We start from the raw sequence: 72,089 nt of genomic DNA, 5'->3' as shown, positions 1-72,089 counted from the left end.
TTGGCAGCTGGCATTATCTACTTTATTTCATCCTACTCATGTAAATATTGTCAAAGCACTCACCTCTGTTTTATCCCAGAGGAGAAACTAGTGGATAAAGAATATGCCACACCTTTTCTTTCTTTCAAAGAACAGATAGCTGGGACTTCCCTGGTGGTCCAGTGGTAAAGAATCCGCCTTCCAATGCAGGGGACGCGGGTTCAGGTTCTATCCCTAGTCAGGGAACTAAGATCCCACATGCCTTGGGGCAACTAAGCCTGCGTGCCACAACTACTGAGCCTGAGCGTCTCAACTAGAGAGCCCAAGTGCTGCAGACTACAGAGCCATTCACTCTGGAGCCTGTGCGCCCCAACTAAAGAGAGAGAGAGAAAGAAGAAAAGAAAAAAACTCACATGCCACAACTAGAGAGAAAACCCTCATGCCACAACCCACGTGCCACAACAAAGAGCCCGCGTGCTGCAATGAAATATCCTGCGTGCCACAAGTAAGACCCAGGGCAGCCAAAAAAAAAAAAAAAAAAAAAGAACAGATAGCTATTTCACATGAAATGTCTCTCTTGTAAATTTCTTTATATTTCCCTTGAATAGTTAATCTATTTTTTTGTTTTTTTTTAAAAATTTATTTATTTAAAATTTATTTATTTTTGGCTACATTGGGTCTTCGTTGCTGCACACGGGCTTTCTCTAGCTGCAGCGAGCGGGGGACACTCTTCGCTGTGGTGAGCAGGCTTCTCATTGTAGTGGTTTCTCTTGTTGCGGAGCATGGGCTCTAGGTGCACGGGCTTCAGTAGTTGTGGCACACAGGCTCAGTAATTGTGGCTCACGGGCTCTAGAGCGCAGGCTCAGTAGTTGTGGCGCACGGGCCTAGCTGCTCCGTGGCATGTGGGATCTTCCCGGACCAGGACTTGAACCCATGTCTCCTGCATTGGCAGACGGATTCTTAACCACTGTGCTAACAGGGAAGTCCTAGTTTTTGTTATTTAAAAAGCAGTGTCATCCCCTTCTAAAGATTTGTTCGGAAAATATTCTAAGGAATGAAGAAAGATCAAAAGTGAGGAAGAGAACACCATTTCACCTGTTGTATTTCTTCTCTATTTAGGACATTTGTGTAAGATTTCAAATTTTATATAAATGCCTTAATTATATATTGATATGATTCCTAGCCTTAAGTGCTTAAGTAGGTAATAATATTAGACTATATTTCCTAAAATCTAAAAAATATCTGTTTTGAAAATCACAATGGGGTTATCTCTAGGAGATATGTTTTCAATGTGTTAACGGCAAATTTTGGTCAGTGAAATTTTCTATTCTATTTTTTTTTTTAGTTTTTAAATTTTATTTTTTTGGCTGCGTTGGGTCTTTGTTGCTTCGTGCTTGCTTTCTCTAGTTGCGGTGAGCGGGGGTTACTCTTTGTTGTGCTCGGGCTTCTCATTGCGATGGCTTCTCTTGTTGCGGAGCATGGGCTCTAGGCGCGCGGGCTTCAGTAGTTGCAGCACTCGGGCTCGGTAGTTGTGGCGCATGGGCTCTAGGGCATGTGGTCTTCAGTAGTTGTGGCTCATGGGCTCTAGAGCGCAGGCTCAGTAGTTGTGGCACACGGGGCTTAGCTGCTCCACAGCACATGGGATCTTCCTGCACCAGGGTTTGAACCCCTGTCCCCTGCATTGGCAGGCAGATTCCTAACCACTGTGCCACCAGGGAATTCCTTCTATTCTAGTTTTAATGGTTTTTGTTTCTGGCATGACTGGATATCTTGTTGACTCTGTACCTTCCTAGGATCCAATCAAATCATCTTTGTATTAATTTTGTTAAGACTTTTCTAGCAGACGGGAAAAGGTAATATTAGTGACTTGTAAGATTTTGACCTTGTTGATGTAGTTTGTGGACCAGAATAACAAAAAAATTCTTTATTTAGTGTAGTTGGTGTCAACTATCCCTGTGCCTCAGAACCATCTGGAGATTTAAATAAAAACTACAGATGCCAGGAGGGAGGATCAAGATGGTGGAATAAAAGGACTCTGAGCTCACCTCCCCCTACAAACACATCAAAAATTATAGATGATGGAGCTTAACTCTCTAAAATTTAATTTCAGTTAGCTTTGTGGGAGGTGGCAAGGAGTGAGTATTATAGAAAACGTCCGAGTTGATTCTAATATGCAGTTGGAATTGTGAACCATTGATTTATCATCAGATTGATAAACTGTGGAAATGTATACAGGTGCAAAAGCATCTTCATGGCACTAGGCAAACCACAGCTTCTCAACACGTGTCCTTTTTTTTTGGTATATCCCTTGGAGTCCTAAGAGATGACTTGAACTCTGGCCTCACAATGGTTAAGTTTGCCCCTGCCTTTTCATCTGCAAGGCTATTATATGCCATTCCTTTGAGAATAAATATAAATGTCCAAATTATTGATGAAAATGAGGGTGAGGGGTTTAAAGAGTGGGGAAGCATCCATTACAATGTGGGAGAATGAAAGAAAGTGCATGTGCTTTTGTTTCTGAATCTGGCATAGAGTGTTAGTAATCTAGTGATATCCATCATGTCAACCTCGCCTGCAAACTTATTGTTGTCTGTCTATAGAGATGTGACATTAAGTAGCCCATATACTGTGTTATTTATTTGTTTATAGGTTAATTGTTCAGAATATTGATCTCCTGGGCTCATTTTCCCATTCTTTCTCAAACACCCTTTCAAATCAACAGACATAAACTAGGACAGATTCTTCCACACAGGGGACTCTTAAATGATGCAGATTCTTTCTATTTGGTGCCTTTTAAAAAATCACTCTTGCAAGAAAGAATAATCCAGTATAAATATCACTACCACTCTGGAAGTTACTGCAAGGTTTTAGGCCCTCATTTTTGGAGAGATGCAAGGTACTAACTGGAAGACACCAAATTTTGACCACTTGCCCTTTTGATTAATTTAGCAGTGAATAGAGAGAGGGAGGACTCTAAGTTGCCAAAAAATTCTGCAAATTTTTCAAAGAAATAACTTGAGGATGTATTATTCAACTATGTGAGAGCTTCTGTCGGACTCTAAATCTGCCTTAAAAATGCAATAAAATATAAAAGCTTAATTCTGAACAGTGGGGGACACAGTCTGTCACTTGACCCCCCTTTTCTACTACCCATAGTTGTAATTACACTGTAACTTTTTTTTAACATCTTTATTGGATTATAATTGCTTTACAATAGTGTGTTAGTTTCTGCTGTATAACAAAATGAATCAGCTATAAGTATACATATATCCCCATATTTCCTCCCTCTTGTGTCTCTCTCCCACCCTCCCGATCCCTCCCCTCTAGGTGGTCACAAAGCACCGAGCTGATCTCCATGTACTATGCGGCTGCTTCCCACTAGCTATCTATTTTACATTTGGTAGTGTATGTTTGTCCATGCCGCTCTCTCACTTCATCCCAGCTTACCCTTCCCCCTCCCTGTGTCCTCAAGTCCATTCTCTACATCTGCGTCATTATTCCTGTCCTGCCCCTAGGTTCTTCACAACCATTTCTTTCTTCTTTTTTTTAGATTCCATATATATGTGTTAGCATACGGTATTTGTTTTTCTCTTTCTGACTTACTTCACTCTGTATGACAGTCTCTAGGCAGCACTATGTACAGTAGCCAGGACATGGAAGCAACCTAAGTGTCCATTGACAGATGAATGGATAAAGAAGATGTGGCACATATATACAATGGAATATTACTCAGCCATAAAAAGAAACGAAATTGAGCTATTTGCAGTGAGCTGGATGGACCTAGAGACTGTCATACACTGTAACTTCTGTCTTAATTTTGTAATGCATTTGTTTTTATATTTAGCAAAAAGTAAATTCAAAGCCTGCTGCTTGGCCAGTGGGTTGGTATGTGAAGAGAAGCTAGGTTAGGGGCTTACAAGGGGATTTTAATTCCCTTGATGGGAGTGTGTGTAAACAGAACTGGGAGACTCAGGCTGTACGGTGCTACGGGGAGGCAGCACTTGAAGTAGAACCCTGATTTTGGCCTCTGGGCTCAAGAAATCAACCAAAATCCAAGATGACCTCTAAGAAGGAGGGCAGAAAAACTGTTATAATCTAAGAACTAGAAACTGAATATGAAGAGAAGGAAGAATCCAAAACTGAGGGCTTAGTAGCAAAGAGGGATCAAAAGCAGGAGATAGAAATGTCGATGCAGAAAGGACTTTGAGGAGCAAAGATAGCTAACATAGGGATGGGAGTTGGCAGAGACATCAGAAGTGAGAAAGAACGAGGGGAGATGGACTAGAGTCCTGGATGAGTTCAGCCAGGCAAGAACAGATTGCTTTAGTTATCTGAATTTTGCTCTTGATTTTACACTATTTTTTTATATCTTCTTTTTCCTTTGGTATTATAATTAAGAAGCATATTTTATTCTTGCAGAATCTAATGATAAGATGTTGGACAAAGACAGTTCTACAGGTGGCTAATTTGTTTCTTGAAAGCATTGTTGCAGCCTCTGTCAGTTGAGGTTTTTTGGGACATTTTTAAATTATAACTTCCAGTTTTTTTTTCGTGTACTAAGAATCTGTATATCTCTAGGATCATTTCTGTACTCATGTGCTTTTGTTGAGTGAAATGTGTTTTCTTAGTCATTCACAGGGCACAGGTAGAATGGTAAAGGATGAGTGTGGAACTTTCTGGAATTTCAAAGTTCATAGCTATTACTGAAACAGTGATATCTTATTATAACAGTGGGAAATGTGTTCTGCTATAAGCGACAGAGATCCCCCAAACACTGGATTAAACACACAGAGATTTTTTTGTCTCTGATACCAAGAAGTCCAGGGATGGTACCTTGTGATGCTGGTGGGGTCCTAGTTCTTCTCCTGCTCCTACACATTTTTAGTGTGTAGCCTTTACTATCATCCTTTTGGATGTATGGTCTCTAAGCGGCTCTCACTTCAGCATTCCAGGCAGTATGAAGAGGAAACAGTGTTGTGTGGCAGATATGGAACTGGGAGTCATTTCTTTCCAATAACAGAAATCCTCAGTTTGAATATCATTCACCGTAACTATGTCACATAGCCATCTAGAGCTGCAGGGGAGTACAAGAAAGTGAGTATTTTTATCTTGGCATATTGTCAAGTTAGATGGTGGAAAGAATTTGGATAGACAGCTACCAGTGTCACAAAAAAGCTTATGGACAAATGCAGGAGTAGATGGATTCTTAATACTTGAGAATTAGACCAGTTACAGAACCAATGTCTAAATTAATAGATTAATCAGATCTGATTAATAGATTAATCAGATCAGATCAGATTAATCTCTGTACCAACCACAGTCCTCCAAGTGCAGTTGGATCACCTGGGCATCTTGCCATCGAGAGCAGATAAAAACCCAGTATTGAATAAAATCTCCAGTGTTTTTTAGTCACCCAGACTGGCTTCAGATTTCCCACCAGACTTGCCATCATCTTTTCATTTCCCTGGCTGTTTAATCTCTTGGATTTATGCTCTCATTTCTCAGGACTACCTCAGACTCTGCTTCTTTGGGTGACCTGATCTTTTAGATTACTGGTTTTGATTCACCCCATCCCTTTTGTTTTATTATGGTCCCTTGGTCCTTGGGCTCTGAAGAAAGACATTCTCATGCCCTTGGGTCAGAGGCCACAAGTGCTCCATGATTTCTATGTGAGTAGAGTTTAGGGGCAGCAGCAGTATAGTTTAAATGTGGGCCTGGAATAGTCTGCTGTATATGTGTTTGCATAGAAAGGGTTTAGTTTTTGCTTAGATTCTCTGTTTAGTGAGATGGAGGTCATGGGGATTGATAAGTAAAGTGCTTCCAATTTGCTTCCTGGAGTGGCCACTGACATACATGTAGTAGGCTGGGCCTATGTGTGTGAATACAATTTATATCTAGATTATAACACGGTATTTGACAACCTGGTAACAGTCTAAGTTCCTGACCCCCATATTTTTCTAGGTACAATTGTTTCTGAATAAAAAGTAGGCAGATCTCAAAAACGTAGAGCAGTATTTTTATTTTTTGAAATGAGGAGTTCTATACATAGTGATATATTTCTTCTTATTCAGAAAAGAGATCATATTCTTATTTTTATAAGTGATTACTTAATCCAAACAAGATGGAGAGGGTGTACTAGACAAAAGAAGAAAGGTGAGAGTAGCAGGAGAAGGTGATAGCAGGGAATTAGCAGGAGAGTAGAGTTGGTTGACACAGGGAGAGAATGTTTCCATATTGTTCCCACCTGGGTTTTCTTGTCTTCGACTTTCTGAAATGCTGGCCTAATTCTCATGTTTACAGAACGTTAACTTTGACTTAAGAATGACTGAATAAGGGGTGACATTGATATAAGATCAGAAATCACTTAGAGGGAAGAGTTGAACCCAAGTGTGACTTAAATCTGAGACATGACCAAGTGTCGTAGAAAGTGGAAAAACTAAATCAACTGTACTGTTTCTCCAGGTGAAAAGACCACAAAAATCACAGAAGTTTAAACTTGGAAGGAAACTTCTCAGAAGTGCTTTCTGGTGTATAGTCTGAATACTCCTTTGGACTTAAACAATATCCCCAGGGAAAACAAGGGTCTTAGATAATTTTCTTTAAAAACAATTATTTTAGAGGGCCTTCAAGATGGTGGAGGAGTAAGATGTGGAGATCACCTTCCTCCCCACAAATACATCAAAAATACATCTACATGTGGAACAACTCCTAAAGAACACCTACTGAACGCTGGCAGAAGACCTCAGAATTCCCAAAAGCCATCTGGCTGACAGGGTCTTGGTTCTCCCGCCAGCTGTCAGGCCTAAACCTCTGAGGTGGGAGAGCCGAGTTCAGGACATTGGACCACCAGAGACCACCCGGCCACACATAATATCAATGGGCAAGAGCTCTCCCAGAAAGCTCCGTCTCAATGCTAAGAACCAGCTCCACTCAACAACTAGCAAGCTCCAGTGCTGGACACCCCATGCCAAACAACTAGCAAGACAGGAACACAACCCCACTCATTAGCAGAGAGGCTGTCTAAAATCATACTAAGTTCACAGACACCCCAAAACACAACACCGGACTCGGTCCTGCCCACCAGAAAGACAAGATCCAGCCTCATCCACCAGAACACAGGCACCAGTCCCCTCCACCAGGAAGCCTACACAACCCACTGAACAAACTTTAGCCACTGGGGGCAGACATCAAAAACAACAGGAACTACGAACCTGCAGCCTGCGAAAAGGAGACCCCAAACACGGTAAGTTAAGCAAAATGAGAAGACGGAAAAATATGCAGCAGATGAAGGAGCAAGGTAAAAACCCACCAGACCAAACAAATGAAGGGGAAATAGGCAGTATACCTGAAAAAGAATTCAGAGTAATGGTAGTAAAGATGATCCAAAATCTTGGAAATAGAATGGAGAAAATACAAGAAACGTTTAATAAGCACCTAGAAAAACTAAAGAGCAAGCAAACAATGATGAACAACACAATAAATGAAATTAAATATTCTGTAGAAGGGATCAATAGCAGAATAACTGAGGCAGAAGAACGGATAAGTGACCTGGAAGACAAAATAGTGGAAATAACTACTGCAGAGCAGAATAAAGAAAAAAGAATGAAAAGAATTGAGGACAGTCTCAGAAAACTCTGGGACAACATTAAACACCCCAATTCGAATTATAGGCGTCCCAGAAGAAGAAGAGTAAAAGAAAGGGACTGAGAAAATATTGAAGAGATTATAGTTGAAAACTTCCCTAGTATGGGGAAGGAAATAGTCAATCAAATCCAGGAAGTGCAGAGTCCTATACACAATAATCCAAGGAGAAACACGCCAAGACACATATTAATCAAACTATCAAAAATTAAATACAAAGAAAAAATATTAAAAGCAGCAAAAGAAAAATGACAAATAACATACAAGGGAATCCCCATAAGGTTAAGAGCTGATCTTTCAGCAGAAGCTCTGCAAGCCAGAAGGGAGAGGCAGGACGTATTTAAAGTGATTCAGGGAAAAACGTACAACCAAGATTACTCTACCCAGCAAGGATCTCACTCAGATTTGACTGAGAAATTAAAACCTTTACAGACAAGCAAAAGCTAAGAGAATTCAGCACCACAAAACCAGGTTTACAACAAACGCTAAGGGAACTTCTCTAGGCAGGAAACACAAGAGAAGGAGAAGACCTAAAATAACAAACCCAAAACAATTAAGAAAATGGTGATAGGAACATACATATAGATAATTACCTTAAATGTAAATGGATTAAAGGCTCCAACCAAAAGACATAGAGTGGCTGAATGGATACAAAAACAAGACCCGTATATACGCTGTCTACAAGAGACCCACTTCAGACCTAGGGACACATACAAACTGAAAGTGAGGCGATGGAAAAAGATATTCCATGCAAATGGAAATCAGAAGAAAGCTGGAGTAGCAGTTCTCATATCAGACAAAATAGACTTTAAAATAAAGACTATTATAAGAGACAAAGAAGGACACTATATAATGATCAAGGGATCAATCCAAGAAGAAGATATAACAATTGTAAATATTTATGCACCCAACATAGGAGCACCTCAATACATAAGGCAAATGCTAACAGCCATAAAAGGGGAAATCGGCAGCAACACAGTCATAGTAGGGGACTTTAATACCCCACTTTCACCAATGGACAGATCATGCAAAATGAAAATAAATAAGGAAACACAAGCTTTAACTGATACCTTAAAAAAGATGGACTTAATTGATATTTAAAGAACATTGCATCCAAAACCAACAGAATAAACTTTCTTCTCAAGGGCTCATGGAACATTCTCCAGGATAGATCATATCTTGGGTCACAAGTCAAGCCTTGGCAAATTGAAGAAAATTGAAATTGTATCAAGTATCTTTTTCAACCACAATGCTCTGAGACTAGATATCAATTACAGGAAAAAATCTGTAAAAAATACAAACACATGGAGGCTAAACAATACACTACTAAATAACCAAGAGATCACTGAAGAAATCAAAGAAGAAATAAAAAAATACCTAGAAACAAATGTCAGTGAAAATATGTCAATCCAAAACCTATGGGATGCAGCAAAAGCAGTTCTAAGAGGGAAGTTTATAGCAATACAATCCTACCTTAAGAAACAAGAAACATCTCAAATAAACAACCTAACCTTACACCTAAAGCAATTAGAGAAAGAAGAACAAAAAAACCCAAAGTTAGCAGAAGGAAAGAAATCATAAAGATCAGATCGGAAATAAATGAAAAAGAAATGAAGGAAACAATAGCAAAGATCAATAAAACTAAAGCTGGTTCTTTGAGAAGATAAACAAAATTGATAAACCATTAGCCAGACTCATCAAGAAAAAAAGGGTGAAGACTCAAGTCAACAGAATTAGAAATGAAAAAGGAGAAGTAACAACTGACACTGCAGAAATACAAAGGATCTTGAGAGATTACTACAAGTAACTGTATGCCAGTAACATGGACAACCTGGAAGAAATGGACAAATTCTTAGAAAAACACAACCTTCTGAGACTGAACCAGGAAGAAATAGAAAATATAAACAGGCCAATCACAAGCACTGAAATTGAAACTGTGATTAAAAATCATACAACAAACAGAAGCCCAGGACCACATGGCTTCACAGGTGAATTCTATCAAACATTTAGAGAAGAGCTAACACCTATCCTTCTCAAACTCAGCCAAAATATAGCAGAGGGAGGAACACTCCAAAACTCATTCTATGAGACCACCGTCAGCCTCATACCAAAACCAGACAAAGATGACACAAAAAAAGAAAACTACAAGCCAATATCACTGATGAACATAGATGCAAAAATCCTCAGCAAAATACTAGCAAACAGAATCCAGCAGCACATTAAAAGGATCATATACCATGGTCAAGTGGGTTTATCCAGGGAATGCCAGGGTTCTTCAATATATGCAAATCAATCAATGTGATAAACCATACTAACAAACTGAAGGGTAAAAACCATATGATAATCTCAATAGATACAGAAAAAGCTTCTGAGAAAATTCAACACCCATTTATGATAAAAACTCTCCAGAAAGTAGGCATAGAGGGAACTTACCTCGACATAATAAAGGCTATATATGACAAACCCACAGCCAACATTGTTCTCAGTGGTGATAAACTGAAGCCATTTCCGCTAAGATCAGGAACAAGACAAGGTTGCCCACTCCCACCACTGTTATTCAACATAGTTTTGGAAGTTTTAGCCACAGCAGAGAAGAAAACGAAATAAAAGGAATCCAAATCAGAAAAGAAGTAAAGCTGTCACTGTTTGCAGATGGCATGATACTATACATAGAGAATCCTAAAGACTCTACCAGAAAACTCCTAGAGCTAATCAATGAATTTGGTAAAGTGGCGTATACAAAATTAATGTACAGAAATCTCTTGCATTCCTATACACCAATGATGAAAAGTCTGAAAGAGGAATTAAGGAAACACTCCCATTTACCATTGCAACAGAAAGAATAAAATACCTAGGAATAGGGCTTCCCTGGTGGCGCAGTGGTTGAGAGTCCACCTGCCGATGCAGGGAATACGGGTTCGTGCCCCGATCCGGGAAGATACCACATGCCGTGGAGCGGCTGGGCCCGTGAGCCATGGCCACTGAGCCTGCGCGTCCGGAGCCTGTGCTCCGCAACGGGAGAGGCCACAGCAGTGAGAGGCCCGCATACCACAGAAAAAAACCAACCTAGGAATAAACCTACCTAAGGAGATAAAAGACCTGTATGCAGAAAACTATAAGACACTGATGATAGAAATTAAAGAGGAGGCAAACAGATGGAGAGATATACCATGTTGTTGGATTGAAAGAATCAACATTGTGAAAATGACTCTACTACCCAAAGCAATCTTCAGATTCAGTGCAATCCCTATGAAACTACCACTGGCATTTTTCACAGAACTAGAACAAAATATTTCACAATTTGTATGGAAACACAAAAGACCCCGAATAGCCAAAGCAATCTTGAGAAAGAAAAATGGAGCTGGAGGAATCAGGCTCCCTGACTTTATACTACAAAGCTTCAGTAATCAAGACAGTTTGGTACTGGCACAAAAACAGAAATAAAGATCAATGGAACAGGATAGAAAGCCCAGAGATAAACCCACACACATATGGTCACCTTATCTTTGATAAAGGAGGCAAGAATATACAATGGAGAAAAGACAGCCTCTTCAATAAGTGGTGCTGGGAAAACTGGACAGCTACATGTAAAAGAATGAAATTAGAACACTCCCTAACCCTATACACAAAAATAAACTCAGAATGGACTGAAGACCTAAATGTAAGGCCAGACACTATAAAACACTTAGAGGCAAACATAGGCAGAACACTATGACATAAATCACAGCAAGATCCTTTTTGACCCACCTCCTAGAGAAATGGAAATTAAAACAAAAATAAACAAATGAGACCTAATGAAACTTGAAACCTTTTGCACAGCAAAGGAAACCATAAACAAGACCAAAAGACAACCCTCAGAATGGGAGAAAATATTTGCAAATGAAGCAACTGACAAAGGATTAATCTCCAAAATTTACAAGCAGCTTGTGCAGTTCAATAACAAAAAAACAAACAACCCAATCCAAAAATGGGCAGAAGACCTAAATAGACATTTCTCCAAAGAAGATATACAGATTGCCAACAAACACATGAAAGAATGCTCAGCATCATTAATCATGAGAGAAATTCAAATCAAAGCTACAATGAGGTATTACCTCACACCAGTCAGAATGGCCATCATCCAAAAATCTACAAACAATAGATGCTGGAGAGGGTGTGGAGAAAAGGGAACCCTCTTGCACTGTTGGTGAGAATGTAAATTGATACAGTCACTATGGAGAAGAGTATGGAGGTTCCTTAAAAAGCTAAAAATAGAACTACCATATGACCTAGTAATCCCACTACTGGGCATATACCCTGAGAAAACCAGAACTAAAAAAGAGTTATGTACCACAATGTTCATTGCAGCTCTATTTACAATGGCCAGGACATGGAAGTAACCTAAGTGTCCATGGACAGATGAAAGGATAAAGAAGATTTGGCTCATATATATACAATGGAATATTACTCAGCCATAAAAAGAAACGAAATTGAGGTGTTTGTAGTGAGTTGGATGGACTTAGAATCTGTCATACTAAGTGAAGTAACTCAGAAAGAGAAAAACAGATACTATATGCTAACACATTTTTATGGAATTAAAAAAAATGGTTTTGATGAACCTAGGGGCAGGGCAGTAATAAAGACTCAGACGTAGAGAATGGACTTAAGGATGGGAGAGGGGGAAGAGTAAGTTGGGTCAGTTCAGTGCTTTGTGACCACCTAGAGGGGTGGGATAGGGAGGGTGGGAGGGAGGGAGATTGGCGAGGGAGGGGATATGGGGATATAAGTATAGGTATAGCTGATTCACTTCGTTATACAGCAGAAACTAACAACAATGTAAAGCGATTATACTCCAATAAAGATGTTTAAAAAAGCACATTTATTTTAGTCATTAAAAGTAATGTATCTCTGTTAATAAAGAATACAGAATCTTTCTCATTTTTTTAAATCAGTTTCTTCCTGGGATTGCTCTGCCCTCAAGGTGTATTTCATTTAGAAATTGATTAAAACTGAGTTAGTGACCTTCATTTAGCTTATTGGCTTCTAGCCTTTCTCTAGAACCTACCTCTTCACTCTTTAATGTGGTCTTCCCTCTCTGTATCTTCTTCCCTTGGAGACAATTACCTATTGGTAGAGAAATTCTAGAATTTGTGTTAATGTTCATTCCCACAGTGTTTGGCTACTGAGCCTCCTTACTGCAAACAGATTCCAAATAGATTGTCTTCTGTATTCTCCTGCAGCATATTCATTTTGTGTGTCAGTTGGTAAATATTATTATGGAATAAGCATGACATTGCTAATTAAATGTAATTGATAGTTTGGTCATTTTCCCCTCAAAAGTTAGAAGGAAGAAAAATACATTCTTATATTTTTGTTGATCTGTTACAATCAGGCTAATCATATGGAAACCAAGCACTTAACATTTAATTTTAGAAACCACTAATTCTTGCCTTCCTATTATTGAGTTGTTTCATGAGGTTAAATCAACAGTGCTACATGAAACAAAAGTGTTGCCTCCAAAAGGAGAGGCTTTTTGGATTCGCCTCATAGGCGGCTAGTAGTTGACCTTGAGCACTTTTTAAGATAGGGAAGAATTGAGCTCAAGATGACCTCCATATTTTGAGTCAAATCCAGCAATATTTAACAAAAGAAGTTTGAACTTAGTATGCACTCAATAAGTGATAGCTATGTAAGAAAGGGGATGTTGCTTTTTTTTGCTCATTCAAGAAAGATTATTTTTCATCTCCACTGAGTAGAGAGTGAGGGGATGTGGTTAGGTTAAATGACAGAAAGAGTCTCCTTCTGGCTAGGATTTCTTTTGTGGTTATAAGCTCTCTTTTCCACAAGGGAAGTGGTTTTCAGAGTATAGAGCCACCAGCACTCTTTCTTCAGGTGACTGTTTTATCTATAATACGAAAATGTCTGTATTCTGGATTCTACTATGGATAAATAATTTACTTGCAATTTAAAAATTTTAGAACTGTGGTAAAATTTGGGGCACTAGCATGTGAGAACAGATCGGGTAGATGACCTATAAGTTCTTTGAGACCTTTGATGAGAATGATGACATGGTCCAACATATGAATAAAAATATTCTCTTAAACGACTTCAATTTCTATCTTAAAGTGAAGTTAGAAGATTTTAAAAGGCTGATTTATTTGTAAAAAATTCAGTAAACAATAAAACTATGCATAATATACTAAAGAGTCAGAATCCTTTATATCAGATATCACATGGGGACCCAGGACTGGAGTTCACTGGAAACTCAGTTTCTTCAAGTACTATGTGTCTCCCTCTTGCTGGAAAAGACTGGTGGATGGGGACCTAAGTATTGTCCATATCTGCTTTGGCTATTATCACATGGCTTGGAACAAAAACACAAACCAATACAATTCTCTCACTTGTTTATTTGAATTAAACATAAAGAGAAGTTGCCAGTTAGTGGTGGAATCTGAGGTCAAATGGTCATGATCCTGAGAATTGGAGCAAACTTATGAATCAGTATAAACCATGGGGGCTTCTCTTCAGTGAAGAGCCGAGAGTGGAACAAGCATCCATAGAGAAATTGAGATGCCCTAAGGGAGAGATTATAGGTCTTCTCTGCTTCTAGTTTCTAGAAACCTCTTAAAAATACACCATCAGTCCTGAGATTCAAGATACTTACTGTATTTTTAAAATACATTTCACTTTACTTGCAATTTTATTTCTTCTCTTTGCAGCTAAACTAACCATACTAGAGTAATCAGTTTTACTTAAACACAAATAATTTTTGCAGGGATGTTTTCAAGAAGTGATGGTTTTTCACATTCTTTATTTCATTGCTTCATTTTACTTATACAGCAAATACATTTTTTTCCTGATATACAACATTTATTATTAGTGTGAATAATTTTAAAGGATATGTTAGTGAAATTTTGGAAAACTGAATATAAAATACATTTGTATATTTTCATCCAAACCAATTTTCTATGATCAATTTTTATTTTTAGTAATTCCAATATATGCTATGTGCTCTTTTCTGAGTTACAAGTCGTATTCAGTGGTTAATGAGGATGGTATTGAACAATTCAATGAGGGGGAAAAATACCAGCTTTGTAAATGTATAGAAGTAACTAGATATTTGATGCAACTTTTAAGTTTCTGTGTGTATAGATATTACCTCATTGACCTATACAAGAACTTGTTTTATTTTATTGAATAACGCTTCCAATTGGAGACTTATATGTGTCTACTTCAAAGCTTTTCTCTTACTCTTGATGGGATGTCATCTTCTCCCCAGCTGTGGCCATGGCAGCTGGATGTGGAGGAGGTGCAGGCTGACACCTGGCTCTGAGTCTTCCCTCCCCACCAAACCAATTTCTCTGGTGTTGTGGACAAGAAGGAAGCATATGGGAGGCATAAGTCTTTTGTCATGACTGCCCATGTATCAGAGGTGGATCAGTGTCTTCCCTTAGGCTTAGTCTGGTTTTAGCTGATGCTGGTAGTATCCGCTGGTATAAAGGTTTCTACCCAGATGGTGTACTTGGTTTTCTTTGAGTGGTATTTACCTTTACCTCAGCTCTCTCTGTCACCGAAGCATCCCTTAGAGGAGCAGATGTGTCTCCCCTGCTTTTTCCCAGCAGAACCTACTTCAACTCCTTCTTTGGACTGCACATCCCATCAACTGGTCCAGCAACTGTCCAGACATTCTCAGCCCATCTCTGTGCTCTTTTCTATGGAGCTGAGACATTTATCTTTATGTTCTGAGGGTTGTGGGGAGTTGGGACGAGGTGTCTAGGAACATCAAACCTTAAGCTCCACTGGCATGGGCTGCTTCAGTGGTCTTCATCGTTCATAAATCTCTAAGCCAGAAAGAGGCATCATTCTTTATGTTCAAGATTGAGCTTTAAACTTTAAATCTGTGAAGCACTCACTTCCTTCCCTCCACAGTAGGGGAAATGGAACAAAAGTGATAATATAACAAACCTTTAGAGTTCTCCAAAGAACTCTCCCCCAAGAATTCCTTAGCATACTCCTTCCCAGAGTATTGTCAGCAAAGACCTGAGGGCTCTGCAGCTCAGCTTCCCTCCGGCCAGAGAACTAGATGTTTTTAACTTTTTCTTTCTGGAAACTTCAGTCCTCAGAAATGGTAACCTTGACTTTTCAGAGGGGAAACATCCCTGATTTCAATATCTTTTCTTCACAAACACTGTAGTACCCATCTCATACGGCTTCCTGGTCTTTTTGGATGTGAGGATTAGTAGGGGATCGACCACTTGGTGAAAACTCTGCACTGTGCCTCTGAAGTCCTGCAGGGAGCTTGCTGGCTCCAGCTTCAGCTGAGGACAGCTCCTTGTCAGTGGGGATAACTTTTGCCTTTTGTTCAGAATAACACAGAAAATCCCACTTTACCTATAAATTAGAGAAAATACTTGTCCCCATCTCAACATTTTATTCAGTGCTTTTCTTTCTTTTTTTTAAATTTTTTTTCAGTGCTTTTCAAATAATTGGAATTCAGTAAACATTTGTTAAAAATAAAGACAGGAACAGTTTGGATAAGTTCAACTTTAATTTCAAGAAAAAAATTTAAGAAGCTTCCAAGAGAGATGGAAAATGTTTGATAGAATGAAAGGCTATATAGAGGTTAGAATGGATTTATGAGAAGATATCAGGTCCAACTAATCTGACATAATTCCCTGCTGACATTCTCTGATGAAAATTAATGATTGGAAGATGATGTATTAAGATACTATATACAATGTAACTCAGGCAAAGTGGTGCATTTTATAAAATAGTAGTGAAAAGGGATTTGGGAATCAGTATTAAAACAAAAAGCCAACGAATAGAAATAAATATCAAGTTTTAGGCTATGCCTATACAGGATGAAGATATCAACTATTCCAGTTTGTGTCTTTTTTAAAAAACTCATTTGACTTTTATTTGACTGACTTGACCAAATTGACTTGCTGTTTTGGAGCCATGGAAACAGAGTTGTAATGTGCTATTGGATGAGACAAAATAAATGCAGATGGGCTTGGCTATTTATGGAAGTTAAAAAAATGTTTATATTGTTATTTGTGGGATTGACTTGTGTAATACAATTACTCGTTCACATTTCCTTTGAAGTTTCCCCATTTTTTTTTTTCAAATGGAGAATTATATTCAGAGTAGGGTAGATTTAAGGAAGATTTGGAAATAGGGAGTTGTCAGTTTCTGCTTATTGTAGGTACCCTGGCCTTTTGGAATTCTGTAAGTCCCTTATTCCTCTTCAGAAGCATCCCCTACTGAAATCATAGTGCATTGGCTCTTCACTGTCTCTCCCACTAGACATAGTAAACTACTTAGAGACTATACCCTATTTATCTTTGCATTACCAGCAATTATCACAGAACCTAGAAGATAGTAGGCACATAATAATGGCTTAATGCATGAATGAATAATTATTAGAAACCCCCATACTAGTCTTACAACCTAACCCAGTTGCCCAGCGTTCCTTGAAATGTTGGTTTCTCTCTAACCTCTGATATGGTTACTTAGTTCCTGATTCATGGATGAGTTCATGATTGGTATTAGGATTGTCTCCTAAAATTTATCTTGTTTGCTGGGACATTGCCAACTTCCCAGGCCTTGCCAGCCCACTAGCCAGCATGGAACCCAACCACCAGCCCTCAATTGCAGAGCTATTTCAAACTGATCATGTCTCCTGGGAACCATTACAAAACCTTTTGTGTCACCATGATCATTGTCTGAGGGAGGCTCCTGCTTCCATGTCTGTGACTGGAGTCTCAACCAGCTCAGAATTTTTGAATATTGATATCAGTAAAAAATGAGATCCAACTTCCCTGCTGCTTTGGATACTGGAATTTTTACTGCTGGGACCATTTCAGCTCATAGGAGGCTAGTTCTTAGTTTGAGTTTGTCCTGTGGCTCCAGAACAATTTGTCCCTGTGTTCTTCCCTTGTCCCACAAGCAGACAGGCAGATGAGATAACGTTCAAGCTGCTTCAAGCTAAGGTAATCCTGGAATGTAATAGCCTTTTGCATCCCTCTATTCTTATTTCAGCCACCCCTTCTGTCCACAAGAACTTGCTATCCATGCTGCTCTTAGAGACTGAGGGTCTTCCAATGTACACTAAGTTATTGCTCTATTGACTAGAGTTTTCCCCTTTGACCAGTCACCTGCCTCTATTTCATCCCCTCAGGACCATGGTCTCTACATCTACCTCTTGGATTGATCAGGGAAATTGGGCAATAAATATTTAATACATACTAAAAATTTTGTAGGTCTCATGTATTGTATTGAAACACCCCCAAGATAAATAAAAGCATCCCCAGAACTAATTGAACTATGTGGAGTTCTTCTGAATAAAATATGTAGGAACAAGAACAAATGAAAAAAAATGTTGGGCATTGTATAAGCTATTAAATCTATTGATGCATCTGAGTAACATGGTTGATGACTTGTGATAAAACACACATTTTTGTGGAAGATATTTCAAAGAATAGAAGCAGCCCTTTTATTTTTTTTTAGAAAAAAAATTTTTTAATTAATTTATTTTTGGCTGCGTTGGGTCCTCGTTGCTGTGCGTGGGCTTTCTCTACTTGCAGTGAGTGGGTGCTACTCTTCGTTGTGGTACGCCGGCTTCTTATTGTGGTGGCTTCTCTTGTTGCGGAGCACCGGCTCTAGGTGCGCAGGCTTCAGTAGTTGTGGTGCATGGGCTTAGTTGCTCCGTGCCATGTGGGATCTTCCCGGACCAGGGCTCAAACCCGTGTCCCTTCCATTGGCAGGCGGATTCTTAACCACTGTGCCACCAGGGAAGTCCCCTTTTTTTTTTAAATTGAGGAGCAGCCTTTTCATTTGAAAAGGAAAAGATATTTGTGAAATTTGGGCAACTTTAAAAAAGATGTATTCATCACCTGTTGAGGACTTTCTGATAATTTGAACTTTTTAAAGAAAAGCAATGCCAGTCAATTAAATTCACATTTATTGCATCCAAACTCTCTTATCCCTGTCCATTCATCTATGTGATACTCACCTTAAGATTTTGGAGGCTACCAAAAAAACCAACCCCTGATAATTTATTTTCTTTTCTGATTGTGTTTCCAATGACAGTTATCCCCAACTTGCCCCATTTCCTGCACTATCTCAAACACATTTTACTTCCTTTTCCCTTAGCAGATATCATTAAGCATTATATTACTGAAGCGATTAAAACCATCTGACAAACTATCTCTATTTAATATTTCTTCACATTTTGACCAAATTTTTCTATTTCTCTAAGATTTTGGAGGAAGAAATATCTCTTCTTGGCAAGGCTAATCCTCTGTTTTTGCATAGAATCTCATCCCCCAGCCTCCAATAAGACAGTGCTACAGAGTCAGGTGCTATATCATTGCATGTATCATCATGTCTCTTATAAAAAATAATCCTTCATTTTCTGTCTTTATCACTTAATATTGCAGTTTTATATCTCTTCCCTTTTATTGCAAAACTCAGTAGACTAGCTTTTGAGTACTGCTTGCTATTCCTTACAATTTTAACCTAGCCCTTCCTTAACCAAGTTCCATTAGCCTTGAATGCTCATCATTCTACTCAAACTGTTTTTTTTCAGGATTGACAATAATCTCTTAATTAGGTCTATGTATTCTTCTTAGGCTTCATCTTCCTCAACCTCCTTGCAATATATGATACAGTTAACCCCCTATCTCTTCTCAGATAGCCCTCTTTGCTTTCATAACACCATACTCTCTAAATCCTCTTTCTACATTAAAAAAAGAATAACAGTTTTATTGATATATCATTCACATACCATATGAATGATTTTTAGCCAATGGAATGTGAATGAAAGTTATGCATGCCAAGACTCTCTCATAGCCACTTGTAAAGCTATTTTTCATGCTATTCCCATTTTTGGCTTGATTGTGAACTAATAAGCCACTATGTTGAAGGTGGTGGAGGCACCAGACGGAAGGAAAAAAGGAAGCAGACTCTCCGAATCACTGGAGAGGAGCCTACTGCCACTATGAAGCACTTTCTTGGACTTAGTGTGGGCAAGAAATACATGCATTTATGTTTAAGCTTTTGTTCACTTTCAGGTTTGTTGTAATAGCAGCTAGTGTAAACTCAACTAACATAAGAATGATAACAGCAACTTATAAATGCTCCATCATCATGTGAAAGTCAGCTGTGCCAACATTCAATATTTTTATATGCCAAATTCATTATTGAAAAACAATGTTTAATTTTCTTTATTACTGTAAGTAAATGTTTTAATATACTAATTTGCCATTTGTATTTATTTTGTAAATTGCCCAGTTATTTCTTTGTTAATATTTCTCTGAAGGTGTTTGTATGTCCTGATGGATTCTTCACATTTTAAGAATATAGCATTTTATCTGTCATATTGATTACAAATTCTTCTTCACAATTTTTTATTTTGTCATAATTTTTATTTTGGTGTGCTTTGACTTTTAATAATTTTATATAGAAAAAATTCCTTATTAGTTTTCTTTTATATTATTCCTTTATTGTTCCTACCTTTGCTGTCATTTCCCAAAAGTCCTTCCTCATTCTGGAATTATATCCTAGTAGCTTCATAAAATTTTTAAAACATTTAAATCTTTAATCAATCTGGAATTTAATTTAGTATAAAATTCTTTTTGTCTTTAATGTTTGGTCCAAAATCTTACTCATAGTAGGTACTTAATAAATAATTGTTAAATTTAGTTGTCTCCTTTAAAAACTTAATGTTGGATTAGATCAGTGGTTCTTACAGTGTAATCCTTAGACCATTATAATCAGCATCACCTGGGAACTTGTTAGACATGCAGATTATTCAGCCCCACCCTAGACCTTTGGAAGGCCCAGAAATCTGTGGTTTAGCAAGCATCCAGGTGATTCTGCGGCAGGTTAAAGTTCACAGTCCCTGGAATGGAAAATGCATAAGGCTTCTTCCAGCCAAAATTTCTGAGAATTCATGTTTTTCCCTGTTAATGAAGCCCACTGCTGTGGAAACATGATTCTCCTCTTATTTTTTAGCACAGTAGGAAATAGAGAATATGTTCAAAGGCTATCCCTTCTGGGGCCTCCATTCTCCATGCTTCTGTTTGCTTCAGATGCCAATTTCCCAGGAAGCTTTCTCCAGAACATCCCAGCAAATCTTTTCTTCCCATGCAATACATTGCTCTGAATGTTTTCCAGTGCTCTTTCTCTTGCCTGCACATATTTCTCTTATATCAAAACTGATATTAACCATGTCAAAGATGTGATGGTGAGATTAAGTGCATTTGTGTAGAGGGTCATGGTGAGCAAGGTTTAGGTGACAGGCATAGGGATTCAAGCAAGAGGAATAAGAGAATGTCACCCAGCCATAGACTAGGCCTAGTTATTTCTTTTGAGTGTGTGTGTGTGTGTGTGTGTGTGTGTGTGTGTGTGTGTATTCCTACTTTAAAAAGTCCCAGTATGTGCTGTTGCTTTACTGGAAAACCGGAAATGCCAATCCCATTTCTTGAGGATAAGACATTGCTGCAGAGCTGCTGACCTTGGAGAATTTTCTGACCTGGCAGACAGCGAGGGGAATGCCTAGGGCGTTGCTTTCCCACCAGGCTCTCCTTTGGAGAGGAATGTTAGACCTGACAACTTGATCACTGCTGCAATTTCCGGTGCTCTTAATAGGAAGGAACGTGTGTTTGGGGCTAGAGAGGGAGGGAGGTCCTCGGCAGGCTGAGCGTGCTGATCTTTTCACGCGCTCTACTGTCTCTTCCTCTCTGTTGCTGCAGTTGGGTTTGCTCGCTGTCTCCGACCCAGCGAGCTGATGGGCGCTGCCTGCTGCGCGTGTCAAAGCCGCCTGGTGCAGGCAGCTGCATTCCCTGACTTGACATCTCATCCCTCATCCTTCCTCAGATCTCGTCAACCTACACGGTCTGCTTTGCCAACAGCTGATAGGGAAATGACTGAGGGGAAGGCAGTGACAGCAATAGCTGTTCGGCATTCATTTTCCCTTTGGTTTTTGCTGCACAGAAAATTCCGGGACTGATGAGGTCTGAGCTGCAGAGGAGACGTAGAGGAGCATTGGGTTTGAGGAAGGTGGGACACTCAGACATCTGCCCTTTCTTCTCCTACAATACAATGAAAGTTGGGACAAGTGGTCTCTGGCAATGATTTAATGCCTCCTTTGTTCAGACATTTGTCCATTAACATAGTAGTGTTGACAGATGCATGGAGAGTTGTGTGTTGTCACCAAGACTCAGAGACTATATATTTCTGTTTCCTGCGTATCATTCATAGGACCTTTTATAAATTCAGAGGCAAAACAGGGAATTAGGCTCCTGCTATTATTGGTGTTCTTGCTTCTTCCTTGTTCTCATTACCAAAATGACTTCCCATAGCACCTACTTACACAGCTCAGGGCTGTACAAGGAGAAGAAGGTGGGAACAGATGCCACCCTGCCTCCAGGAGTTTGTAATCCAGGACAAATTGCCCAGATAGAGACAAACCTTATTTCTGTATCCTTTTCTTCTTTGTTACCTGCCATATAGCTTGTCCTTGTGGATGGGGTACACAAACTTTATTCTCAGGCCTACATCCCAGTCTTAGCTTGATCATTCACTAGCTGTGTGACCTTGGTCAACTCATTTAACTCTTCTGAGTCTCTACTTCCTCATTTATAAAATGGGTGCAACAATGAAGCAAGCCTGTTACAGGGATGTTGCAAGATTAGGGTTAGTGTTTATAAACTAAGCCTACAGTGAGTGTTCAATTCCTGGTAGTTGCTGATATTTTGGAAAGTGAATCTAATGATATGTGTGTGGATATCACATTTCTTGTGATGTGTATGGATGGATTCAGAGCCCTGGATGAGTACAAAGAAGTTAAGTTTTAGAAACCTATTACTACAGATTAGTAGTCCCCTCTTCCACTGCCCCATCTATATCCCTTCTCCACAGAATCAGGTTATGAAGCTAGCATAAAATGCTTAAGTTACCTGCATAGATATTGTCCACATGATAGATTCATAACACATTTTATCTGGATAGGTTAGCCTGAACATAACATTTCAGTTAACCAAATTCTGCTTCTGAGTGATTTAAAGATACTGGATTTTGATTAATTCCCCTCAATTAAAGTTAGAAATGGTTACAGTTATTGAGTAATGTAGCTTATGGAGAGGGTTCCATATGGTGGTACCTTTTTCTTTAATTAAAAATCATGACTTTAAATATTATGTTCTTTGCTGCATTTATGTAATAGTTTAACTTGATAATTTGTTCATGTATACTAGGATTCTCCACTATAATTAAATTGAAGAACACTGTTACAGATTAAATGATAATTATGTTTGATCCCTTTGCATGATCAGTTAATATTGGCTGTGTTTATGTTGGATACAGCTCAAATAGGATGACTGATAGGTGAGGTGGGGTTTTTTCACATCGATGTTTCACTAATCCTGTAACTCCATGGGCCAATTTTCCATTACAGTCTCATCAGATAGGTGCTCCTTTGACTTCTTTTCTGAGCAGAAAAACGAGCCTTCTGATGTCTTCATGTTTTTGCCCTCAGCCAGTTATGTAACAGTTTCCTACAGTACTTGCATAGAATTCGTACTTCTCAAAGTCCTTTCACTTGAACTCCATGACACTGACCCCATTTCTAGTTTCCTCCTTGATTCCTCCATATATGAAGAAAAATGCCAACTGCCAAATGATGTGTAGGAAAAGTGGGGATAATTCTTTGGAATGTTAAGCATTTTTCCTTAAGAGTTTGAAGGTCCAGTATATTTTGAAAGCATAGGGCCATTTTTGGAAGAAGAGAAGGAAGATGGAATTCACAGTCTTGGCATTCTTTCACATTCCAGAAGCTGGAGCATGTGTGTGTAGGGGGATTTCTTGGTTATATCAATCATATTCTACCTCCTTTGTTGTTTGACCAATTGATGTATGAATTACCACAACAAGATTATAAGCAACTTGAAGTCAAAGAATCTTTTTTAGAAGTTTATTTGCCTCAAGATGCTTAGCATAGTGTAGGGAAATTAAGTACTCAGTGGTTTCTTGCTGAATGGAATTTAGAGAGACTTTCTGCTTCTCACTGCCTACCTGACATCAGGTTGCTTGAAGTTGGCTCATGGGAACTTGTTCATTATGCCTGCTCCATGGATAGTAAGGCAAATGAGTATAAGAAGGGTCAATGAGATACAAACAGAGTCAGATTGGGATAAATGGACCATGCCCTTTTTTGGTACTTTGTGACTCCAAATTACTTTTAGTAATAGAAGCTCATTAAATTTTCACAAAGTGGTGATGTGAAATCCGCCCCAAAATATGTGAATTGCTTAAAAATAATGTCTCATAGACGTTAAACTGAAAACAAGAAAAATTCCCAAGGCAGAGCTGATGTCTGTTGCATGGTAACATGGGGCCAGTGGAGATCTGTTTCAGGAATGAACATCTTCCTAACCAGAGCTAGAGTCACAGATACGTAAAACTGACAGCCACATACATGCCCAAGAAACATACTTTGATACTGAGATTTGAGAATATTGCTGCAGCCCCTACCACTGTTAATGTTATCACTTGGTGGCTAAAGAGTGTTGAAAAGCAAGGGATTGTGGGAAAAGAGGTAGACCAAGTATTTTAAAATGAACACAATATCTCATTATTAAGTACATTATATCCCTACTTATTGAGATAAATCCTCGTCTTTGAGCCGGGGATGGTCATGGAAATGGTAATTTCTCTTGTCAAATCCTCCTCTTTGAGCCAGGGATGGTCATTGGAAATGGTAATTTCTCTTGTCCAAGTGATTTATTTATTTTGTCCTTCTCTGGTTTCTCTAAGGTAGTCTGGGATAAGCCTGATCACCTGGTAGAAATTGCTTGAAGCAGTTGTTGTGATAAGTCAGGGAGTGAAAGAGGGATGTGCTGACTTCTTGAGTGTTTCGGTGGACTTGGTAGAAAATGGCAGCATCTTTGACATGTGATCCTTGGTTTCACCTCTCCTGATGCTTTGTTCATGACTGAAGCTTGGGGTACTTGTTTTCTTGACACAGTTTACCACTGCCTAACTATAGTAGACCTCTCAGGGACATTTCCAAGAAAGGGAAGGCAGACAAATTCTGTCCTTGCATGAAAAAAAGGGTGGTTATGGACATTTGTGTGAAAAGCTGAAATGTGACATGTTTATGACTAAAAATACAGGCTGGCAATGCCATCTCCAGGGTGGGAAAGTTTTATTTTGTAATTTCTTTTCTTTTTTTCTTTTGGCTGTGTTTGGTCTTTGTTGCTGCATGTGGGCTTTATCTAGTTGCAACGAGCGAGGGCTACTCTTCGTTGTGGTGTGCTGGCTTCTCATTACGGTGGCTTCTCTTGTTGCGGAGCATGGGCTCTAGGCGCATGATCTCAGTAGTTGTGGCACACGGGCTTAGTTGCTGCACGACATGTGGCATCTTCCTGGACCAGGGCTCAAACCCACGTCCCCTGCATTGGCAGGTGGATTCTTAACCACTGTGCCACCAGGGAAGTCCCTATTTTGTAATTTCTATAACTTGAAAGACTTGGTGTTTTTGTCCTCTAAGTTTTAATTTATTGGTGTTTGATATCTGCTTGTAAAATATGGACTTTCGGGGAAGTAGTATTTTGATGCCAACCAACAGATTAAAAACCAGAATTCATAATTTTCTAACTAGAGTCTTAAAAACCCTATAGTTATAGTAACTTGCAGGAACAATGAGGTAACCAAGAACTTTGTGACTTCATAAATGGGGACTATAAATGATGGTTTATGAACCCTATAATATCAGACCCTCTTGTTGGGGTTCCCTTTGGTTTGCTGGTACATCTGTGTGGTACATTTCAGGCATTTGGCAAAACTTAGCTCTTAATCTTAAATATTATCATAATGTACATTAAAAAAATGTTCCTGACTTTGGAACTTGATTATAAGTTCTAAATTTTGATTATACAATATCATTCACTAAAAAATATAATGTTTTTAAAGTTATTCAATTTAAAACATTGTCTCTCACATCTTATGGATTTTTCAAAAAATTAAACTGTTTAACAAAAAAGTATACCTAAAAAGCCTGTTTAGAAGATCACCAATCTCTTATCATTTCACTGAGATTATTTCCCACTATTTCTTGTTAAAATTTATTTTGAGTGCCAGATTTCATCAGATTTTCACCATTTCATGTAAGCCTCTACCACACAAAAGCAATGAACTGATTAATAAATGTTAAACAGTAAATTCATACATGAAAATATAAACATTTATTGCTAAAGTTAAACAATATTAATACAGTTAGCCTCAAGAAATTCATGTTTCTGCAAGGACTCTATGGGTAATAGGTGTTAAACCATTCACGAGTATATGGCTGTAAAGGCCCCCACCAGAGGGGCACAGCAGGTTTTTGAGACTCTCATGTACCTGCTCTGTGGTTGGTTTGATTCTCCAATTTTACCACCTTCTTTCTGAGGCTAGACCTGGAGTTTTCCCTTAATTCCTTGTCTTTACTTCTGATTTAGGCTTCGTGACACGTGTCAGACTTCTAGGATTCCTGTACTGGTCTTTGAGCTGCTGCATCAGCTACCACTCAGATTGCTAAGGCTAGATTTCTCAAGTCAGCAGGTGTCTGTACCTGAATTCTTTTTTGTCACTGCTTGACTTGACTAAGCTTGGAGTTGGCTGTGCTTTGTGTCCTAGTTTCAGTAAAACTCCATGAGAGCAGGGACTGACCACTTTACAGTAACAGTCTAGCAATTTCAGAAATGAGCTATGGAAAGCAGAAGAGGGAGGTTCCAAAGGTATCCTAGAGTGAAAATTTTGGTATAGTCAATAACACCTACACGTTTTCTTAGTCTTTAGTTTAAATATTAGTTGCTGGGTTTACTTAAAGAAAATTGCAGCTTCTTTCCTAATTTTATTCTAGGCTTTATTTTTATTTTTTTATTTTTAAAATTTATTTGTTTATTTTTGTCTGTGCTGGTCTTTGTTGCTGCACGTGGGCTTTCTCTAGTTGTGGAGAGCGGGGGCTACTCTTCATTGCGGTGCATGGGCTTCTCATTGCTGTGGCTTCTCTTGTTGCGGAGCCCGGGCTCTAGACACGCGGGCTTCAGTAGTTGTGGCTCGCGGGCTCTAGAGCGAAAGCTCAATAGTTGTGGTGCACAGGCTTGGTTGCTCCACAGCATGTGGGATCTTCCTGGACCAGGGCTTGAACCCGTGTCCCCTGCATTAGCAGGCGGATTCTTAACCATTCCGCCACCAGGGAAGTCCTTCTTCTAGGCTTTAATTTGCAGAATGGAATGACATTCTTGCTCTTCACATTTTTGGGAAAGAATGGAATAGAGTGGTTGAATTAAGAAAAAGAAGTAACATTGTGAAGTAACCCAGTGATTTGAAGCTATGTGGCTTTGATTGGAGCCTCATTGAAAAGAGGATGGCTCAGTAAGTAACACAGGCAAATCAAATCAGTGGACATTTTATTAATTTGTCTCATAAAAAAAGAGTCAATCAGTATCATACCTACGGGAATATTCACATAGAATCAGATTCAAATATGATTAATTAAAAGGAATTTCCAAGAGTAGCTCAGCATAATGCCAAATTAAAGAGTGAATGCACCTGAGGAGCTAGACGCACTAAGGGAATTCCGGAAGAAGCTCTGGTTAGTACCAGCAAGAGTCTTGGGGAATGAGACTCAAGGTCAGAGATTAGAATCAAGAAAAGTTGGATAAATTTTACTAGTTCCAAAGAACAATGCTCAAAGAAGACAAAGGCAAAAATCAAGAAAAATCAGAAGAAGATGTATTAAGTGTGTTCTAAGGCTCTGGGGCCTGCTTACATTGATGACCTGGTGGGAGCTACCTAGGGTAGCATATGAGACAGAAAGACCTGGAAACCACAGAGGGCCAGGAACCTGGGAGAGAGGTGAAAATGTAGGCAGGAAAGGACTCCAGATTGAAAGCTGAGAGGAATTGAATTAGGTAATAATCTGGTAGGACCAGAAGAAGATGGAAATTTTGGTTGGGTATCAATGTTAGTATGTTGAAAAATGTAGGCTGAGGTTTGGGTGAACTCTGGGGTGATCTTGAAGTAATCATGCAGAATAGACACTGAGCATTCACTCTGAGTGAATTTACTAGTTCTGTTCACACATGTGTTATGTGCATCTGTTGTGTAAGCCACACTAGAGTTGACATTATGGGAAAAAACGGAAGCAAATGAGACATGTCTCTTGTCCTTGTTTTAGTCAGTATGGTCAGGATGTAGCCTGGTACCTCACAGGCACTTACATATTTTTTGACTGTCTTTTTTTGTGTCCTGGTCACAGTTGGGATACTGGAACCAGCTCATACGGCACAAGAGCTGTTTGTTAGCATCTCTTCCCAACTCTATGTGATGACATGTTAGAAGCTTGAAATTGACCATGATGGTAGTATTTTCATCACAGGTGGAATTTTTGGATTAGTGATTATCTAGAGGATATGAATGGCTCTTTATTATTTTTCCTATGAAAAGTGGAAGCATTGTTTTTCTTTCTATCCTTAGAAAGGGTTCCTTTCATAAATGCATGCAAACTGGGTCTTGGCCCACCACCTCTTAGGTTAGACATTCAGGGTCATTTTATATCTGCAATTTCAGATGCACTAATTTGCTAACTTTGAGATTAGAGCAGGAATAACCTCAGTGCTCTGTTAATGCCAATTACCTCTGAAACAGCCAGACTAAAGACAGATAAGAGTCCCCTGATGACTGATTAAAATATGGTATCCTGAAAATTAAATGTCTAGTTTGAGCACAGATGTAGCACAAAGATTTGTTATCTGAATTGACTCAGATTGAATGCTAACACTGGGAAAACTCACAAGGAATAATATAATTGTTATACTCCCCCAGTAGGAATAAAAAAGAAAGAACTTCATACTTCTGGGACATGTTAAAGTCAAGAAAATTGGGATTGAAATCTTGTGATGAGCTTTTAAGTCATAAAACTTACTAATAAGAGGGCAGAAGTCAAAATAGCAGAACTAAGGATGTAATTAAAATTTCTGTGATGATACCCCCTTAGTCTAATGTTACCATTTGATTTGTGCTTTTCAAATAGTGTTATTTATAACTCACAATTTTCATAAGAGAGCAAAAGAACTTTCTGTGGTGGGCTCATTTCGTTTTGGTCAATGCTTCTGTCTCCTGGTGCCATCTAGAATTTGGATAAGGACCTATTTTTAAGGCATAAAATTGGAAAAGATTTCAAGAGATTAGAAAATGATTGATCTAATGGAATTTATATCAAACTTGGCAGCAGGCTTTAAACATCCAGTTTCTGTTTTAATTAATGAAATATCAACATATGGATAATGTTGAGGAATTGAATAAAGAATCAGGAAAGGAATATTTGAATTGTCACTTGTTTAAGCTATATCATAAATGCTAAAATGTAGGAAATAGCTGCATTCCTCGAAGGTTATAAAAATATCAAATGAATTTATTTTTTAAATTAACATTGTATTTTAAATTATTTATTTTTATTGAAGTATAGTTGATTTACAATATTTACAGTATTATATTAGTTTCAGGTGTATAACATGATTCAAAATTTTTATAGATTTACTCCATTTAAAGTTACTATAAAATATTGGCTATATTCCCTGTGCTGTACAATATATCCTTGTAGCTTATTTATTTTACACATAGGAGTTTGTACCTGTTAGTTCCTTACCCCTATCTTACCCCTTCCTACCCTCTCCCCACTGATAACCACTAGTTTGTTCTTTATATCAGGGAGTCTGTTTCAGAGTATAGTTTGCTCCTGTTCATTACCTAGAGGTCAAATCTGTCTCCTTTAGATCACAGGTTTACTTAAATTATAGCCCCAGGTAGTTTTCACCTACAGGTTTTTTTTTTTTTTTTTCAGGCTGCTCTCACAGTTATTGGACCCTCATTCCAGTCTCAGCTTTAAGCAGTGAGGCTTAGTTTGGTCTACCACTCATGAGGCACTTCTGTTCTTTTATTCACCAGAATCTAAGACAACTGGCTACTTCTGCTAATTTCTACTCCTGAACTCTGAAGCACCAGAAATTCTTTAATATATTATATTTATATAATATGCAAAATTTTGTGTATTATATGGAATCATATATATATATGAATCTGTAGCACTTAGCTTCTAGCAGAGTGCATGACATTAAGTAGCCACATATTAAATACTTATAAGGTTGAAGTTGATTGACTATATTATGAACTTGGTTACTAAGTTATCATAGTAAAATTTTAAAAATTTTACCAATGAGGTTTTTCCAAATGAGGTTTTCTTTGTTAAGCATTGTAATTCTGTGTTTAGCTAAAATTATACTGAAGCAAGTTTATTTTCATGAAAATAATGTACTTTTATGTTGGCAATCCAAACTCCATTCTTTGGCTTTAAATGAATCAAAATGATTGTACTAGGTTTTCAAGATCTTAAACAAGGTCTGAAAGAATCAACAAAGATACTAAATAGCACACTTACAGGATAAAATTTCCTTTTGGGAAAATAAAATAAAAATTATTTTTTTAAGGAAGTCATCTGATAATTTTACACTAATGTGTTCATAGTTGGTGATCAAACTTGTGGAAATATTCTGGAAACCTCAAAAATATGGTAAACAACATACTATTTATCTGAAAGTTAAGGGAGGTCATGTCAGAAAAAGAAAATACTTGTGAAGCCATAAGCTTTGCATTGCACATAGAGTTGCTCTTAATGGTCTAATATTAATTTAAAGCAAATTTAATTTAAACTTTGAACATATGGACTGTTATTTAATAAATTTTAGAAAAAATAGATTAAAAGAATTGAGGAAAGGAAGGTAGTGGGAGATAAGGAAGCTCATAATAGCCTTTGACTCTCAAAAATAATTTGTGGTGCATGTTTTTATGTTAAATGAATGAAACAATGGAAACAACATGTTTATATTGATACTATCAGAAAAAGAGCAAGTGCTTCCAATACAATCACAAATACAGAATAGTCAATTAGAAACTCCATATGCTGAGAGTCATGAGAACATCACTGTATTAAAACCAAGTGTGCTATCATATTTGCTTTCTGAGACTGCCATAACAATTAAACACAAATTTGGTGACTTAAAAGGGCAGTTAATTTTCTCACAGTTCTGGAGGCCGGAAGTTGGGCAGGGCTGAACTCCCTTTAGAGCCGCTAGGAGAGATTCTGTTCCTTGCCTCTTTCAGCTTCTAGTGCCTGTTGGCATTCCTTGGGTTGTGGCTGCATCATTTCACATCACCTCCTTCTCTGTGTGTCTCTAAACTCCATCTGCCTCTCTCATAAGAATACTTGTGATGGCATTTGGTGTTTACCCAGATAATACAGGATAATCTCCTTTTTTCAAGATTCTTAACTTAGTCACACCTTTTGCCCTATAAAGTAATATTCACTCTTTTGCCGTGTAAGGTACTATTCACAGATTCTAGGGATTAGGATGTTGTATTGATTTTCTAGTACTGCCATTACAAAATACCACAGATTTGGTAACTTAAACAATAAAAGTTTATTGTTTCACAGTCCCGGAGGCTAGCAGCCTGAGATCAAGGTGTTGGCAGGTTTGATGTCTCCCAAGTCTCCCTCTTTGGCTTGTAGACTACCCCCTTCTCATTGTGTCCTCATGTGTTCTTTCCTCTCTGCACATGTGTCCCTGGTGTCTCTTTGTGTGTCCAAATTTCCTTTTCTTATAAGGACACTAGTTAGTTTGGCTCACCCTAAAGGCCTCATTTTAACTTAATTTCCTCCTTAAAGACCTTTTCTCCACATACAGTCACATTCTGACATACTGGGAGTTAAGGCTTCAACGTGTTAATGTGGGGGGCACAATTCAGCCCATGCCATACATGAACATATATTTTTTGGGCCACCATTCAGCCCATTACAAATATGTAACTTTTGATTGAAATCATAAGGGAAGAAAGCTAAATATAATTTATTATGCTCCATTCACCAATGCAGACAAATGTAATACATTTATGAGGTAGTCTCATTAATATAGTTAAAATTTCATGGATAAATAACTCTATCAGGAGCTTCTGACAATTAACTAGAAAAATCACACGGAACAGTCATTTCTCAATGAGGCAAGATTAAATGTTAGCATATTGCAAAATCTCACACTGATATTTATTTGGGAATATAAAGAAAGTTTCCCCTTTCATTTATGGATTTATAGATATACTTGTGAAGATTACAATAGAAAAGAATTCTCCCTTGGCTAAAGGAAAACATGTAATTTAAGTTGAGGTGTAATTTATACTATATGCTGCAATTGCCTGAATTTAATGAGAAAATAAAGTAAATTCCAATACACTTTCCTGGGAATCATTCCAGCTCTCAATTATCTGTTGCATTGGATGCCAGGAAGCGGCTGTTCATAGAAAGATGGCCCAAAGTCCACATCTACACATACAAGTAGGTTGCTTTCATAGTAGCATTATCTTTGATTACAAAGAAAGTGAACTGATGTTATTATATATATTTGCAGAGATATATCATGCAGGTACCATGTACATGCAACCGGGACACCTAAGAACATAAAAATTACAAATATAAAAAAATCATACCAATATAGCAGAAGGAGTAACACTCCCAAACTCATTCTATGAGACCACCATCACCCTGATACCAAAACCAGACAAAGATGTCACAAAGACAGAAAACTACAGGCCAATATCACTGATGAACATAGATGCAAAAATCATCAACAAAATACTAGCAAACAGAATCCAACAGCACAGATCCAACAGATCCAATCCAAAGGATCATATACCATGATCAAGTGGGGTTTATCCCTGGAATGCAAGGATTCTTCAATATATGCAAATCATCAATGTGATACACCATATTAACAAATTGAAGGAGAAAAACCATATGATCATCTCAATAGATGCAGAAAAAGCTTTCGACAAAATTCAACACCAATTTATGATAAAAACCTTCCAGAAAGTATGCATAGAGGGAACTTACCTCAACATAATAAAGGCCATATATGACAAACCCACAGCCAACATCGTCCTCAATGGTGAAAAACTGAAACCATTTTCACTAAGATCAGGAACAAGACAAGGTTGCCCACTCTCACCACTCTTATTCAACATAGTTTTGGAAGTTTTAACCACAGCAGTAAGAGAAGAAAAAGAAATAAAAGGAATCCAAATCAGAAAAGAAGAAGTAAAGCTGTCACTGTTTGCAGATGACATGATACTATACATGGAGAATCCTAAAGACTGTACCAGAAAACTCATAGTCAATGAATTTGGTAAAGTGGCATATACAAAATTAATGTACAGAAATCTCTTGCATTCCTATACACTAATGATGAAAAGTCTGAAAGAGAAATTAAGGAAACACTCCCATTTACCATTGCAACAAAAAGAATGAAATACCTAGGAATAAATCTACCTAAGGAGACAAAAGACCTGTATGCAGAAAACTACAAGACACTGATGAAAGAAACTAAAGATGATACAAACAGATGGAGAGATATACCATGTTCTTGGATTGGAAGAATCAACATTGTGAAAATGACTATACTACCCAAAGCAATCTACAGATTCAATGCAATCCCTATCAAACTACCACTGGCATTTTTCACAGAACTAGAACAAAAAGTTTCACAATTTGTATGGAAACACAAAAGACCCCGAATAGCCAAAGCAATCTTGAGAAAGAAAAATGGAGCTGGAGGAATCAGGCTCCCTGACTTCACGCTATACTACAAAGCTTCAGTAATCAAGACAGTGTGGTACTGGCACAAAAACAGAAACACAGATCAATGGAACAGGATAGAAAGCCCAGAGATAAACCAATGCACATATGGTCACCTTATTTTTGATAAAGGAGGCATGGAGAAGAGATAGCCTCTTCAATAAGTGGTGCTGGGAAAACTGGACAGCTACATGTAACAGAATGAAATTAGAACACTCCCTAACACCATACACAAAAATAAATGCAAAATGGAGTAAAGACCTAAATGTAAGGCCAGACACCATCAATCTCTTAGAGGAAAACATAGGCAGAACATTCTATGACATAAATCACAGCAAGATCCTTTTTGACCCACCTTCTAGAGAAATGGAAAAAAAAACAAAAATAAACAAATGGGACCTAATGAAACTTGAAACCTTTTGCACAGCAAAGGAAACCATAAACAAGACCAAAAGACAACCCTCAGAATGGGAGAAAATATTTGCAAATGAAGCAACTGACAAAGGATTAATCTCCAAAATTTACAAGCAGCTCCTGCAGCTCAATAACAAAAAAACAAACAACCCAATCCAAAAATGGGCAGAAGACCTAAATAGACATTTCTCCAAAGAAGATATACAGATGGCCAACAAACACATGAAAGAATGCTCAACATCATTAATGATTAGAGAAATGCAAATCAGAACTACAATGAGATACCATCTCACACCGGTCAGAATGGCCATCATCAAAAAATCCAGAAACAATGAATGCTGGAGAGGGTGTGGAGAAAAGGGAACCCTCTTGCTCTGTTGGTGGGAATGTAAATTGATACAGCCACTATGAAGAATAGTATGGAGGTTCCTTAAAAAACTAAAAATAGAACTGTCCGGAGCATTTTAAAACCACATATATTGCCATTGCAGTTTAGTTACTAAATTCAAGATTTTGATACTGAATTCAAGACATTAAAAATGTCATCGTTTAATGTTTTTATATTGTGTCAATCAATACCAGTTAGTGCTTGCTTTGGCAGCACATATACTAAAATTGGAACCATACAGAGAAGATTAGCGTGACCCTTGTGCAAGGATGGCACACAAATTCGTGAAGTGTTCCATGTTTTTTTAACAATAGCCAGGTCATGGAAGCAACCTAAATGTCCATCAACAGAGGAATGGATAAAGAAGATGTAGTACATATATACAATGGAATATTACTCAGTCATAAAAAGGAATGAAATTGGGTCATTTGTAGAGACATGGATGGACCTAGAGACTGTCATACAGACTGAAGTAAGTCAGAGAAAAACAAATATCATATATTAACACATATATGTGGAATCTGAAAAAATTGGTATAGATGATCTTATTTACAAAGTAGAAACAGAGACACAGATGTAGAGAACAAATCTATGGATACCAAGGGGGAAGGAGGAATGGGATGAACTGGGAGATTGAGATTGACATATATACACTATTGATTCTATGTATAAAATGGATAACTAATGAGAACCTGTGTAGCACAGGGAACTCTACTCAGTGCTCTGTGGTGACCTAAATGAGAAGGAAATCCAAAAAAGAGGCGATATATGTGTGTGTGAATAGCTGATTCACGTTGCTGTACAGTATGAACTAACACAATATTTCAGAGCAACTATACTCCAATTAAAAAAATCAATACCATTTAAAATTTTAACTTGTATGTCTAACATATTGGTTATCTTTTTTAGTTTTGTGCTTGTTAAATTTGAAAAGCACACTTTCCTACTCTTTGCATAGGTCACTGCAAAAAATATTGACCAGAATTAGACCAAGGGTAGTTACCCTGTTAGAGATTTACTTTAGGTAGTACTGCATCATTCATCAATATTATTAACATGCAATTATTTAAATAGTGGCTAATCTGGGTACCATACAGTTAGTTGTATCAGCTCTGGTTTTGAGATAATGAGATTTTATGCTCTGGCCTCTGGTCTGAGGCTAGTACGGAAAGAGGTCTATTTGTGTTATTCTTTCTCAAAATAGAAGACCTGGAACCAAAAAACACAACCACTTTAATGCCACAGCAAATTGTGAAAAGTCTAGTTAGTTTCACAAATCTTTACCTGTGACTTTCTAAAATCAAATTAGGAAGAAGGCAAGGGCAAATGTAGTACAATTTTAGTTTATAAAAAATGGTTAAAAATTTGAAAAAGCAGGCATATTTTCTCTACCATAATAATTATGGGAAAATCTCTCTTACTAGTAATGTCTCAAAATTTGCTTCTTAAACCATTCAAGAAGATTATTTTTATACCTGCCTTCTGGAGTGATTTATTTTTGAAGGGTGGTAAATTGTATATTTACGTGTTTGTTACCCGAACAATGAACAGTTTCTCCACATTGTGTTTTGCTGCCAAATTAATTTATTTAGTAATAGATAAACTTTCTGTGTCAATTAGGAATCCTGGTTGAAGGATCAGACCCTGACTGGGGAATTTACTGGAATGATACTAGTGGGGAGGGAAATATTCATGAGAAGGGGCAGGTGGTAGGTAGGTAGGGGTGCTGTCTAAAGAGTCAGGGGCATAGCAAGCTGTCCACAGCCAGAGTGACCAGAAGCAGCCATGAATGACCGCCAACTGCACCTCTGTCTTCTCACCCTCCTCGGGATGGAATTCAGTGTCTTGAGAGTTGGCTTCTGATTGGCCAAGCTTACATCATGAGCTTTCTCCCAGCTATATCCTGGAGAAGAATCTGTTCCTCTTTTCTTTCATAGTGAAGCCCGATTGTATTAATTTTCCAGGGCTGCAGTAACAAAATACCACAGACTGCGTGGCTTAAGCAACGGAAATTTATTTTCTTGCAGTTCTAGAGGCTAGAAATCCAACATTGAGGTGTCAGGAGGGTTGGTTCCTTCTGAGGGCTGTGACGAAAGAATCTTTTCCAGGCCTCTTTTCTTGGTTTGTAGATGGCCAGCTTCTCCATGTATCTTCACTTAGTCTCCCCTCTCTATGTGTCTGTGTCTAAATGTCCTCTTACAAAGACAGCATTCATATTGGATTAGGGCTCACTCTAATGATGCTATTTTAATTTATATCTTTAAAGACCCTATCTCCAAATATAGTTACATTCTAAAGTACTAGAAATTAAGACATCAACACATGAATTTGTGTGGGTGTGTGTCGGAGGGGCACAATTCAGCTTATAACACTGGCATTGCTCTTCCATTGACACAGTACAATGTGCAACTTACCCCGAACAAAAACTGGGTTGCTCTTACAAAGAGGGATGGCTTCGGAGCAGCTAAAAAATGGTAAACATCATTCTACGTTTTTTTTTTGTAACCATATTTATGGAAATTAATTTTTATTCCTTTAAATTGCAAGAAAATACTATGTACAGAAAACCTGAAAATCTAAAAAAAATCAACCACATGTAATATTCAAGGTTGGTAAGGGTACAAGAAAATGAACATGTCCTCTCTACTGGTGGGAATGCAGGCTTTTATATGCCTTGCTATCATTCTACTTTTATACACTGCTGAAGTGGAGTTGTGTCACTTAAACCTCTCTTCAAGAAAAAATTTGCTGTTCAGGTGCAATAAGTGCAGTTAGCAATTTCCTGCTGTTATTGGCTTCAGCTTTCAAGCTATGGCTCTGCTCTTTTCGGGCAGCCTCCAGCCAATGAGTGAGCATGGCAGGGGGTACTAGGGCCTGGCCATTTCTGTCCAATCCTGACCTCCTCTAATAGGCACTCTTTGCTTCAGAGCTGCCTTTTAGTTTGTCTAAGACTTGGTCAAATCTACATAGTGATCTGAGCTTTGTTTTCTCGCTGTCTTTATTTTTCATAATTCTTTGTTACTCCGTTCATGGGTTTGCAAATCTTTGTGCTTTTCAGTGATGTAAACCTTGTGGTTTTAATGTAATATTTGTTTTCTTTCATTATCTTATCCTTAATGACATCATGGAAATTTTGTTGTATATTTTTCTGAAATCGGTTAAGTTATATTATTGGCAGTTCACTATCTTCAAGCCTAATTTGGGACTCCTTAAATTAGTGACTCATTTAAGGCCCAGATAGAAAGTAGGGGAGAGAGATAGAGATAGAAAACAGGGAGATGTCTCCCTCTGAGTATTTGTATGGTAGAATATAAAACTGAGGGACTATTGGTGACCGTGGTCTGTGCTATGAACTTACGAGCAGAAGAAGGACTGAAGTTAGAAGAGTCAAGCACAGAGAGAAAAGTAGACTGAGAGAGGGAGAGTCTGTTCTGGCTCCTTACAGAAGGACTAAAGGACTCTTTGGTCCGGTCAGGGATAGGGCATCCGGTCCCAGCTCCATTTCTGAGTCTAGGCTGATCTTCACTCTGGCTTTGGTGCAACCCTCTAGAAGTCTTCTAATGAATTCCCTTGACTTTGCGTCTATTAGTTTAAATTGGGTTGCCATGTTTTGCAACTCAGAAAGTTCTCTCTATCACAGAGCGTCAGCACTTTGCATAACATAATAGGCACTCAGAAAATTTTAGTAAAATCTACACGTTGTTGCATTTTTTAGGTCTTTCAACTATGTCTTCTTGGTGGTCACAAAACTTCTTTTATTGTTTGAATTTATACAGTCTGAAGCTATAGATACGTGATAATGCTAAGCGCAGTGTTCTGCAATCTGTTGTCACTTATGAAATATTAGCAAAAATAATAACAGGGATGGGGGAGAGAGACTATTGGACTACTATTGGACTAAAGGAAAAAATTTCCTCTTCATTAAAGAATTAGATTTTAGGTAAAGAATTTTTGTTTATCTGAAGAGTTCATTTTCCAGTTATTCTTTGGTAGGGCAAGGTTTTAGGTTTACAGTGGGGCAGGGGAACTAGACAGAAACAGCTTCCCTAACTGAGCTCTGAATCTGTACATAGACCAGCAGAGAAATTGTCAATGGAGTTCAAACTGAGAAGAAGGGTGGCATTCTTTTATTTGGATGTGGTCCCTAGGTCACCTGAGAACATGGGTTTCTTCATGTAGTCCCAAAATGGGACGTAATATTCCGCAGAGAACGCTAGAGGCAAAAATTCAGAGGAATTAAAATTGGTAGACGTGGATGAGTCTGTTCTTAAAATGATCTAATGGTCCATATATACTGAAACCTAGGTCTCTGAGGATAAAAGTGCTTAGTTTGACCTCAGACACCATGAGAGCATCTTCTGTCCTAGGTAGCAATCCAGGGTATCTTTCCTTCCCTAGCCAATATCAGGCTAGATTTCCTCTTCACTAAGAGATGAGCTTTGATTTTCGCCCTGCTTTTTCCAGGTGTTTCACACTCATATGCTGATCTGGAGCCTTCATGTTGATCCCTGAGGGCAGGCCTCATCTTAAATATGATTTAGGGGATTGACTGGAAGTCCATGCTCTGACCATAGGTCTTGGAGTCACCTTCCAAGTTCTCTGAGATGGCTCCTCAGCATCTTGGCAGCAACATCTTATCCTTTTTAATCTTGTCACTCTGTGCAACGAGGCATAGGGGTCCTGAACTTGTTCTCCTGATCATTTTGTTGCCATTAGGAAATGAGTGAGCTCTGCCTTTCTGCCTTTTTTCAGCTGTTGTTTTTAATGATTCCCGACTTCCTCTCTGATCCTGGAACCTGTGAGTGGAAAATGTAAGACTATGAAGAATAGAAGCTGGTGGTGTTTTCCAAGTGCATATGCAGGCTGTATTTCATCTATTAATTCATGATGATGGTGCCCACAAGGGCCAGAGGGATCCTCATATCATCTCCAAGCCCTTTTAACAGGTGACAAAAACCAGATCTTATAATTAACAAAGAAGATAGGGTTTTCCATATATAGCCCATGCAGCTCATACCCAGGGCCTGTGAGATTTCTGATGGAATTCTCTCTCAATTATTATAATGAAGCTACATGGTTAATGCTGTCACTTGGACATTGATAGAAAAAAATGTGTGCTTGACTAGGCTCTTAAGTGTAATGTCTAAGACAAGATAATTGCAAGCACATCTTACTAATTCTTGATTACCTATTAATGGAAGAGAACAAGTAGATGGTTTATTTTGGAAAAAAGTGAGTAACACATCATTCTGCAGTGCCAATAGCTCATACAAGCAATGGGAAAGAGTGGTGGACACAGGGCTTTGGAGCTCCTTTCCTCTGACTTTCAGTGCCAGTTCTGACCCTTTCTGATGGTGTGACTCAACCCCTCTAAACTGGTGATAGTCTTACCTATCTCATAAGGTTTTTTTGCTAGAATTACATATGATAATACCTATAATTTAAAAATATTTATAGTATTACATTATAAATCCAAATATTTGTAAAAACATCTTGCATATTGTTTGGTGCCTGATAGAGGGTAATTTATTCATAAAAACTTCTTGAGCACCTACACTATATACAGGCAGTTTGCTAGTGCAGGGGATGAGAGGACAGATAAGTCACAGTTCTTGCTTCCAGAAGGTTACAGTCTAATCAGAGAGAAAGATATATAAATAGACATTTTTAGTGCAATGTGGTGAGGGCAATCACAGAGAAAGACATAAGGAAGTTAGAAGCACAGATGAGAGACGTGTAACAAGGCTGGAGGTGGAGGTGAGATCAGGGAAGTCTCTGGGAATAAATGCCTGAGCTGATAGTGAGCCAGAAAATAATGAATAAAGATGAGATATATCCATTTGCAAGATGATATCACATTCAATATTATATGAGTTTACTTTTTATTTTCTTTAATTCACATTGAATCACCAACATTTTTCATATTTTTGGTCAATTATTGGTGGTTCCAGGACTCAATTTGTTGGTGTTAGGGAAGGAGGAACGAAATTTATGGACCATTGTGGGTTTATAATTGCATATTAAAATTCTTCACATTGGTCTTTAAAAGACCAGCCAAAAGACTAAGAAGAAAAAAATAAGACTAGAAAGACATTAAAAGTGGGAAATATCAGGTGTTATGAAATTAGACTCTGGGAAGTATAAACTGGAGGGAAAATTAAGGCAGTAAATATTACTGGTATGTCCACATACCAGTAATCTTGCTTTCTTGGGGTGGAAGCTGCCTAGCAACAGAGGCACCACTAGGCCCACTCTCCACAACTGGTCAGCCGTTTAAGGCTGGAGTTGTTGAGATCAGGGGTTACAGTTTAGGCCCTCCCTGGTTTAGAGCAGTTTACGGATTATTTAAAACTAAGTGCTTTAAAGTCCTGGGACACGCAGGACCCAGAAGACTCAAGGCAGAGAGCTCTGGGAGTTGGTTAATAGTATGCAGCTTTGTTGCCAGTTAAATAGATTTTTGTGGACTAACCTTGGAACTTTACCATCTTTATAACTTTTGACAATGGGTAAATTCATTCTAACTACCAACAGGCGTTCAGAACACAATCCAGCCATAAGATAGAGTAACTTAACCATGTCTTTTTCAGGCCTTGAGGTAAGTCTATGGAAGTCTGGAGTTTGTACCTAAAATTCGTAAATGCCATTTAGTGATTGTTTCTTCATTTTTGTGCTCTGTTGTTAATACATTTCCTGAGTATTGCATCTCTAGAATCCTCTCAATGCCTTTTCAATTAACAATTTGGTTGAATAAAAAGTCAAGTAGCATTTATGGGATTAAGTGTATAGGGCATTTTGCTGAGTAGGTTTATAAAATAGAGTTCTGAATTTCAAGATGCTTGCACCATAATATCATTCCAAGAACAAACCAACCCTTGGGCCAGGCCTTCAGGAAATCCAAACATCTGGATTAAAAAATATGTCAGGAACAATCAATCATCCAGTTTTGTCAACATGATGCCAAAGACCTAGATTATTGAAAAGATTTCCAATCAGATGTTATATAGTCTGTGGATGTACCTAGAATCAAAACTAAAAACACACACCAAGGAATAACATGCATCAACAGTTTTCCATTTGAGCCCATTGCATACATTTTTGCTTTTTGAGCTGGAACAAGGAGAAAGTTAAGTTCAGAATTTATGCAGATGATGGAGGTTTTTTTCCTTACAGTGACCTGTAAGATAGTCATTAAAGAATAACTAAAGAATATTTAAATAGTATGTTGAAAACATACTAGGTGTTAGCAGAAAGCAATATAGAATTTTGGCGGACTCTATGTAGACTGTTTATTTGGGATTGTACAAACTGAGAAGCATTTAGTCTTTTACAGGAAACAAATGGAATTTTTTGGTGTTGTTTTAGTTTAAAAAAGCTCTATTTTCGAAATGTTTTAAAATGTATTTATTTTATAATAAAGCAAAAATACTTTTAAGTGCTAACAGCTACCATTTATTGAGCACTTACTAAGTGGCTTGCTCTGTACTAAGTACATTTCCTGAAATAAACTCAGGAAATATGTACTGTTGTTATCCTTCTCTTCCAGATTAGAAAACTGAGGCACTGAGAAGTTCAATAATTACTCAAGACTTCACAACTCTTAGATAGTAGAGTTGGGATTTGAAGTCAGGCAGTTCATCTCCAGAGTCTGCCTTATCCACTCAAGTAGACTGTATTCTAGCAGCCCTGCCCTGGGAATCTGGGGCAAATCTGAAGTAGGTTAACAAGGTCTTCAATAGAACAACTGGCAACAACAATGGCAATAATAATGGTAAATAAATATTGAGGACTTAATATGTTATAGTGATTTTATCTTTATCTCTAATTTTTAATACTCCTCTTACATTAATACATTGTACAGATAAGGACGCTGCAATGTGGAGAGGTTGGGTAATGACCAATATCACCATGTTCTTACGTGGTGGAGCCAGGAGTGATTCCTGGTCCGGGGTCAGATTATTAAAACACTAGGCTCGTGTCTTCACTCCCTGCAGTTGTCACAGTGTTTTGGGGTCCTCTGTGATGCAGGTACCCAAGAGATGTTCTGGGTATCTCCTTTGGTCACTCTTCTCAGTCCTCCTACATCCCTTTTAGGCAGCTCTTTCTCTTGGTCCCGTTCATGGTCTAATTCTTAGGAGTGTCTTATTCCATTTCCTTAGGGCTCTGTTCTCGAGAACACTGTGGTTGCCTGGGCTTGGATTTTCCTTCAAGATAGAACTTGATGTTTAGCTATGGGGAGTGTGGTCACTTGACAGCCTCCAGCTGCTAATGCCTTCAGGACCCACTTCAGTTTTCCAGATGAAGCTATGCTCTTCCTGGGCAGTGACTAGCCAGCTACTGAGCACAGAGGTGCTAGGACCCGGCCGTTTCTACCTGATAAAGCGTTGTTCCACTGCTCCTCATTGTGTTGGCAAGACTTGGTCAGATCTGTGTGGTGATCTGATCTTTTCCCCATCCCATCCTGCTTCCTCTCCCTTTTTATTTCTCTCAAGCATTAAACCACCCTTTCTCCAGTCACAACACAATAAACCTCTTGCACTCCTAACATCGTCTTAATGCCCACTTCCCAAGGGACCCATTGGTACTAAAACTGAGTGGGTGATCTATCCAAGGCAGAAGATGAGTTTAAGTGGGGGTCGTGTGCTATCCATCTGTGGTAACACATTATTCACTGACAGGAAGTATCTGTCATTAAGCATAGAGTTGGAAATATGAATGGGAACCTTAGGAGTGTGATAGGGGGAGAGAGAGAGAATGAGAGAGAGAACGAGAGACAGAGAATAAACACATGTGGGTGGTGAGCTCAAAGGAAGACTTTTAGGTAGATATTTAGTCTATTCTATTTATCCATAGGTCTGTCATTTAGCCCTTCTTTATTTACTCTTAAGCTATAGTGTTGAAGAACATTGTAATTCATAGGTTGAAATAAGCACAAAAACCCCATCAAAAGCACTAATTTTGGTTTTATTTTATTATCAATCTATAGTCAATTTTCAAGTACTCACAAAGTGCCTAGAACAATACCTGATGCACAGTAGTGAGTTCTCAATAAATATTTATTGAATAAATGAAAGAATGAATAAAAGTTTAAAAAATTCAACACATATACTTTTGAGCCAGTAAAAAGAGTTCTTCAGGATGGCTAATCATGACAGTTGTCAATAGATAGAAAATTTTCAGGCCGAATAAAAGGAAAACTTCATTTTGTACACAAAACCATTTGCCCTAGCCAGACAGTATCCCACAGCATAGTTAACATCTGAAAGCCTGTATAAGGAAGTGGACTTAACTCCCACCCTCTGGGACTTGGATTGTAATAGGACTTCCTGGTCAAATGAAAAGTCAAGTCACTGTTGCGGCTGAGAAACCAAGGGTTGGCTTATGACGAGGGGAACCCCCCAAACAATCTGAATGTTCATACAATCTAAGAAAAATAGCAAGTTTTCCATGTATCTGGCTTCAAGTTATATAACTACTTCTTCAAATCAGAGAGCTGCCCAGAAGCCCTTCCTATTCAGAAAATCTGGAGATGCCCCTGCATTCTTCTAAAAAGTGTATATGACCTGAATGGGTTAGAGGTTGTGTTGGCAGATTAGAGAACTCTCAGGGAAGCACCTTGAATTCTCAAAGGGAGGCAGTTGTGGGATTGCAATTAAAGGTGGGAAGGGCTATGATTGGCTCACTTGGGAGACTCAGCTGACATTGGATTGACGTTCTGAGACACAGCTGATACTAATGCTCCTTGTAAATTGTAATTGGTGTAGGAGTACTGCTATGCAAAATTCCTCATATAATCTCACTTTGTTTTAGTGTTTTGTGGTGTAACTTGGCGATGCAGTAGAAGACATAAGTATATCTTATCCTATTTGAGAAAGAATTTGGACAGCAATACAGTTTCGTTAAAAATTGGAGCAAATTGCAGTTTGAGGAGGCCAATATAAAATGGTAGAGAGGATAAAAGAAAATGGTGAGGGATTTCCCTGGTGGCGCAGTGGTTAAGAATCCGCCTGCCAAAGCTAGGGGACACAGGTTCAAGCCCTGGTGAGGGAAGATCCCACATGCTGCGGAGCAACTAAGCCCGTGCGCCACAACTACTGAGCCTGCGCTCTAGAGCCCACGAGCCACAACTACTGCAGCCCATGCACCTAGAGCCCGCGCACAGCAATGAACACCCAACGCAGCCAAAAATAAATAAATTTAAAAAAAAGATAGTGGTGAGTAAAATAAATTGGAACAAGTGTGTTTTCATTGTATCAGATTGAAAAATCACTAACGTAATACTAGTTCTCCTTATGCATAATTAAATAAAATGTTCTTATATTAATTTATCAAATTGTAAGATTATTTTATGCAGTTTGAATGCCAGTGAAGGGTCTCACTGGTGAGGAAAAATGGAATATTTCAAAAGAAAAACATTGGATAAAGAATATTAAAAAAGGATATGTGAAAAATAATGAGGGATAGTCAACTATGGCAAATATTTCATTCCGATATAATACAGCAAAGTTGATTTAAAGGAAATTGATAAGAATAAAATAAATTTAAATCTGAGATGTCAGTCTCTAAACACTGTAACTTTTAAGGTAATGCCAACTAAATCATTTGTTACTGATGTCAGAACATTCAGGTACTTGGGGAAAATGTCATTTTAAAAATTATGCTTCTACTACGTACTGGTTATGAATTATTCAGTAAATGTGTGGGGGTGATATTATTTACAGCTCATTTCCTGCCAACTTCTGTTTTTCACTAAATTTTTCTTTTTTAAACTTGAGGCAGCTTCACAATGTAATTGGTAATAGAAGCAGATGGCGCATCTTTGACCCTTCTAGGCAATCAGTTATTTTCAAGATATGGGGACAGACAGCATGCACTAAAATCAGCCCTATCTTTTTTAGCTGTCAAAGAGTAGACTTGGTCATAAAATTTGAGTAAAGAACCTGAGAGATCTTCTAGTACAATTCTTGTATTTTACAGGTGAGAAAATGCTTGGTTAGACAGGCAGTAAATTGATCAGCTCAAGGTCATGTAGGAAGTAAATAGGACCAGATCTCAGCCACTTGACTTAGTGTTAGAGTTTCCTTGCCCCCACTTCTAGTATCAAGGCTGTCTTTTCTGTTTGGGGAGATTAGAATATTTATATATTATATAAAATTATAAAACATTTTAAGCATCCTGAAAATTAGCAAAAATAATATAACTCTGGAGTACTTTCTCACTCACTTCTGTCAAAACTTAAAACACTGCCATATTTTCATCAGCTTTTAAAAAATATATCTTGATAGCCTTTGTCTTCTTTTATAGATCAGAACAACTACATTCAATTTACACTGAAATGATAGCCATGGAGTGTTTTGGTAACTTTAAAAATCAATTACATAAACACTCTCAATTCCCTAAAAATAATAAATAATGAAAATGAAATATTATTACTGATATTAGTAATAAGTAGACATCATTGTTCTGCTTACTGTACGACAGGCACTTATTTACATGTATTGTATTATTTTATGTAAAGTCACATTTTGTTATTCTCTGAGGGTTCAACTCATTTTCTTCTAGACAAAATTATCTATCTTTTGTTATTATTCTTTCTGGCTGAAATAGTAATGTGTTACGTAGGCCTGTTTTTTCTGTTGGGCCAAAAGGCTGCTAATAGCCTAAGCAGTTTATTTGTATGGGAAAAAAACAAGTGCTTTATTTTTTGGGTGATGCCACCTCCTGTTGAGCTCTTCAACTGCAGGAGCAGAACTGGTGCTAGATTTCTGTGTCTATTAGTCCCCTTAGTTGGCCATTCTTGTTTAGGGCCAACCCATACACTTTATGGTGGTGACTCTGATAGCCAGAAAGAGCACTCTCAAGGCTGGTGAGAAGTATTGTGAAAACATTTGAACCTGCTTTTGGATGGGTTTATTGAAATTATGTTTGAATATTGATTACACCGAATGATGTTCTGAAAATTCACATCAAAGAGAATGAGGAAAGCATGCTGTGAATGAAGGCTGGGCAGAGGAGAAGCTGGGAACCCATCCAGATTTTTCTCACAGAAATCAAGCCTTCCTTGAAACAGATCCTGAATCAAAATGTTTGGTTGTCAAAGCACATTCCTCCTGAGAATGAGATGGACTGAGAGCTAAAGCGACTGAGATGAAAGAAGTGTAATGTAAGGTAACAAAAAGTCTTGTCTGCCTCCAATAATTTCTACATTTTCTCCCTCCTGAAGTTTCCCCCACAGAGTACAATAAAGATGGTGACTTTGTCATCCTCACCCACCATGTCCATCACCTTATATTTCACCCATCTTATACTTCTCACCTTTCCCCAAATCAGGTAAAGACTTTCACATTTCCTGTCATTTATTCATGCCACTTATTTCCTGGCCTGAATTTCCTTTCTTTCCTTTACCTGGAAAACTTCTACTACAGTCAAGTTTCAGGAACGCAACTCAGGAATAGGGTAGTTAAATAGAGATAAACAAAACTACATATTTAGACTATTCTAATTAGGATCTCAAAAGTCTAAACTCAAAAAAGTGTCTGCTACATAGTATGAACTCAAGATGTGTTAGTAGTTTTTCCTTATGGCAGCACACGGCGGCAAGATGGTGGTGCAAATTTCCAAGGAGAGGAAGTTTGTCACCGATAATATCTTCAAAGCTGAACTGAATGGGTTTCTCACTCAGGAGCTGGCTGAAGATGGATACTATGGAGTTCTGAGTTACACCAGCCATGACAGAAATCATTATCCTGGTCACCAGTATGCAGAATGTTCCTGGTGAGAAGGGCCAGCAGATCTGCAAACTGACTGCTGTGGTTCAGAAAAGATCTAGCTTCCCTGAGGGCAGTGTAGAGCTTTATACTGAAAAGGTGGCCACAAGAGGTCTGTGTGCTATTGCCCAGGCAGAGTCTCTGTATTACAGATTCCTAGGAGGACTTGCTGTGTGGAGGAGGGCCTGCTGTGGTATGCTGCCGTTCATCATGGAATGTGGGGCTAAAGCCTGCATAGTCATGGTACTGGGAAACTCTGAGGATATAGCACTAAATCCATGAAGTTTGTGGATGGCCTGATGATCTGGGACTCTGTTAACCACTATGTTGACACTGCCATGTGCCACGTGCTACACAGTCAGGGTGTGCTGGGCATCAAAGTGAAGGTCATGCTGCCTTGGGACCCAAGTGGTAAGATTGGCCTTAAGAAGCCCTTTCCTGACCTTGTGAGCATTGTGGAACCCCCAAATGAGATAACACCCACCACTCCCATCTCTGAAGAGAAGGGTGGGAAGCTGGAGCTACTTACCATGCCCCAGCCAGTACTCCTAGCATAATAGGGTATCCTTGGCAGCTGGATCTGGAGTCTGGATGTTACTCTGTAAAGACCTTTAATAAAATACAATATTTTTAAAAGACCTGTGGACTGACTAGACTGTACATTCAGTGTTCAGACTGAGGATCATGTTGCTCCATGGGAGCGTTACTTTTTTTTTTTTTTTTTGCATCAGCTTTTATTTTTTTAACATCTTTATTGGAGTATAATTGCTTTACAATGGCATGGGAGCATTACTTGATTGATTCTTAGAGCTGTCTGGCTCACAATGTTTCTTTGCTTTCCCTGAAATCCTCTTGGTTTCAATTGTATCTGTGAGGCAAGGGCCAGACAGGAGGACCCAAGCAGAGGTAACCAGAGAAGTATCCTGTTGAGGGGTAAATCTGGTGATGGTGTAAGCTGATTGCTAACAGGAAAGCACCTTGATTAACTCATCTGTAGTTCAGGGTTATAGGTTTAGAAGAGGGATATGTTTAAGATGATTTTCTGTATTGCACATAGAAAATGAATACAGCAACCATTTTATTTGGGGGTTATTCAGAAAAAGATTAGTAGAATGAATGAAGTAGATAATGCTTTTTATGTTTAAGAGTCTTGATAATTTTTGTTGGACTATGAGGTCTTCTTCCGCAATATTTTACCTGCAGTTAGATCCTTGTGTAGTTTCATCCAAAAGCTTTTGAGATGCCATGAGCAGCACTTTACCTGAAGTGTAAACTTTACCACCATTGACCTGTGGATCACAGATCATATGTTTACCAGGCTCTGGTGTACTTAGCTAGGCCTGGGCGCACTTGGTTGTGTCCTACTCTTACCTCAGGGTGTAGATCATGGCCCTTTTCTGTCTAGCCATGAACCAAAGGTCCTGCTTCTACAGACTGGCACTGGAAATTGAGATACTCCTGCCTTCTCTGACGTGGAATGCTCCTGTCCTGTACCATAGTTCAGTGGTGAAGGACATGGGCCCTGGAGTCAGATAGACTTGGGTGGGATTCTAGTTCCTTTATATCTAAGCTTAGTGAAGGTTTTCAACATCTCATTTGTAAATTAGAGCTAACAGTAAATTCCCGTATTGTGAGCATTAAATAATAATGTAGAAACCACTCAATATGGTGCACAAGGAAGTGATTAATACTTCTTTGACTTCTAAGATTCCCAATAGCCAACGTCCAGAGCCAGCTGAACATTGGCTGTTGGGATGCCCTACTAGGATTCTGGTTATTGACCTTTACATGTCAGACCTGCTGTTGAGTAAGCAGTTCTCCTTGCAGTCTATCTTCCTTTTGTTTCTCTGTTCTCCTCTAGCAAGATCCTAACAAGGAAGGGATGGGAGGAGCACAGAAGCATCTCTCTGTCTCATAATTTGTCTTGGTTTTGGCCTCGGTAAGACAAAAGACATTGATTATTTTAGAACACAGTAATTAAGTAGGTAGGGTACAGACTGCCAATAATATCAAGAAAGCAATTCATTAAGCAGAGTAGGTGCTGTTGGTTAATAAACTGGCTTTAAACGAAAATTTGCCATGAGTGAGCCAAAATCTTGTATAATTTGTCTAAAGATAAGGGGGAGTTGACCTCATTTCTCAAGTGTTTCCAGATATTGTCCATAAATGAGCATAAAATAAATATTCTTGAAAATGAATCTAGGATTTTTTTTTTTTAATAAACTGTGACCCTTAAAATGATGCTCAAATCTTGAGGAAATAGCACTTGTGTTCAGCATACTTCATTGTCTCGCTCCAGTGATGGGGTAAAATGACCATAAATTTTACAGTCAGACAGGCATGGTGTTTAATTCTGCTCTGGTATTAACTTATTATCACTGAACCTTTGTTTTCTCTTAGGTGAAATAGCTTTAGTTTTCTCTATTTTACAAGATGGCTGTACAGATTAAATGTAATAATGCCTGTCAGGTTCCTTGTGTCATGCCATGCCCAATTTCTATCTTTATCTTTGTCTTCCAGACCTATACGGAGAGCATACTTACGTTAAATGAACTTAGTGAAAACACACAACTTATCTGAAAACTACTCTGCATTCATCCCCTCATACAAGAAACATCAATGTGATATAATGTTCTAAGATAGGACTTGCTGACTATCTGATCTTTTTTTACTTTGGGCAGTGCAACTCAAGTTATGAATAGGAAGGAGGGAAGTGAAGTGATTGAATTCATTGACTTGGATAAATGGGAAAAGGAGTGTTACTGAGCATATGCTATCATGAGTGAAGTTGTTACCATGTACTATTCATGGCACAAATAATTATTGAATGGCTAGGGCAAGGAAGGCACTGTCCTAGGTGCTGGGGGTATAACAGTGAATGAAACAGGTCAAGTTCCTGGCCTCATGAAACTTAAGTGCTAGTGAAGGGATACAGAAAATAAATAACTCAGTAAAAGTGCTATAGAGAGTGATCATGATGTTAAGAAAAATAAAGCAAAATAAGAGGGGCAAGAAGTGCTGGGGTAGGTGTGGGATTTCTATCTTATGTAGGGTGGCCAGAGAAGGACTTTTTGATAAGGTGACATTTGGGCAGGGGTATGAAGGGAGTGAAGGAGAGTTTGGAGATGTTAAGCCTCAGAGTGTTCATCCCAGAGAAATAAGTTGCAGAGACTCTTGAGGAAGGAGGAAACATGGACTGTTAAAAGCTTTTATCAAGAAGAGTGGTGTGATTGGTGCAAGAATGAGAGCTTAAAAGATGAGATCAGAGAAATGAAGAATGAATGCACTGTTGTTCCACAGGAGCAGTTTGTAAGTTTGTGGAGTGTTTTGTGTTGTCAGAATGATTGAGGTGTGCTACTGTTATAGAATGGGTGGAGGCCACAGATGCTAGATAGATGGGATGGTTCCGCACAGTGAAGAATTGTCCTACATCTTACCCACTTTTCACATATCTGAATGGGTATTTGTAGAGTGTAAGGCTGCCACATACAGTTGTGTGAGTTGTGGACTGCAAAATTTTTGGAAGCACCATTGACATGGACCTGTTGGCATGGTGTCCCCATAGGACTGTGTTGTGCACAATCTGTACAGCTGTAAGTGACATCCCTGCACATAGTAAAACACTGTTTATAGTTTCTGGAGTCTAAAACCTAACTCCGTTTTACGTGTAGACATTAACCTGGAACGGAAGTTGTAGAGCAGCTTTAAGTTTTGGGTGTGTGGTTGACCCTATGATCGTCCCGAAATGATGCTATGCTCTGCAAGTGAAGGTGTTTAAAATCATGACTACCTTGCTCAGTATTGGCATTTGCTGCTGGTTCAGCTGAAATGGAAAGGAGTTGAAGCTGAGAGCGGGGGAGGTGTGGAGAGGGAAAAGTTAGGAGGAAGAAAAGCAAGAAGGAATTCATGTTTCTGCACATGTGGGGTTGTGTTTTACTCATTTAAAACATAATTAAGCGACAGGACCAAGTTCTTTTTATTAGGGATACCTTTGGATTTGGGGCCACCTGCCCTCCCAGGTCAATGGGTTTGAGTGGTGGCCATGAAATTCACACTCATCATGTACCAACACTACAGCTTTGCAACAATGCTTCCTGTCATCTAACTTTGCCCATTCCAAACTCTGTCTGAGGACTTTCCTCTTACATCACATTTTCTGGGACATTGTATTAGTTTCCTCTTGCTACTGGACATATTACCACAGATTTAGTGGTAATCTAAACAACACAATTTTATTCTCTTACTGTTCTGGAGTTCAGAAGTCTGAGACACACTAACTGTGCTAAAATCAAGGTGTAGTTAGGGCCATGTTCTCTCTGGAAGCTCTAGTAGAGACTCTATTTCTTTCCCCTTTCCAGCTTCTAGAGACTGCCTGCATTCCTTGGCTTGTGGCCCCATCCTCTATCTTCAAACCCAGCAGTGTAACATCCTCAAATCTCCTTTTTTTCTTTAACGTACACTCCCGTCTCCCTCTTATAGGGGCCCCTGTGATTCCATTGGGTCCACCTGGATAATCCATGATCATCTCCGCATTCCAAGATCCTTAACTTACTCACATCTGCAAAGTTACTTTTGCCATATAAAGTAACATATTCATAGATTCTAGGGATTAGGGCATGTGTGTTTTGGGGGCACCATTAATTCACCTATTACAGAAATTGACACCTAAAATACCCAGGTCAAGGAGAGGACGGAGGTGGGGGTTTGGTGGTGATGGTGGCAGTGCTGAACTAGCGCCACATATCCAGCAAACTGTGAACTGTTCAGACACACCATCATTTCAGACCAACCCCCTCTCTTCCCATGGTCATGATACCATCTTAGTGATGTGGACATTTTGGTAATCATTAGTGCTGATCATGAAATATTTTTAGTCCTCCCTTTGGGCACATGGACAACTTGCACTTCTCTGCCCTCTTAGGGTTAGGTGTGACCACGTGACTTGCTGTAATCAATGAAATGAGAACAGAAATGACAAATGTCAACTGTGGGCTGAGTTTTAAGGGCTGGTACATGATTTGCTGTGTTCTCATTTTCCTGCCAGAGCAAACATGGCAGCACACAGATTAAATCTCCCTTGGTGTGGATTCCTGAGTGAAAGTAAATGGAGTAGGGCCCCCAGTAGATCCCTAACGGACAAACACCCTGAATGATAAATGAAATTTCTTCTTTTAAGCCATTCAGATTTGGGGGTAATTTTTACTGCAGCATAACCTAGCCTTCCCTGACTGATATAGGCATCCTCCATAAGAAACCAATTTAGGGCTTACTCCCTATCCTGATCCTTCCCACCAAGGCACCATTCCCTGATACCCTCCCTATTTATCAAGGAAGTCTTTTAGGGCCTAATATAACCCGACCACTTAAATCCCAGTTTGGAGGAGGCTGTTCATCTATAGCTCCATTCACCTTTCCAAAATTTATAGACCAATGGTCAGAGTGAGCATGTCAGTCTGGTCTGAGAGAAGTACACTCATAATTGTATCTTTTAAAGACCACACAACTGTTCTACTCAGTAGCCACTGTGGATTTCCCATATAAAACTCCACTGCTTTCCTCCACCTAAAGCACTGAGTCACTTCTTTCTGCACCTCCTGGTACCACCATTATTCTAGTAGTTGGTAGAATTTCAGCTTGCCCTCTGACCTCTTTCTTCTGACCTATGGATACCAGCTGCCTGGGAGGAGAACAATGGGATGAACTTGTGGCAGCCGACTCCATCAGTCTTCCTCATGTGTGTCCACACCAGCCCTGGCCTCTCTGCTGAAATTCCACCAACTACACTAGAACCTAATAATTAGTGCTGATTTCCCTGAAACAGCCCAAATATGCTTGAAAGAGTTCCTCAGCTCCATTGGCCCCATTTCATGTATCAGCAGTAAAGGGTAGAGCCTGAAGAACAGTCATGAGGATGTACCTCTGACTTAGGAGTGCACCAGCCTTGGAAAACTCAGACCCAGCCCTGCTAGGGGAGGCATTCTCATGTGGTGAGGTCAGCTCCATCCATGGACTTTTAAATAAATCCTGCCCATCCACCCAATGCATTACTGAGGATGTATAAAAACCTGTCTATGCAATTTCTCCGAACACCCTCCTGCTTACCTTGCTCTCTTTTCAATCCAGGCTCTGCTTCCTACCTCAGGATCTCCTTACATCAATGACCTATTCAGATGCATCTCTTTAGTTTTAACCTGAGTCATTTTACTTAGGATAGGAGCTTAGACTACTCTTCTGGCTCATGCACCTGCAGCTTTAGTAGAGAGGGACTTTTGTCTCTGACCATCAGCCTGGGCGACCAGCTTGTGTGGACTCCTTCCTAGTGCATGGGTACCAGCTAGTGCCGATCTCTGAACTTAAAAACTCTCCTCAGTGGTGTCAGACCCGATCAGGGCTCACAAATAGGACAAGATTGAATTTCTCATTTTTTTAGGTTAGCTTGACCTGAAGTCAAGAGTTCAGACATGTACTCAAGCTTACACTCAGAACTATTAGCTTTTAGATGCATCCACCCTTTCTAAGAAAGTAACTCAGGACTTCCCTGAAAGAGAGGCAGGGAGACTAATACCTTCTGAGAATATCGAGGTCATGATGCTCATGTTTTAAATCATGTCCGGGCAGGGGGATTCCTACAAACTAATGGGTAAGAAATTGCTCTGCTTCTCAGTGACTCTCCAGTGTCTTCCTAAAGCAAGCGCATAGAGGGAATCATGAGCAGATGTAACCACCCAGCACAGTTGTGCGTTCCTCATTTATTACAGAGCTTCCGTGCAAGGAGAGGGGGACAAGCAGGCAGGGATAAAAAGGGCAGCTTTTGTGTCCTTGAGCAACTCCTGGGAGTCGCTACCAACAAATTGGATAAAATTACAATTAAGACACTTGGGAAATTGAACCAGGAAAGTTCATCCTCCCATATTGAATTTTAAGGTGATTTCCAGTCATGGGGCAGGATAAAAGGAGGTCCTTTTGAAACTGTGATCACGTGGGAATATTGGTGTGAGGTTTGGGAACTTCTAAGAAACAGCAGGATGCCTTGAAGAATTGTATTAGTTTCTCCAATATTTGTTTTCTGTGAAATTTATTCCATTGAACCTTTGAAACAAAAATAAAGGGAAATATATTTTTGCTTCATTTTCAGTCAGTTATCGAGACAGAAAAATTCAGATTTCAATAATTCTAGACTCTTAACATCCAGAAATTCAGAAGTAATTTTGCTAGCCTCTGAATATAGAGAAACAAAATAAAATAATAAAATAAACTAAATCGCTAACTCGCCAATACACTGACTTCTGTTTTATCTTGTGATTTGCCTGGACTCCAATAAACTACTTCTTTCCCCCAATTTTGTGTGTGTTGATCCAGAATCATTTTTTGATTATTGTTAGATTGACTGAAGGCATGTGAAACATTTTCATTTAAAACACAAGAAAAAGAAAAGATGTGAGGATGCAGCAGGGGTGAGAATAGAAAGCATGTGTACGGTGGTGCATTTTGTTTCAATTTAAAATAAAAAATTGAAAACAGTTTAATTCTAGTTTATATCTCTTGTCTTAACTACGTGGAGTGTAACTGAACAAATAGAGATGAGATGCTTTATTCATTATTAAATGACACTTTGGCTAAATTAAACTCTTTATAAATAACTCGTGTGTGTGTGTGTGTGTGTGTGTGTGTGTACAGAATTCAGTGACTTTGTACCATATGACCATGATGACATCATCTCTCCCTCCCCCCAGCAAATTACTCAACAAGGTGGGGATTTTCTGTTGATAACAATTTCAGCTCTAATGGAAAGAAATATTTATCTGACAAACCACAGCACGTTAGGATTGCTAAAGGAGTAACAAGGATTTGTAAAGAGCCCTAAAACAGACTCGAGATCAGGATTTGTGGGTTCAAGTCCCAGCCCTGACATTAACTGCTGCTAACCTTGCCCAAATCACTGAGACCATTGAACCTCAGTTTCTTTTTTTTTTTAACATCTTTATTGGAGTATAATTGCTTTACAATGGTGTGTTAGTTTCTGCTTTATAACAAAGTGAATCAGTTGTACATACACATATATCCCCGTATCTCTTCCCTCTTGCATCTCCCTCCCTCCCACCCTCCCTATCCCACCGCTCTAGGTGGTCACAAAGCACCGAGCTGATCTCCCTGTGCTATGTGGCTGCTTCCCACTAGCTATCTATTTTACATTTGGTAGTGTATATATGTCAGTGCTACTCTCTTACTTTGTCCCAGCTTACCCTTCCCCCTCCCCGTGTCCTCAAGTCCATTCTCTACGTCTGCGTCTTTATTCCTGTCCTGCACCTAGGTTCATCAGAACCATTTTTTTTTTTTAGATTCCATATATATGTGTTAGATTACGGTATTTGTTTTTCTCTTCTGACTTACTTCACTCAGTAAGACAGACACTAGGTCCATCCACCTCACTACAAATAACTCAATTTCATTTCTTTTTATGGCTGAGTAATATTCCATTGTATATATGTGCCACATCTTCTTTATCCATACATCTGTCGATGGACACTTAGGTTGCTTCCATGTCCTGGCTATTGTAAATACAGCTGCAGTAAACATTGTGGTACATGACTGTTTTTGAATTATGGTTTTCTCAGAGTATATGCCCAGTAGTGGGGTTGCTGGGTCGTATGGTAGTTCTATTTTTAGTTTTTTAAGGAACCTCCATACTGTTCTCCATAGTGGATGTATCAATTTAAATTCCTACCAACGTGCAAGAGGGTTCCCTTTTCTCCAAACCCTCTCCAGCATTTACTGTTTGTAGATTTTTGGTTGATGGCCATTCTCACTGGTGTGAGATGATAATCTCATTGTAGTTTTGATTTGCATTTCTCTAATGATTAACAATGTTGAGCATTCTTTCATGTGTTTGTTGGCAATCTGTATATCTTCTTTGGAGAAATGTCTATTTAGGTCTCCTGCCCATTTTTGGATTGGGTTGTTTATTTTTTTGATATTGAGTTGCATGAGCTGCTTGTAAATTTCTGAGATTAATCCTTGGTCAGTTGCTTCATTTGCAAATATTTTCTCCCATTCTGAGGGTTGTCTTTTCATCTTGTTTGTGTTTTCCTTTGCTGTGCAAAAGGTTTTGAGTTTCATTAGGTCTCATTTGTTTATTTTTGTTTTTATTTCCATTTTTCTAGGAGGTGGGTCAAAGAGGATCTTGCTGTGATTTATGTCAGAGAGTGTTCTGCCTATGTTTTCTTCTAAGAGTTTGATAGTGTCTGGCCTTACATTTAGGTCTTTAATCCATTTTGAGTTTATTTTTGTGTATGGTGTTAGGGAGTGTTCTAATTTCATTCTTTTACATGTAGCTGTCCAGTTTTCCCAGCACCGCGTATTGAAGAGGCTGTCTTTTCTCCACTGTATACTCTTGCCTCCTTTATCAAAGATAAGGTGACCACGTATGCGTGGGTTTATCTCTGGACCTTCTATCCTGTTCCATTGATCTATATTTCTGTTTTTGTGCCAGTACCAGACTGTCTTGATTACTGTAGCTTTGTAGTATAGTCTTAAGTAAGGGAACCTGATTCCTCCAGCTCCGTTTTTCTTTCTTAAGATTGCTTTGGCTATTCGGGGTCTTTTGTGTTTCCATACAGATTGTGAAATTTTTTATTCTAGTTCTCTGAAAAATGCCATTGGTGGTTTGATAAGGATGGCACTGAACCTGTAGATTGCTTTGGGTAGTAGAGTCATTTTCACAATGTTGATTCTTCCAATCCAAGAACATGGTATATCTCTCTATCTGTTTGTATCATCTTTAATTTCCTTCATCAGTGTCTTATAATTTTCTGCATACAGGTCTTTAATCTCCTTAGGTCGGTTTATTCCTATATATATATATATATATATATATATATATATATATTTTATTCCTAGATATTTTATTTGTTTCATTGCAGTGGTAAATGTTTTCTTAATTTCACTTTCAGATTTTTCATCATTAGTGTATAGGAATGCTAGAGATTTCTGTGCATTAATTTTGTATTCTGCTACTTTACCAAATTCATTGATTAGCACTAGTAGTTTTCTGGTAGAGTCTTTAGGATTCTCTATGTATAGTATCATGTCACCTGCAAACAGTGACAACTTTACTTCTTCTTTTCTGATTTGGATTCCTTTTATTTCTTTTTCTTCTCTGATTGCTGTGGCTAAAACTTCCCAAACTGTTGAATAATAGTGGTGAGAGTGGGAAACCTTGTCTTTTTCATAATCTTAGTGGAAATGGTTTCAGTTTTTCACCATTGAGGACGATGTTGGCTGTAGGTTTGTCATATATGGCCTTTTTTATGTTGAGGTAACTTCCCTCTATGCCTACTTTCTGGAAGGTTTTTATCGTAAATGGGTGTTGAATTTTGTCAAAAGCTTTTTCTGCCTCTGTTGAGATGATCATGTGGTTTTTCTCCTTCATTTTGTTAATATGGTTTATCACATTGATCGATTTGCATATATTGAAGAATCCTTGCATTCTTGGGGTAAACCCCACTTGATCATGTTATATGATCCTTTTAATGTGGTGCTGGATTTTGTGTCCTAGTTTTTTGTTGAGGATTTTTGCATCTGTGTTCATCAGTGATATTGGCCTGTAGTTTTTCTTTGTGTGTGTGGCATCTTTGTCTGGTTTTGGTATCAGGGTGATGCTGGCCTTGTAGAATGAGTTTGGGAGTGTTCCTGCCTCTGACATATTTTGGAAGAGTTTGAGAAGCATACATGTTAGCTCTTCTCTAAATGTTTGAAGCCGTCTGTGAAGCCGTCTGGTCCTGGGCTTTTATTTGTTGGAAGATTTTTAATCACAGTTTCAATTTCAGTGCTTGTGATTGGTCTGTTCATATTTTCTCTTTCTTCCTGGTTCAGTATCAGGAGGTTGTGCATTTCTAAAAATTGTCCATTTCTTCCGTATTGTCCCTTTTATTGGCATATAGTTGCTTGTAGTAATCTCTCTTGATCCTTTGTATTTCTGCAGTGTCAGTTCTTACCTCTCCTTTTTCATTTTTAATTCTAGTGTTTTGAGTCTTCTCCCTTTTTGTCTTGATGAGTCTGGCTAATGGTTTATCAATTTTGTTTACCTTCTCAAAGAACCAGCTTTTAGTTTTATTGATCTTTGCTATCGTTTCCTTCATTTCATTTTCATTTATTTCTGATCTGATTTTTATGATTTCTTTCCTTCTACTAACTTTGGGGTTTTTTTGTTCTTCTTTCTCTAAGTGCTTTAGGTGTAAGGTTAGGTTGTTTATTTGAGATATTTCTTGTTTCTTGAGGTAGGATTGTATTGCTATAATCTTCCCTCTTAGAACTGCTTTTGCTGCATCCCGTAGGTTTTGCGTCATCGTGTATTCATTGTCATTTGTTTCTAGGAATTTTTTGATTTCCTCTTTGATTTCTTCAGTGACCTTTTGGTTATTAAGTAGTGTATTGTTTAGCCACCATGTGTTTGTATTTTTTACAGATTTTTTCCTGTAGTTGATATCTAGTCTCATAGCATTGTGGTCAGAAAAGATACTTGATACGATTTTAATTTTCTTATATTTACCAAGGCTTGATTTGTGACCCAAGATAAGATCTATCCTGGAGAATGTTCCATGAGCACTTGAGAAGAAAGTGTCTTCTGTTGTTTTTGGGTGGAATGTCCTATAAATATCAATTAAGTCCATCTTGTTTAATGTATCAGTTAAAGCTTGTGTTTCCTGATTTATTTTCATTTTGCATGATCTGTCCATTGGTGAAAGTGGGGTGTTAACGTTACCCACTATGATTGTGTTACTGTGGATTTCCCCTTTTATGGCTGTTAGTATTTCCCTGTGTATTGAGGTGCTCCTGTGTTGGGTGCATAAATATTTACAATTGTTACATCTTCTTCTTGGATTGATCCCTTGATCATTATGGAGTGTCCTTCTTTGTCTCTTGTAATAGTCTTTGTTTTAAAGTCTATTTTGTGTGATATGAGAATTGTTCCTCCAGCTTTCTTTTGATTTCCATTTGCATGGAATATCTTTTTCCATCCCCTCACTTTCAATCTGTTTGTGTCCCTAGGTCTGAAGTGGGTCTCTTATAGACAGCATATATATGGGTCCTGTTTTTGTATCCATTCAGCCAATCTATGTCTTTTGGTTGGAGCATTTAATTCATTTACATTTAAGGTAATTATCGATATGTATGCTTCTATTACCATTTTCTTAATTGTTTTGGGTTTGTCATTGTAGGTCTTTTCCTTCTCTTGTGTTTCCTGCCTAGAAAAATTCCTTTAGCATTTGTTGTACAGCTGGTTTGGTGGTGCTGAATTCTCTTAGCTTTTGCTTGTGTGTAAAGGTTTTAATTTCTCTGTCAGATCTGAATGAGATCCTTGCTGGGTAGAGTAATCTTGGTTGTAGGTTTTTCTCCCTCATCACTTTAAATATGTCCTGCCACTCCCTTCTGGCTTGCAGAGTTTCTGCTGGAAGATCAGCTGTTAACCTTATGGGGATTCCCTTGTGTGTTAATTTGTTGTTTTTCCCTTGCTGCGTTTAAATTTTTTTTCTTTGTATTTAATTTTTGATAGTTTGATTAATATGTGTCTTTGCGTGTTTCTCCTTGGATTTATCGTGTATGGGACTCGCTGTGCTTCCTGGACTTGATTGACTCTTTTCTTCCCCATATTAGGGAAGTTTTCAACTATAATGTCTTCAAATATTTTTTCAGTCCCTTTCTTTTTTGCTTTTCTTCTGGGACCCCTATCATTTGAATGTTGGTGCATTTAATGTTGTCCCAGAGGTCTCTGAGACTGTCCTGAGTTCTTTTCATTCTTTTTTCTTTATTCTGCTCTGCAGTAGTTATTTCCACTATTTTGTCTTCCAGGTCACTTATCCGTTCTTCTGCCTCAATTATTCTACTATTGATCCCATCTAGGGAATTTTTAATTTCATTTATTGTTTTGTTCATCACTGTTTGTTTGCTCTTTAGTTTTTCTAGGTCCTTGTAAAACGTTTCTCGTATTTTCTCCATTCTATTTCCAAGATTTTGGATCATCTTTACTACCATTACTCTGAATTCTTTTTCAAGTATACTGCCTATTTCCCCTTCATTTGTTTGGTCTGGTGGGTTTTTGCCTTGCTCCTTCATCTGCTGTGTGTTTCTCTGTCTTCTGATTTTGCTTAATTTACTGTGTTTGGGGTCTCCTTTTTTCAGGCTGCAGGTTCATAGTTCCCGTTACTTTTGGTGTCGGCCCCCAGTAGCTAAGGTTGGTTCAGTTGGTTGTGTAGACTTCCTGGTGGAGGGGACTAGTGCCTATGTTCTGGTAGATGAGGCTGGATCTTGTCTTTCTGGTGGGCAGGTCCATGTTTGGTGGTATGTTTTGGGGGTGTCTGTGGCCTTATTATGATTTTAGCCAACCTCTCTGCTAATGGGTGGGCTTGTGTTCCTGTCTTGTTAGTTGTTTGGCATAGGGTGTCCAGCACTGTAGCTTGCTGGTCATTGAGTGGATCTGGGTCTTGGCGTTGAGATGGAGATCTCAGGGAGATTTTCACGGTTTGATATTACATGGAGCTGGAGGTCTCTTGTGGACCAGTGTCCTGAACTTGGCTCTCCCACCTCAGAGGCACAGCCCTGATGTCTGGCTGGAGCACCAAGAGCTTGTCATCCACACGGCTCAGAATAAAAGGGGGAAAAAGAAAGAAAGAAAGAAAGAGGAAGATACAGTACAATACAATAAAGTTATTAAAATAAAAAAAAATTGAAAAAAATTTTAAAGTAATAAAAAAAAAGAAAGAATGAAAGAAGGAAGTGAGCAACCAAACCAAAAACAAATCCACCAATGATAACAATGCCAAAAACTATACAAAAGAACAATCAAACAAAAAAATGGACAGAGAGAACCCTAGGACAGATGGTAAAAGGAAAGCAATACAGACAAAATCACACACAGAAGCATAAACATACATACTCACAAAAAGAGGAAAAGGGAAAACAGTATATATATCCTTGTTCCCAAAGTCCACCTCCTCAATTTGGGATGATTCGTTGTCTATTCAGGTCTTCCACAGATGCAGGGTACATCAAGTTGATTGTGGAGATTTTATCCGCTGCTCCTGAGGCTGCTGGGAGAGATTTCCATTTCTCTTCTTTGTTCGCACAGCTCCTGGGGTTCAGCTTTGGATCTGGTCCTGCCTCTGTGTGTAGGTCACCTGAGGGTGTCTGTTCTTCGCTCAGACAGGATGGTGTTAAAGGAGCAGCTGATTCGGGGGCTCTGGCCCACTCAGGCCGTGGGGAGGGAGGGATACGGATGCGGGGCGAGCCTGCAGCAGCAGAGGCCAGCATGACCTTGCACCAGCCTGAGGTGCACTGTGTATTCTCCTGGGGAAGTTGTTCCTGGATCATGAGACCCTGGCAGTGGCGGGCTGCACAGGCTCCCAGGAGGGGAGGTGTGGCTAGTGACCTGTGCTCGCACACAGGCTTCTTGGTGGCTGCAGCAGCAGCCTTAGCGTCTCATGTCCATCTCTGGGGTCCGCGCCGATAGCTGCGGCTTACCCCTGTCTCTGGAGCTCCTTTAAGCGGTGCTCTGAATCCCCTCTCCTCAGGCACCAGGAAACAGAGACAAGACAGAATCTCTTGCCTCTTCGGCAGATCCAGACTTTTTCCCTCACTCCCTCCCGGCTAGCTGTGGCGCAGTAGCCCCCTTCAGGCTGTGCTCACGCAGCCAACCCCAGTCCTCTCCCTGGGATCCAACTGAAGCCCGAGCCTCAGATCCCAGCCCCTGCCCACCCCGTTGGGTGAGCAGACAAGTCTCTCGGGCTGGTGAGTGCTGGTCGGCACCGATCATCTGTGCGGGAATCTCTCTGCTTTGCCCTCTGCAGCCCTGTGGCTGCGCTCTCCTCTGTGGCTCTGAAGCTTCACCCCTCCACCACCCACAGTCTCTGCCCATGAAGGGGCTTCTTAGTGTGTGGAAACCTTTCCTCCTTCACAGCTCCTTTCCACTGGTGCAGGTCCTGTCCCTATTCTTTTGTGTCGTTTTTTCTTTTTTGTTTTGCCCTACTGATGTACTTGGGGAATGTCTTGCCTTTGGGGAGGTCTGAGGTCTTCTGCCAGCGTTCAGCAGGTGTTCTGTAGGAGTTTTTCCACATGTAGATGTATTTCTGGTGTATTTGTGGGGAGGAAGGTGATCTCCACGTCTTACTCCTGTGCCATCTTGAAGTTCCTCCAAACCTCAGTTTCTTCATCTGCAAATTGGATGTGATGACATTTACAACCTTCCTAACTGGTTCAGGCTGTCATGTGTCTAGCCTGGATTTCCTTTGTTTCCTCTTCTGTTCACACAGAGCGGCCTTACTGCCCTCCTGCGTACTTCTGCCCACAGACTTATTTGCAGCAGTAAGACCCTGATAAAGAAGCTCCTTTTTTACCCCAGCTTCCCAAGTAAACTTGCTTGTGCCTTTCTTAGAGGCGGTAGGGGCTTTCCATATTGTTTGATAGAGATTTCCTGACGTCCTGCGGCTCTCTTTACAACCACACTCCCGAGGTTAAGGGTCATGCCCTGCCCTACTCCTTTCTCTCCACAATGCCCAGCAAGGCACCTGGCCCACAGTGGCACTTGCTACATTTTTGAGGGTTGAATCGGTGCGTACCCTGCTTGTCCCAGGCCTGCTGTTGTTGTTTTGAAAACCACAAGAAAAGAGAGTTTGATATTTACAGAAATAATACTAATACTTTGAAAATTTCTTTGCTGTTTCTGGATTTCTGCTTGCAGGGCTGTATGGATGGGTGATGGCAAATCTCACCGTCTCTCAGTTTCAGATACAAGAATCTGGTGCAGTCATGTAGCTTTTTCTTTCAGGTTAACTAAGCTCCAATTCTTGTAGTCATGATTTATAGGCTCCATTTTCCATCTTTTTAATCATTTTCATTGCTTTTCTCTGGAACTACTCCAAGTTCTCCATTCACTTAAGTTTCAGGCTCCAAACTGGACATGGTATTGAAATACTGAGTGAAACAATTATCCGCATATTCCTATAGTCAATATTCTTATTTATACATAAATACTTTTTTCCCCTAATCAGTCTGCAAATATTAACTAGGCACTTATGCTGTTCCTGGCATTGGGCTTCAAAGCTTTGGGCAATTTCCAACGATGTGATTCTTCTCTGTGAGATAGGCTTTCTTTGGTGGTATTACATGAAAAACATTATACTTATAAGCATCTGTATGGTAGTTATTTATATAACAGGAAGTGGCTTTCCATGTCAGTATACTTGCTGCCTCTTATCTGGTTTGTTTACATGAAATTAATTTAATAGCTCACCTGTTCCATGAGTATAACAAGTTTACTCCTCATCCCACATTACACTGTAAATTAAAGAAGCAGAAAATGGTCTAGTGATTTTTTTTTGCAGTATACACTTTTTTGTGTGTGTGTGTGTGGTATGCTGGCCTCTCACTGTTGTGGTCTCTCCCGTTGCAGAGCGCAGGCTCAGCGGCCATGGGTCATGGGCCTAGCCACTCTGCAGCATGTGGGATCTTCCCGGACCGGGGCACGAACCCGTGTCCCCTGCATCGGCAGGCGGACTCTCAACCACTGCGCCACCAGGGAAGCCCAGTATACACTTTTAATATGCTCAAATTTTATTCTAACTTATCTATATTATTCTAATTCAGCTGTCCATTAGGGTTTTCTCTCTATTGTCATTAGAGAGATTTCAATTAATACTAAAATATTAATAACATTCAACAAAAACACTAAAATTTTATCACTACTGTATATTGCCTTATTTTTGAAAACATTTTTCATACCTCTTATCTCACTTGGTCCTCATAAGAGTCTTATTAATAAGGAAAGTTAGGAATTATCACCATCTTTGTACATTTGGTTACTCTGAGACACAAGCGGAGTCAAGGTTCAACCAGGATCATACAAGTTAATGGGGAGATACGTGTTCTGACATATGCAGGTGTTTCCATCAGAGTTTCTCAAAGCTTGAGAAAAAATCAAACCATTGCTATTGCATAAGACCCCTATAGATTAAAACTTCTAGGAAGGCAAAGTAAGGTTACAGACATTGTAGTATATAATTTGTAAGGATTGTGGTCTGACAGAACAGCACAAAATTAAAGATGTGTATTAGTCAGGAATATCTATCTATTTAGTATCTCTCTCTCTCTCTCTATCATCTATGATTTATTATAAGGAATAGGCTCACATGATTATGGAGACAGAAGTGACAAGACCTGCAGCTGGTAAGATGGAGACCCAGGGAGCCAATGGTTTAGTTCCAGTCTGAGTCCAAAGGCCTTAGAACCAGGAGAGCTGATGGTGGTATATGTTCCAGTCTAAAAGCCAGCAGGCTAGAGACCCACAAAAAGCCAGTGTTTCAGCTGGAGTCCGAAGGCTGGAAAAGACCAATGTCCCAGCTAAAAGAATCAGACAGGAGGAAGTTCCTCTTATTCAGCCTTTTTGTTCTTTTCTCATCAATTGATTGGATGAGGCTAATCATAACCTTAATTGATTAAGGGAGGGAAATCTGCTTTACTCAGTCCCCTGATTCAAATGTTAATCTCCTCCAGAAACACCCTCACAGACTCACCCACAATAATATTTGGCCAAATGTCTGGGCACCCTATGGCCCAGTCAAGCTGACACATAAAATTAACGGTCACAAAATACACAATGAACATTTTTTTAAACCCTAACAGTATGCCTGTGTACCTCTGTGACTGGGTTATAAGCTCACCTGGAAGTAATGTCAAAATTCTCACTTTGAGGCCCTCTAAGAACATTAATCATGGGCCAACTGGTCTTTCGGATCTTGTACTCTGAAAGGCCCTGCTTTTCACTATACTATCTGGGGCCAAGTGATTCATTTCTCAAGATGGAGGTATAAGGCAGCTACAAGAAGTTTGACATAAACCGGGCATTGTTGTTAGCCTGCTATTTGCTGGTGTCACTGTGGGATCAGTTTTCTTTGAATTATGTAACTCCTTTCATGAACTGAATCAAATATGCTTAAATATTTAAGAAATAAAAACTAAAGTTTTATTTTTGTAGTCAGTTTGCAAAAGATAAAGCCAATATATATTCCTTTCTTTGGTCGTCTGCAAAATTACTACAAATTTTGTTCATTTCTTTGAACAAGTATTTTTAAGTTGTATAAAAAATTTACATCCTCAGATTTAAAAATTTTTTTAATATCCCAGATTTAAAAAAATAGCTTTATTGTGATGTAATTCACATACTATAAAGTTCACCAAAGTATACAATTTAATGATTTTTAATATATCCACAGAGTTTTGTAGCCATCATCACGATCAATTTTAAAACTTTGTCATCACTCCAAAAGGAAACCCCATATCCGTTATCAGTTCACTCCTCATTTCTCCCCATCCCACCCACGAATCTATTCTATTTCTCTCTCTGTATAAAGAGCGCCTATTCTGGGAATTTCATATAAACCTAATCATAAAATATGTGGTCTTTTCTAACTGGGTTCTTTCACTTAGCATAATGTTTTCAAGATTCATCCATGTTATACCGTGTATCAATACTTAATTATTTTTTACTGCTGATTCCACTGTATGGATATACCACATTTCATTCAACCATTCATCAGTTGATAGACATTGGGTTGTTTCCAGTTTGGGGATATTATGAGTAATGTTATTATGAACATTTGTGTGCAAGTATTTGAATGCATGTATGTTTTAATTTCTGTTGGGTACATACCTAGGACTGAATTGCTGCTTCATATGTTAACTCCATGTTTGACACTTTGAGGAACTACCATACTGTACCATTTCCACATTCCACCAGCAATGTATGAGGGTTCCAATTTCTGATGTCCTTGTCAACACTTCTAATTATCTCTCTTTTTGATGTAGCCATCTTAGTGAGTGTGAAGTGGTTCCTCGTGGTTTTCAATTGAATTTCATTACGGCTAACAATGTTGAGCATGTCTTCATGTGCTATTGGTTATTTGTATATATTTTTTTGAGAAACGTCTGTTCAAATACTCTCTCCCTTTTCATTTGGGTTATGAGTCTTTTTACTGTTAAGTTGTAAGAGTTCTTTATAGATTCTGGATATACACTTTATCATACACTGTATGTGATTTACCATTCTGTGGGTTGGCTTTGTTATTTCCCCCAGGTCAGTGCTCTGAAGTATTCAAGGTTGATCTCAATCCTGCCAGGTCAAGCCAGCTGGGGATATCTGTGTGCTGTCTGCAGGGGTTTGTACTTGCCCTCTGCAGAGGCTCCCAAACGCTGTCTGTGGAGGCTCACATCCACCATCTTGGGCGTTCACAAGTAGAGTGCTGGGGGCACGTGCCATCCAGTTGGGGGGGGCGCTACCAGTGAGGTGTCCCATGGGATTTGGGGGCAGGCCCCTTGGTGAAGTCTGCAAGCCAGTTAGTAGGATCTGAAGCCAGTTTTTGAGCTCTGCACAGTGGTTGCTGTGACCCCTGCCCTTTTGCCCTGCTTCTACTCCCCCCTCCAGATTATTCAGCCATGCTGATCCCCCCACTGCTCTGGATATGGTAAGGCAGAAGCAGGCTTCTGGGGGCAATGTCCCACCAGGCTGGGGAAGTTGAGCACTCACTTGGTTCTCACTTTCCCTTGTGGGAAAAATTGTGGGCTCAGGGGGTCTCTCCTGGCATTGAGCTGTGCTGCTGTGGAGGAGGGGTGACACAGGTAAAGTGAGACTCATATTCTTCAATGCATCTATTCTTTTTTAAAAAATTTTTATTGGAGTATAGTTGTTTTAAAATGTTGTGTTAGTTTTTGCTGTACGCAAAGTGAATCAGTTACATATATACATATATCCACTCTTTTTTAGATACTTTTCCCATATAGGTCATTACAGAGTAGTGAAAAGAGTTCCCTGTGCTATACAGTAGGTCCTTATTAGTTATCTATTTTATATATAGTAGTGTGTATAATGCATCTATTCTTGTTTGTTTGTTTGTTTGTCTTCTGAAATGAAGTGCTGTAAACTCTCCACTCAACTTCCAGGTTCCCACAGGGGTATTCCTGTCCGTGGATGGTTGTTAAAATTGATGTTTTGGTGGGGGTATGAGAGCTTGAACCTCCTATTCTGTCATCTTGCTGACATTCTGCATCTGTATTTCCCCAGAGCAAATTTGATACGCTTCTCCTCTCCCAAACTGGTTGAGAATTGCTGGCTTTATCAAAGGCCTGTTAGTTCTTCCCACATGCGTGTGGGCTCAGGGTGGGAAATTGTGGCCCTTTCTTCTAAGAGATGTGGCTGTAGTGAGATCAAGATTCTCTGGTGAACCCAGAGAGAAAAGAGGCCCCTCCCTCTGTGATGACACAAAGTGTAGAACTCTCTGGACATAAGAAGGAATGATGCAGACTTGCAGAGCTGTCCAACAGAACTTCCTATGATGATAGAAATGTTTTATACCTATGGCATAGGATACTGTAGCTTCTAGCCATCCATGGTATTGAGCTCTTGAAATGTAGCCAGTATGAGTGCAGAACTGAATTCTTAATTTTAATTATGTTTGAATTATTTAAATTTAGATAGCCATAGGTGGATAGTGGCTACTGTACTGGACAGTGCTAATCTAGAGAATCTTTTTCTTTGTGTGTATGTTGTAAGCAGTGGGTAACAGTTTGTATTGTTGAGTAAATATCTAGGTAAAATATTCTCTCAGGCAATTTAGTCCTCAGTGTCTTAAAAAAAGTTCTGGTGGTTGATCTAAAAAAAAAAGAGTATTTTAAAAGATGTTCAAAAGAATTTTAAAAGCACAGATCCTTATAAATCTATAAGCCTGATTTAATCTAATCATCAGTTCTCAAAATAAGTGAGCATAGCATTAAACTTACTTGATTATACCGTCTTGAGTTTCAGGTGTGTTGTCTTTGAGAGAAGAATGGAAGTCTGGAAATTTTGTCCTCTTTTTAACATTTAATGGAGGTAGTCTCCAATACCATTTATTTCCCCCATTTTGCCTTGAGAAAACTGTGTATAAATCTTATTTTTAATATTAGTTAATGGTTAATTTTTGATAAAGTTTTCAGGGATTTTAGTAAAAGAATTTTTGAATAGCCTCTCAGGGGGAATGAACACTGTGAGTTGATTTTTTTCCCATTTCTAAATTCCCTTGAGCATCTAAGGAGTGGCATTGCATGAGAAATGCCTTCCTTTGCAGGCAGTTTTTAGTCATTGGCCAATGTGAAGAGTTAAATGTCTACCTGGCTTTGGCAGCACAAGGTGGTGATCTCCTCTGAATTCTGCTATTCTTTGATTTCATCAAAAGGCATATTTGCATATGGACTGATTAGGCACCTTGGCACCGAGATTCTGGATTTCATACAGGCACAGATTTGGCACAAGACCGATGAAAATTCAATTATGATTTATGTCTATGCTACAGAATTTCCTATTGATTACCTGCCAGAACCATGATAAAAGCAATGTTAGGCCTGAAGCCAATTCTTCCCAGCCATAATCTTTCCTTAGGTTGTGTACTCTATGCCTTTGCTGGAATTTTCTGAACATTTGTGAACCATAATTGTTTTCAAAAACGATCCTTGGATGTGCAAACTTGCCTGAAATAAAGGATTCTCTTCTTAGTGTTCAGGTTTACTTTGTATTTACCTTTCAACCATTTGGGGTTTATCCAGCACCTGCTTATGTGTGTTATATTGTTCTGAGTTTTATAGGATGTAGAAGAAATGGAAAACGTGGAACTTGCTTATAGTAACCTGGAGGAGGTCAGTTGTCCAGAGATGAAGATAGTCCAAGAAGCAATTGTTTTCTATTATTGATACGTTGGTGAAATTGAACAACATGAGGCAGTGATCAAAGTGAGCCAAAACTAGACTGAGATTATTATTAATTGAGGAAAGGCATTAAAAATAGAAGAAATTACAACTAGACAGAGGGAATATGGAATGAGGGTCATAAAGGGGGTTCTTGTGGAAAATCTAGCTTCCTTGATAATCAGTCTCATGTTGAGATGGTGAGCATTTTACTCCTCATACTTAAAAATAATACCTTTATTTTAAATATCTAACTTTAAAACAGCTTAAAATACCTAACATTAACATAGTGCGTCTGGGTGCTTGGCCCTGTTCTAAGTGCTTCATACATATTGGCTCATTTCAATCTCAAAACGTCCCCATGAGGAAGTTCTATTATCATCTCCATTTTACAGGCTAGTTAACTGCAGACAAGAGACAGTGAAAGACTTGTCTACAGTCCCACAGTTACAGGGGCTGGTGCTGGAATATGAACCCAGGCAGTGTGGCCCCAGGTTCTGTGCAGTCAAGCACCACCCCATATGGCCTCACATCTGGGGAGACCAACAGAGGGACATATGCCACGGTTTATGTCCTGGCTCCTCAAAGAGTAAGAGAACTGTCCCTTTCTCATGATGAGGAATAGAAAGTTTACTTCTTTAGTTTCAAGGTCACTTACAGTTGGACGGGCAAGGTTACCCTCATTACTGCTTAAAGCAGCCAATTCTGAAGAACCTTCAATTCTGCAGAATAAGTTGTTAGGATTGTGTAATGGGTTGAATTGTGTCCCCCCAAAAAGATATGTCGAAGTTGTAATCCCCAGGATCTCAGAATATAACCTTATTTGTAAATAGTGACATTACAGAGGCAATGAAGTTACTTTGTTATGGCAGCCCTAGGAAACTAACACAGGTTGATGATGGTTTTCAGTTGTGTGAGGTGGCATCCTTTTAGCTAAGGACTGTTTAAACTCTCAAGAGGGGATCTACTTTCTGCATATCAGAGAGTAGAACAACTTAAACCCTCCACTGTATGGTTAATGAGATATCACATGAAACAAACAATCTCATGTGAATCTCATGTGAATACTTAGAACTTCATCCACTTGAAAATTTATTTCAAATTTATCACTACCTTAAAAACATAATTCGCATCAGAATCTGAGATAGGGTACTGTATTACATAATGTAGTTAGATTCTAGGGAAATATTTTTTCCCCTCCAAAGCTAGTCAAGTATCTCTCTCACCAACTTTCCCACCATTATTTATACTACAGGTACAGCCTCACTTGATTGGATGAATAGTATAATTCTGTATTCTAAAAGGGACATACTTCCTATCCTAAATTATAGCCTTCCTTTATTGGACAATAGCCCTAAACTGTATGCCAGGTATTTGATTATCAAATTAAGAGTATAGTTTTCATAGACCAATGTTTTATATGTGGAACAGTAAACATCAAGCAAAGTTTATTCCTTTAAAGACCACTGCTAACTTCTTCATTCTCTGCTAGAGGAATATGTTAGAGATATCAAATTGTTGCTGCGCTTCTTGAAAATTCCTTGATCTTTATCCTTGTATGTAAGATTTAACTGTTTGAAGAGCTCAATCTAGACAGAGCCCCGGGAATGGATGTTCTTACAAAACTGGCCCTATTATGGTTCTGCTCAAATTAGAGCCAGTAGGAACAGTCTTTTGACATGGCAGACCATAGCCTTTGGGGTTTTAAAGGATTGTGTTTAGCTTTCCCTTCTTTAAAACTTGGCTCTTAATGATCTGGTTGAGATGACTTCAACCCCTCTTTCTCCTGGCTATAGAGAAAAAAAGCACAAACATTCTTACATGAATATTATGGCTCTATTATTTCAAATAAGGAGTGGCCTGAACAAGCCTCTGACCCCGCTGGCCAATTATTGTCCAAAAGAAAGGCCACCGATAAGCCTTTTGCCTTTTCTTATTTTTTTCTTTTTCCAAACAAGTTATTGTCTTTGCTAGATAGTCTTCTAGCTGGCTTGTAAATAAATAACAATCCCTTACAACTTGTTGCTGTTTCGTAGATGTGCATTTCATAATGCTTTGTCTTGGAATACACAGTAGGAAGTAGTCTGCTCAAAGCTAAAAATGCTTTCAGGGCTTTGTGGCTGTTTTATTTTGCCTGAAGTGGGTGTCTGGTTATCTTCGGCTAATTCAGACTAATACTATTTTGCCCATGCTAAACGGAGTAGAATTAGGGCCTCAACTGCCTGTTCGTCTGTGTCTACAGTGGGTTCAAAATAATTTTCTAGGAATCATCCTGGCCTTTCTTGCTAGTGCCTCCTCTGCTCACCTTGTTGTCGGGGAGGGTGGCCTGGCCATGCATCAGACATTTGCCTTGATGGCAAGTCTGCAAAGTGCCCACCTTCTGCAAAGGAAATGAACTCTAGCCCATCTCTGGGCTCTGCTTGGATACTAGAGGATGATCTCAGTGGCACAGAGAATACTACTCTCAGTGCATTTGCTGTCACCACACAAGATTGATCAATAACTAGGAGGAACAATGTTTAGAGAGGATTGCCAGGTTTATCCACCTCCTGAAACTCAAAATTAAATCCCTGGGTCAAAGCTGATCAGCAGAGTCTGGAACACTGCTTTTGTTCTGTCGGTCATCCCTGCCTTCTCTTTCTCCCTCCCCAGAAGGGCACCTTTTCTCTGTATTGTGTCTGTGCATGTGCCACTAGCCTACATCGAGTCATTTTAATAAGCAGCCCTGTGGATCTTGTTGTATGAATTGTAAGAAAGTTATAGTCATTGCTCATTGCACCACCTATTTGTGAAGATCCCAGGGAAGGTTTCTGTCTGGTCTGAGTACCAAGAACAGTTAGACTTTGCCGGGAAATTTGGATTGTTAGTATCTCAAGGACACTGTGAATTGAGTGACTGATAAGGTTTCTCTTTTCATGTTGGCTGCCAGAAAATTTAGGGCCAGATTTATGCCCACCTCTTGCACATATGCAGGTTGTTGTGATAAGCATTTTAAAACTCATTCCTGGCTATGCCTCATCTTCCCTCTTGTTTTACTTTCTTCTCTTGACTCACTTTTAATTGTTGCTATTAGGTCATCTTCTATGTGTCTTGTTATAGGCTGCTTCAAATCTTTTCAAGAATAGAGAAAAATATGAAAATAAATACATATACATAAATGAAATAATCTCAAATAGGGTTTTGAAGGAGGGTTACAGATTGGTTAGTGGAGAGAAAATAGGTGTTTTCAGATGCAGAGAGAAACATGAACAAACATATAAAGGTAGAGTGAATGGTTTTATCAAGGGATCTGATAAAAAATCTTCCTTATTACAGTTAACGTGATGTAGCAAAGCTGCTTAACTGAGATCTCTAAACTAGAACATGGATAAAAGATGCATGATATAAAAGTGAAATTGCTTTTAAAATCTCTTTCAGCCTGATGTATTTTATT

The 72,089-nt window shown here is 38.9% G+C and overlaps 1 pseudogene across 1 annotated transcript; it reads left to right on the top strand.

Moving 5' to 3' along the window:
- The first annotated feature begins 46,728 nt into the window (after positions 1 to 46,728).
- Positions 46,729 to 47,451, top strand: LOC309833473 (small ribosomal subunit protein uS3-like; annotated as a pseudogene). The gene has a single exon. The product of its transcript is annotated as a small ribosomal subunit protein uS3-like (transcript).
- The last annotated feature ends 24,638 nt before the right edge of the window (positions 47,452 to 72,089 follow it).

Source organism: Grampus griseus, assembly GCF_964374135.1.
Source record: "Grampus griseus genome assembly, chromosome: 15".
Taxonomy (NCBI): domain Eukaryota; kingdom Metazoa; phylum Chordata; class Mammalia; order Artiodactyla; family Delphinidae; genus Grampus; species Grampus griseus.
The sequence above is the reverse complement of the archived record's forward strand: the minus strand, read 5'-3'. Positions and strand labels throughout refer to the sequence as shown.